The sequence below is a fragment of the Amphiprion ocellaris genome, chromosome 16 (assembly GCF_022539595.1).
Source record: "Amphiprion ocellaris isolate individual 3 ecotype Okinawa chromosome 16, ASM2253959v1, whole genome shotgun sequence".
Lineage (NCBI taxonomy): Eukaryota > Metazoa > Chordata > Actinopteri > Pomacentridae > Amphiprion > Amphiprion ocellaris.
In genome coordinates, this window is record NC_072781.1 from 2,819,785 (window position 1) to 2,891,264 (window position 71,480).

General features: G+C 39.1%; 1 protein-coding gene across 1 annotated transcript; it reads left to right on the plus strand.

The window, feature by feature from the left end:
- Positions 1-6,581: 6,581 nt before the first annotated feature.
- peli1b (pellino E3 ubiquitin protein ligase 1b) lies at positions 6,582-60,059 on the plus strand. The gene is made up of 7 exons (XM_023295919.3): positions 6,582-6,934; positions 34,139-34,432; positions 44,496-44,625; positions 46,539-46,640; positions 48,395-48,592; positions 49,723-49,911; positions 56,071-60,059. Exons 2-7 carry the CDS (start codon positions 34,350-34,352, stop codon positions 56,647-56,649), a joined length of 1,281 nt encoding a protein of 426 aa, XP_023151687.1. The 5' UTR covers positions 6,582-6,934; positions 34,139-34,349; the 3' UTR covers positions 56,650-60,059.
- The last annotated feature ends 11,421 nt before the right edge of the window (positions 60,060-71,480 follow it).

The window sequence follows — 71,480 nt, forward strand, 5'->3', positions numbered from 1 at the left end:
TTTTTAACACTTCTTTTTTTTCACCAAAAAATGTTCAAAGATTTCCCAAAAATGTTGAAAATGTGGACATCAGAAGTTTCACTGTGAAAATATATAGATTTTTTCTCCACATTTTCAAACTTTAAAATGGGTCAATATTGACCTGCAGGACAACACGAGGGTTGAAGATAATCCACTGACCTGTTTTTAAGATCTGAAAACTTTTCTCATTCATCTTTGTGTTGATGTGTTTCTATAATATTTTAAATTCTTTGCTGTATTTTATTATGCATTTTACTCTTTTCTGTTTATGTCTTCTAGTGGCAGTAACTTCAGGTAAATGCTTACATAAGGAACGTATTTATAACAGCCTGCAGCAGGTAAAATGCTCTGAGCTTCACAGAAGAACCGGGTGTTACATCTCCTGCCTGCTGTAATCAGACCACCATGTGTTTCTGTCTTCCTACATTTTTCATCATTTCCTGACGCTTCACACAGAAGTGCAGCTCGTCGGCTCACTTGTCAAACATCCATCAGGAGTGAAGGGAACCGGCTGCAGCGCCTCCAACTGTGGAGCCAAAGGAAGGTGTGTCCAACCCTGGAGAGGTGTTGGTGCCGTCGCCATAGCAACGTAAACAGTAGGGTTCAAACACTGATTAAAATGTGTGCAAACATTATGCAAGGTCTGTGTGTGCATGGATCTGTGTGTGTTTGTGTGCATATGTGCAGGCACGCACGGTTCCTTATGTTTCTTAAAGGCAGAGTGTCCTTCTGGTCTCTGAGACTCACTCCAACTCACTCCGACTCACTCCTGGCATCCAGCAGAGCAGCAGGCGTGTTTTATTAGCAGACCTAAGTGTGTGTTTTACAGCGTCTCAGCAGTTTAAAATAAGTCTCTCTCTGTGTGCATGTGTGACTCGTGTGATTACCACGAGGGGAGCTGAGTTTAATCTGCTGCTGGCCTCACCTGATTTTTCCACTCAGTCCCACTAAAGCCAAGAATCTACAGAAACACACAGAAACACACAGACGATGTCAAAAACTGGAGGCTTTCTGGTAAAGCTGATCTTCCAGGAGTCTCATACACACAGATAGTAACTTAGTTAACCTGTTCCCACCTCTTACTTCAATGTAGGGCGGAAGATAAATGTTAGAATTAATTAGGGTTTTAAGCTTTTAAGTTTCAAACTAGGGATGTCTGATATTGTCTTTTTTGCTGATAACCGATATGCCAATATTGTCCAACTCTCAATTTCTGATTCCGATATCAACCGATACCAATATCTGTGGGCTGTTTAACTAATTTTAGGTAACATCACATATCTCCTGTGTTGGAATTAACACATCATGCCTCATTTTATTGTGATGCCCCATTGGATGCATTCTCAGTTGCAACAAGCTTTCAGATGTAAACAAGAAAACTACTTCAACTTAAGTTATGGAAAAAAATGCCCTTTTTATGCCATATATTTTTTAAATTGTCTCAGACAACAGTTCACACTCTCCCTCCCTCTATCTATGAGTTGGTAAATGCCGGTGAAATCCAGGCATTATTTTATCGGTTTTGATGATAGGCAAAAATCCCCGATAATGATATTGACCGATTATACATTTTTATGCCAATAACAAGTCAATTATATTAGTGGGCCGATATTATCGACCGTCTCTATTTCAAATGTTATTTTGATGAGTTGAGCTGACATAAAAATATTGATGTCTATCTAATTAATTATGGGTATATATATATATATATATATATATATATATATATATATATATATATATATTTCCTGTATGTTTTTATTATTGGAACAGGTGCACAATGCATTTCACTGCACATTAAACTATGTATAATTGTGTTTGTGATAAATAAAGGTCTTGAGTCTTGAGCCTAATATTATCCGTAATTTGAACTCAAATTTGTTGTTTTCATGATTTAAAGAGTGTGTGTTCAAATATGCAACTGCAGTTTAAATTTTTAAAGCAGTTACTATATGAATAAAAACATGATTTGAAAGAAAAAAACTACTGAAGAAAGTCTGATTGGGGCAACTTATTTTAAAAAATGTTTTCCAGCTTTAAAGCTTCTGTTCATAACTGTGGTAATTAAGCACATAACATGAAAAAATATCTTTTAAAAGGGTGGAAATTATAGTTGGAATAACAGATATTTTTTGCATTTTCAACTAAAAATACTTCCTCTTCCCTCTCACCACTCTATTGCTCCTTAATAAAGGCCAAAATTAGCCAGAAAACAATCTTTAATGCAACAAACACACAAAAAGCAACTCCTGTTTTGCTATCAATCATTTAAAAAGTGAGATTTAAAAATACCTTTGCAGATGAAAAGCTAACTCCCCTTAACTAAATCTAGCTTCTCGGTTGAACATAATTTCATTTAATCTTTAATCTTAATTTTTAAGAAAGGGACGATGTACATTAATCAACATTTGAACAAATGTAAATGCACCAGAGTTAGCAGAAAAGCTAGTTTCCATTGGTAGTCCCTCCACCTGTTGTTAATCTTCCTAAAATAAATAAAACAATGACAATCAGAAAAACAGTGTATAATACAAATTAAAACATATTACAAATCTATCAATCAATGGCATCAATGTTTTTGAAGATGTCTGAATACAGAAACATTGATACAAACAGTTTTTTTTTTCTTTTGTTGAACCCAAGCATAATTTTTTAAAGTGTGTATTGCAGTGATGTTGTTAGCTCCTTATTTGGGTTATGTTTGAGTCATACTGGCTTGTTTACTATGTTTTGTTATTGCAGTTGTAAGATTTTATGTCAAGTTTATGGTCTGTTTTCTTGGTCCAGTTATCAGGTGCATCGCTTTTACTAGTTTCACTGCTTTAGTTTCGTGGCTACGTGACGGACGTCCTCCTCTGAAGTCCTCCTGGAAAACGTGCACATGTTGCTGTTGTTGTCGGCTGGAACCGGTCAGACTTGTGCTGTCTGTCAGTGTGTCTGAGCAACCAAACTAGTTTCCCTTTATGCTTATTAATAATCTCATAACCATTATATAACAGGCAGTATGCACAAACATTTCTTAGGAGGGTAAGGTTGAGGTGTTTTTTTTTTTTGTGGCTTTTTTTTTTTTTTGCCTTAATTAGACAAAGATCATTTGAAAATGTGAGAAACAAGCAGATTTATTTTATGTCCCCTGACTAATCAAGTGTTTCTGATAGAAATGGTTTTGTGATCCACCTGTACACTTTATTTTTATTTCCTTTATTATTTCAACAACGATTTAACAGATTTTAGCAAACATATGAATGGCTTTTTGTATGGATTAAAGACATTTCTACTACTTTACAAAAAATGTGATTTTATGACAAAAAGTTCACCCTCGTGTCGTCCTGTGGGTCAAATTGACCCATTTTAAAGTTTGAAAATGTGGAAAAAAACCACATTTTCACAGTGAAAATTTCCACATTTTCAACATTTTTTGGAATTTTTGAACATTTTTTGGTGAAAAAAAGAAATGTAAAAAAATGTTTTTTTAAAAAAAAAAAAACAATCAGAAAAAAGTCTACCAAAATCTAGCGAAATTTGCAGAATTTTGGTCAATTTTTTTCCTGAATGTTCTTAAAGAAACTAGTAGAAGTTTTACTGATATATATGGAGTCACTTTAGATATTTTTAGGATTTTTTGGAAGATTTCTACTCATTTTTTGAAAATATTTTCAAGAATTTTCTTGCCAAATTTGGGTTTTTTTTTTAAAAAATAAAACTTTTAAGGGAAACTTTGAAGGAATTATTAGAATTTTCTTCCTGAAGGTTTTGCAAATTTTCAGAAATTTGAGGAATTTTTTGGCTGAATTTTTAGATTTTTTTCAGACAAGGAAACAATATTTTTTGGTGCCTGTAAATGAAGACAACAGCAGGGATAATGAAAGAACTTGAAAAACTACAAAAAAAAGTTGTATTCATGTGCAGTCTTTTATGAATTCATATTTAGTTTTTAAAATTTAGACCAAATAATTGCAAAAACAGCCACAAACGTCATGCAGAACACCGTCTCTGATTTCCTTTTTGTTCACTGATTGGTTGCTGCTGTAATTTGCAATCAGATTTTTACCATAAACATACTGAAATTCTTGCATCTTTTGGTTTTATTCTGGTCCACCAATCATCCAAGACTATTTCTTCTAAAGGCAGGTAATGATGTGCACAGTTTTTACCGATATTAAGCAGATATTGACCCCGTGACTTATTTCTAGTTTATGGCAAAAGTAGCAAAAAATTGAACAAAGTCCCACAGTCAGTATGTAGGTTGTGAAAATCTGCAGTTAGATTTTAAACATGCTGTAATTCTTGCATCCTTTGTGTTTGTGAAACTTGCTGTAATTTCACCAAGTGCTTCCAGAATCGGACGCTGCATTATTTAGGATCAAAATTAAACATTTTAGACCCACTAAAGCAGAAATCCTAGCAGCTCCGTTGGTTTCCACGGCTACAATTAGAGAAAACACCCACACACCTGCATATTAACACATGCACAAACAGGAGGAATGAGGTCATGCAGCATTCTGGAGGTGAAGATAAAGTCAGAGGGAACGTCTCCACAGACAGTTATACAAGCCCTGTTCCATTCCTCTGAGCTCCAGCCGGGCTGACAGTTCAAGCATTCGTGGTATGTGAGGTGTTTTCAGTGAAAGGGAGAATGGAGGGGCATCTGAGGAGCACAGGGTCATGCATGGATCTCACGTAGTCGCTTCAAAGAGGAAGCAGGGGAGCTGCTGAAGGTCTGGGTGGTGTTCAAGTGGAGTTCATGGAGCTGCATGTCAAACCGAGTCACATGTGATCATTGATTTCACCCCAAAAAGAGCAGCTTTCACCCCAAAGACACGGTGCTTCACATCTGAAGCTTTCAGCTGTTAAAGTTTAGCAAGAGTTTATAAGTTCAGTCTGTAGTTTTCATACTCGATTTGACATTTTGTACTTTTCAGTCCAATACATTCATCCAAAAACAGCAGCTTCTGTACTTATATTCAGAGTATAATAAGATAAAATGACAGATGAATGAGGCAAAATTGTCTAAATATTTGTAGGAATTTTACGCTGAATAAAGTGTTTTTGCCGCATTACTCTGTACAGGATGTGAAGAACATGAGCAACCTCCTCTTCTTTCATTCTCTCCTTCACATATTTATTAATTCCCAACAAATTTAAATATTTAGGTTAAAACTCAGCAATATTATTTATTATATTAATTTACCTGACTAATTTAAATATTACATTTAAGGCCCAATAATATCATGTATTATGCAAAAACTTTATTTGTATCGCACATTTCGTACACAAAGGCAGTTCAAAGTGCTTTATGTAGTGCATTAAGAAGGTTTAAAAAAGAAAAGAAAAACAGCATAAACTGCATTAAAATTCAAATGAAAAGAATATAACAGTAAAAGATTTAAGGATAATGTATGAAATGAATAAAAATACACACAACTTTACTGTAGTAAAACACAGAGAAGTTAACAACAACAACAATAATACTAATAATAATAATTAGAATAATGCTTCTTCTTCTTATTATTGATATCATTAATATCACGATACTGTAAAATAGATTTAAGAATGAAGTAATAAATAAAAGTATGGAGAATTTTATAATAATAATAATAATAATAATAATAATAATAATAATAATAATAATAATCGTTATTATTAGTAATAGTAGTATTGTTATTGGTATTATTAATTTATTATACCCCATGATACTGTGAAAAATAATTTATTATCATTACCTCAGTATCATTATTATTATTTAATTAATGTATTATTAATAGTAATAGTATTGTTATTGGTTTTATAAAATTTATTATATACCATGATACTGTGAAAAATATATATATTTTTTTAATTAGTAATAGTCGTAGTACTGTTATTGGCATTATGAATTTATTATATCCGTGATACTGTGAAGAAAATACTATAGTAGTATATACTAAGGTGCATGTAAACTTTGTGATCAATAACACGAATAATAGTAAATTTAAAAAAATAAAGCAGACAAGCAATGAAACCATCAGATTTAAAGGGACAGATAAAAGCACAATTTGGGTTAAAGAAAATAATAAACATTATCAGAATCAGAATCAGCTTTAATGGAATTTGGTTTCGGCTGCTGGTGTCACACTAGAAATATGGAAGGAGAATAATAGTAAAAAAAATAAAGAAACTACAGAACGAAGAACAGAGGAAATAAATAGTAGTAATAAAAATAAATATAACACAATATACACATATATTTACAAGCTAGAAAGGAATATATATATATATATATATATATATATATATATATATATATATATATATATATATATATATATATATATATATATATATATATATATATACAGTAGTGCAATTAAAAGAAATAAAACAATAGAAAATTATACTCAAACAAGTTGAGCGGTTTTACTTTTACGTTTTAAAAAGCTGTAGTTTCTGATCATATAATACATAATAGAGGCTCCCGGCTGTGAGAGCTACAGTAAAACTCCATTTCCCAGAATCCTTTGCGGCGACGTCACCAGTCCCCTCCCACGGCGCAGGCTCAGTAGCAGCGGACGGCAGAACGGGTCGGCTGTGTTTACGTTGGGATGCTCACAACAAAGGACAGCGCACCGCGGAGAGGCTGTCATTTAAACCCAAACATCGAGGATATCCCGGTTCACGGTGAGCCTTACCGACTCCCAGCTCCACAGAGGCAACAACGACTGACACAAACCCACACTGGCTTCCATTTTATACTGACGTGAAGCGGTTTATTTTCCCGTTAACGGGCTGAGACGCGGAGAAATTAGCAGCACATTTTCCTCCTCTTGCCTGCTAGCCTCCGCAAGTTGTGGAGGTGAAGAGCTGGTTGGAGAAGCTAGCAGCTGAGAGACCCGGAGACCTGGGACAATAGGAGGACTTCATCATTTACAGCACAGTGAGTAAGATGTTCAGAAAACCACCTGACTGTTTAATAATCATTAAACCGGTGGAGCTCCAACGGTTAAAGCTGGAGGGCTAATTCAGCTCTATCTGCTATTAACTGACAGCAACGGCTCAACCTGGCACTGATTAACGCTCTTTACCTCATTTGGTCATGTCCAGTCACACACGCACACGCACACACGCACTCTGTTAGAGCTGCAAAGTGCTGATCACAATCAGTTGAGTAAAAAATAAAGAAAGAAAAGAAAAAAAAATTGAAACCCAAATATAGAAAAAAATTAGTACAACATAAATAAATAAATAAATAAATAAATAAAGCCAAAAAAAAAATAATACACACAAACTTTGAGCGTTTCAAGTCATTTAAAAGTGCTTGTTTAATCTATAAGTCTGTGGATGGGATGAACCCACCGCCCTTGGGGGGGTTTATCAAAAAGAAATGGTATTAGTAGTACAAGGTCAGCCACAAGAGGTGACTGAAGTAAAATTCAGAAAGTCCTCCTTTGTACAGAATGCATGATCTATTAACCCTGTAAGACCCATATATGTATATATATATATATATATATATATATATATATATATGTATATATATATATATATATATATATATATATATATATTAGCAAAAGATTAAATAAAATAAAAAATGTCAACAGTAATAATAATATATGAACCCAAATATAGAAAAAAATGAGCAATATGTTTATATATATATAATAGCAAATAATATTTTTTTAACAATCAAACTGTTGAACATGGAGGAATTCAGGCACTTTAAAATCAGGCTCTTTAACCATACACACTTTAGGGTATGTTTAACCCAGCCAGAACTAATTTATCATCTTTGATTTACAATATTGTTTTTATACGTCTGTATGTTTTTCTTTTATGTGTGGAACAACAGATGGGAATTAGCCTAGTGCTAAATCCGACATATTTACTGCAGCCTGGTGTAAACTATTATGAGATTGTACGTTCATCAATATGCACTGTCCCGTCTAAATAAATAAATAAATAAATATGCACAAGCTAGAAAGGAATATATAAACACAGTAGTGCAAAATGATAATTGCTGCATGATGATGCAGTGCAAAAAGCAGAGAATGCTGTTCATAGTGCAGAAGGTACTGAACATGTCCACTGGTATATTGTACAGGTGTGGAGGAACTGCTCAGCTGGTTATTAGGGGAAAAAGCTGTTCTGGTGATCTTAGTTTTGCACATGCACCTGCTTTCTATGTGTATCTCGCAAGAAATCAGAAGCTCCATAAAGATAAAGCTGATTGACTGTACGTGTGTGTGTGTGTGTGTGTGTGTGTGTGTGTGTGTGTGTGTGTGTGTGTGTGTGTGTGTGTGTGTGTGTGTGTGTGTGTGTGTGTGGAGGCTTCAGACATGCAGGTATTAGTTTACATCCAGCCTGCATGCTGACCTGTCACAGGGAGGGCTGAGCAAGAACGGGAACATTGCCTGATAAGGAATTAAGCAAACCCAAACCTCTAACCCTTTATTTCACACAAAAGCTGAGATAAAAACTAGATCCACTGCAGAGAATGCATTTAAATACCTCCGTGGCAGCACATTGTAGAGAATGTTTAATCTCAAATTAATCACAGAGAACCAGTTCCATCAAAAATAGGCCCCAACCGTAATATTCATAACTCGATCTGAAATTAAAATTGCATCATTACACGTTGGCACACAACCCACGATTTCTTACATAACTGATTTAATGAGCCATTCGCAGTTTCACTGTACCAGCCGTGTGTACTTAGACTTGCATGGCTTAATCTTTGAGACAAGCATATGCTACTGGCAGGATCAACCAGGTAGCCCACAGAGGACATCAGAAGTCTGTCCACTCATCAGCTATAAGGTGTTAATAATAATAAATACTGATCTGAGATACTGATGATTGAGCTGCCTGCTTGTTCTTAGAGATGTTGTTGTGGAGAATCAGGAAGAAGTTATAGAAGGTTAAATAGTTCAGGTTATGATAGCGTTAGTTATTTATGCTAAGCTAGGCTAACCACATCACTCTGGGATCAATTATCTCATCGAACTCACGCAAATGAAGAAAACTCAAGTGTTTGCCAAAATGTCGACGCAGTCCGCTAGATGTATACAGTCCTGGAAATATGATCAGACCACCGTTGTTTTCTGTAATTCCTTGTTCATTTCAATGACTGGTACCACTAAAGGTGCGTTACCTGAAGTATACAGTGAACACGACAATAAATGCAGCTGATTCCATAATACTTTATGTCCTATTTGACATGCTTCAACTTCATTGTATTCCCAGGGTCTATAAGAGGACATTTCATGACATCAGCTGCACTGGGGATCACAAGGATTATTATTATTATTATTATTATTATTATTATTATTATTATTATTATTATTATTATTATTATTATTATTATTAATAAGAATCAGTACTAACTCCTGTGTGGATCATGGGACTAAAACAGACAGAAAAGAAAACATGGAATCCTAAAAGCTGTTTTTGACAGTATAGTGCTATAGCTATTGATGGAAGAACTGAAGTGATTTTGGTTATTATCAAGAAAACCATGGAAAATGTCTGATATCAGCTCTGAAATTAAACTCTTATGAGCTATTTTTGTTGTTATTATATTTGTCCAAACAAATGGACCAGGCATTAAAATGACCATAAATTGATGGAACAAGGGTGGTCTGATCATTTTTTCCATGACTGTAGATGAAACTAAAGCCATGTTCTTAAACTGAAGGCCATGTTGTCCCGCTGGTTGTTCCCGGCACACGGATACCAGCAGCAGGAAGGAGTGGAGTTTTAATGTGGCGTCTTTGTTTTTGCGTCCAGCTTGATTTCCAGTTAATGTCTCCCCCCCTCCCTCTGTATCTCCCATCTCATTTCACCTCTGTGTCTTTCACCATCCTCCCTTCCCTTCCTCCCCCCCCTCTCTCTTTCTCCCCCATGTGTCATTCAGTCTGTCCCAGTTTGTAGCAGTGATGTGATGAGTTGGGTCGCTGATAGAGATCTCGCTGCTTCCCTTCGCTGTTGGAGATGTGACAGAAAAGACAGACATGCATTATATCTGTGTGCACCACAGGAGATCAGGAAACTTTGAATTTTGTGTTTTTAGTTCTATCTTCAGGACTGATTTGTGCTGGAACAAGAAGCCGTCTGAACTTTGAAATTCAAACTGCAGTGCAGCGGATTGATACTGAGACAGTTTCTGAATTCATTTTGCACTTTTTTCTGTGTATTCTGTAAGTTACACAGTGAACTTCTTTTTAGCTGATGATAAAATTCACCTTTTAAATGATCTGTCATTTAAAGATAGTGATGACAAATCATTTAAAAGAGGAATTCTTTTCATGATCAAACCAACCAGTTTGACTAACGTTAAGCCTGAAGCGCTTGATTGCATCTTTTTCACGGTTAATTGTTTGTTTGTCAGCTGCTAAATTAATCACCAAGTATTTTGCTAATTGGTGTGAGTAATTTTCCAAGAAACAACAATCTAAATTCCCTCATTCCACCCATTTTTTAACTCTTCTGTGCCAATAAACTGAATATCTTTAAGCTGTGGACAAAAGAAGTAATTTTGGACTTTGGTAAATGCGTTTTAGAGACCAGACAACTTATCGATTACTTAAGAAAATAATAGGATATTTCAATCGACAATGAAAATACATGTGAATTGCAGTCCTATTGTTGTCTGACATTTATACATTTCAGCAAATTGCTGAATGTATTTGTATGCTTTAGTCAGAAAACAGCTTAACAAGAAGGTAGAACAGCAGCAGAACAGAACAGAAACTCACAGCTACAGATCCATAATGCAGGAAACATCTAGTCGTGTGTTTATAAACTGCTCTGTTGGAATCAATTTTTTGCTAGCATAACTTCTGACTTCATTGAATAGTTTGGGTCCATATCAGCTCCTTAACATCGACCAAACAGAGCTGCCAGGATTTTACTGCCCGGCTCTCAGGCAGAATGAAGAATTTTTGTGTTCTGTTTTTGAGCAGACTGTTTCAAGTTTGGATTCTCACAGCATCATTAACGGAGCAAACCCAGTGTTTGTTGTGTGACGGGGACCGGTGCAAGATGCAGACGTTTGTCCATTTGCATTGGGTGTGTTGGCTACAGCCCTGAATGCATCTGTGTATGTTCTCCAACATGGTTTAGAGTCTCAGTTTCAGGCAGGAAACCCGAGCCGATGGTGTCAGACGGGAGTGCAGAGGGAGCTCTGATGTCTTAATGGAGGCTCAGTGCTGCTGGTCTCCTTAGTAACCCAGTCTGTAGGGACACCGAGAGGCCTCCCAGTCTCAGCCTGGTCTGGACTGGACAAAAAAAAACCCTCATCGTCCCATTTTATTAATGATGTTCTCATTTCAGTTAAAGATCAGAATTGTCCCATGTAAGTCGGCCAGTTTTGTGATCTAAAATGACTCTTTTAAAACGCTCTATTTGAATTGCAGATGTCCTTGCTGTCAATCTAATAAATGTGGCTTTGAGTTGAGTGCTTAAAGATTAAACACAGTTGTTCTTGCATTTATATCCACTTTAGGGATAAAAGGACACTGAAATGATGCTGCAGTAGTAACAGTGCAAGATTTTAGAATAAATTGCACTTTATTATAAAATGCATGAGCTTCTGAGAGCATTTAGAGCTTCTGAAACTACATAGCACTTGTGCTCATTTAAGAAATTAGAGAATTAGATTTAAGAAACAACATTTTCTTGTCTAAATTTGGTTACAAAATAAGTGCTAAAATAGAGTTTAATTAGTTCAAGCCAGTGCGTCTTGTTTGTGGGTGTGTTGAACACTTCATCTAGCCTAAATAATGTTGTTAATTCGTAAAATGGAAGGTGTGTTACGATCGCTGCTGGAGTGGAAATCGTAGAATATATTTTTTTTAAAGCATAGCATCACATAAAAAAAAGTGAACAAAGACCCCAGAAGCAACTCAGAATAAGCTGAGAAAGAGGTTATTAAATGAAGTAGAACACATGCATTTAGATTGTGAATGAATGAATGCAGACTGACTGTAAACGCTGTGGAAAGAAACCTACTTTTATTGCATATTTACTCAGTGGAAAGATGACAGTCATTTGGTAACTAACACCTTTGAGTATATTTGAGACTCCAACCAACAAATCAACAACATACCCAACAGCTGTGTCCTTTTAAACCTTAATGAAAGCGAAGGCTTTTGTGTTGCGTTTGCAGTTATCTTTCTGCGTGCACGTGCCCGCTGCGAGTAGTTTTATCAGGGAGAGCCAGTGAGCTTGGCGTCGTAATCGTCGGCCCAGCTGAGTGGCAGCTTTCCCCCCGCTGTGTGAGAGAAGCTTGGCTCGCTCCACCCGGTCCAGCTTACCCTCCGCTGGGCTGGTAAACAGGCTGAAGTTTGTGCATGGAGATTATGTCTGTCACAGAAAGTGGGTCAGACAGTGGGCACGATTTTATGGCCTTGTTTCTGCAAGGTAGGGAATAAAAGAAGAGGGGAGCGTTAAACCACCAGCGGTTTTTCCACAGCGTTGCTTCAGGACAACCTTCCTCTACTCCCCCTTTAGTCACAATCACTGTCAGTTTCTGGCACATTTGCTAACAAGCAGTTTTGCTATAAGTCCTTAGGTGGTAGTCTGCTCTGTGGCTGGACAGTAAGGATATATGTGTGACTTATTTTCAATTGGTACGCCCCAAAAACCAAATATTACAATCTTATTAGTCAAAAAGTGTGTTCAAACTGGATGCTAAACAAATATCTCCCCTCACCTCTCCTTTTCCAAACAGCTGCTTCATTTTTGAACAAACATGAAATGATTCATATAAAAATCCCATTTATGTGAACAGCTGTAGGAGGCTTTTCCTGCTCTGATATTGTGTTGACATGTTGTTTTGATTCTCTGAAACAGAGATAGTGGGTGTGAAGTAAATATGACCTAGGTTGAAATAAACCAGAATTATCATTTAAAGCTTTAGGATAAGAGTTGGGTTGTTGCTCAAGTTACAGCATCTTCACTGAGCTTAAAGATATCTTTTCTACAATTTTTACCACCTCAAGCAAGCAAATGTCTGTGTACACCCGCCACTTTGAGCTGAGTTTCTATGCCGTCACCCCTCCTAAAATCCAGCTCTTATTCTGTTTGAACACACCTGCATGCAGTCTCATTATAGCAAAGGTTTGAAATGACTTAAACAGAAATTAAAAACTCCACCTGGAAAGCTTTGGATGTGTGTTGGTTGTTGTCTATTTGACGAAAATGCTAGTTGGCTCAGCTCGTTTGTTTGGCAGCACAACTAACTCATGTCCTCTATCATATAATTTTGTGAGCTGATTTGCTTTTTGATCTTAGTACTCTCACTCTGAATCAGTGGTAGAGAGATGGGGATAAGATTTTGGTTTTGGTGGCAGTAAAACAGATTTTAGAACTCACTGCAGGTATGAGTGTGAAGTTCCTGTATAAATTTATTATCGGGGCCAAAAGCCTCCATTTTCCTTCCTATTATTTTCTGCCAACAATAAAATTCTTCCTGTAGGTCACCACACATCTACATTATCGTATAAATTATGTAAATTCAGGCCGTGGAGAAATCAGTTTATCGTAAACCACATGAATTATGGATGAATTTAATGAACTAGCAGCAACTATACAGTGTAAGAGGACAATAACAAGACCTGTGAGCTGGAAATACACCTGCACACAGATTTTACAACTATTCATTGTGCTTTCTCCAAATGTAAAAGCTCTACTTCTTCACCACAGCACCTGTCCGAATGCAGATCCTCTGTGGAGGGAATATTTTAGTTGAGGAGCTCATTTAGTGGTATAATTCTGCTCAGGGGTCAGTCTGGTTGCTCATTTGGTTCCATAAGGATGAAGTTTGTCTTTGTGTCTTTCTTTCATTTCCTCACAAAGACTTTCTCTCCTGCTGAAAGCTCCTCAGTCAGAAAAGTGACGGAGACCAGGAAATTAAACTTAGTGAGGCTGTTCAGGAGTCCAGTCCCTTTCTGGCAGCTTCATTAGCTTTTACAGTACGTCAGTGGATCTCATGAATAGAATCCTTATTTGTAGAAGTTGGTGGAGTTGTAGGAAAAAATGTCTGTTAATGTCCGAGATGTGCTGACACATGGAGAGCTCAAACATGCAGATGAAAAACTTTTAATACAAAATACAAAAAAAACCCCAAAAAACACATTTCTGAAGCTGGGAAGGATTAACAGGAAGAAATGAAACATGCATGTGTTGGTTTAGGTTTCTACATGCATTTAAATAATAGTGCACATTGCATCCTTTGCACTGTCACAGTTGCATATTTGCGATACATATATATTCAGCCAAGACAGCAAGACCAGACCACGACTAAAGTAAAGAAAAATATACCCTAAAGTTACCATTTCCTGTTTTACCAACCTAATGGATTTATTAGGGAAGAGCAGGACTACCACAGTAGCGGGTACCAGGTTTTTCCTGGCACAGCATCAGTGTTTGGGGGATGATAATAATCACTGGTCTGTGTACAGTAAAGGCAATGAGTCTGTATTTTCTTACTGACTGAAATCTATGCATTTTACCAGTTTTCTGACCATTTGATGAACAAAAATATCTAGCTTAATTCTCAGCATTTTGGCACTATTGCTAACACCTCTTTGGAAGGCACCAACAACCTCTTTTTGCAGGAAAAGCCCTGTGCTACACTAATGTGCCAGTTGTAGACACTGCTGTCATTTTCCTACCTTGAACGACATCTGTTTTCTCCATCAGAAAGGCCAGCCACTTTCAGTTTCTCACCTTTCTGTTTTGTATGCGTCTTTGATGGTGAATGCAACACCTCCACCCAGACTTAAACCGCAGCCTGCTAATGTAACGGCCTCATTTTATGTTTATTTAGCCAGAGTTCACCATTCTAGTGAGCAGGAACTGAAAGTGCTGTTGCGGTTATGCAGAACACCTGAGAGAAAGGTTTTTGTAGATTGTGGAGATATCATCACTGTGGTTTCTGTGTTCACACAGATGACTGCAGGTGAATCTACTGATAGGATTTAGCGCCTTACAAACACACATGCACACTGCAGACACGTTTTCAGATGTACACAAGGGTCTGTAATTATCAACCTTCCTCTGATCAGCCTTGATCACCATTTCCTGCCTCACTTTCCAGGCTTCCTGTCTCAAATGAACTTATGTGTACATCACACACACACCCACACACACACACACCAACGATGGAGTGTGTAGCTTGTTGATGCTATGGTTTCCTCAGGGAGGACTGCTGTTTCCATTAATGCAGAGAAAGACTGGGCAGTAATTGCTGGAAATCCATTAAACAATCAGTCCTACGGTCTTCGTACTCAACAACACAAATGCTGAAAGTTGCTGAGATATGAAACACAAGAAGAACTGGCGATTCCTGAATGTAATTAGATCCATAATATGTAAAAGTGTTGTTTAGAGCAAAGATAAACTTTAAGTCCCAGTCATTTCCAGAAATTAAGTCTGTTTTATTTTAAAATGTGCAGGAAAAGGAGCCAGAAATCTGAGGTGGAGGCGATGCCAAAACCCCAAACAAACTCCACTGTAGCCTGAGCGCTAGCAGCCTTCAGTATTAGCTTGTTTCATTTGGCTGGACAACAGCTAATGATTACAAACTATGACCAGGTGCAGCACAATTAGACCTACACAAACCACTCCCTGGTACAACCCCGGGGAAATGCAGCTGTTCAGAAACACTGCAAGGATCCAAACAGGAACGGAAACACAAATCAGCTTCAAACATGCAACTCCAACAATCTATATTCCCCTGATGTTTTCATCTGTAGTTACTGACTTTTAGTTTATCTTATGGGGAAACTCAATTGTTGGGCTCTTATACCTCTTTGTCACTTGTTTACAACTATAGCTGCCTTCTATATGAAATGATATTCCTCAAAAAATGCTCCATTTATCATCATTGGTAGGAAAGCACCAACTCCAGTGTTTACAGTCGACTAAACTGCTGTGTGCGTAATGAGGATTGTTGATAGACCATTCAAAACTATAAACCCAGTTAATCAATACCTAATTGCTGCAGCTCTCATCCGTCCTCAGAATTTCTTCCTCAAAAACAATAAGCAGTGCAGACAGTGAATAAAACTTTCTCACATTTACAGACACTGAATTTTTGCCTTGAAAGAAATGATGAATGTGTAACTACAGCAGAGAATGACCATCCAAAAGTGATAATGAATAACAATGATAATTCATCTGTGGACCGTAAAAGCTTTCGGTTTGTCAGTGTTTTACATATGGTGTAAATGAAATGGTGCATATGGAAAGATGTGCCATCATTTACTTGTCAAACAGACGTAAACTGGCAAATGGCTGAAGTGACAGAAAGCAGAGAAATTTAGAGAGAAAATGTCTGAAGAAGCAAACAGTTGCAGCCTCAGTATGACTTCTTCTGTAAACCCTGCTATAGAGTACAGTGGTGCAATGACACTTGACCTCAATAACGCCCTCGATAAAGAGGTTTCATTGACCCTTTTTCTCAGTTATTTACATCACATGCGCCTAAATACGTATTCAAGTCTTTAACAGCATTTTATAAAGGTTGTGTATTTTCCCTTCAACAAGTGAATGATTTTGAACTCACACACTCATTTCTGAAACTTTTTGTGCTTCTAGGTAGGTCACATTGCACGCTTTGTAAAATCAGGAGATGAAACTTACATGTAGAAGTCCCTGATTTGTGTATCACTGATGTTGTGGTAAAAAACAAGTCAAGTCAGTTTTGTTTATTTAGCACAGTGTCATAAATCACAGATTTGCCTCGCGGGGTATAAAATCTGTTTAGCATACAGAACAAGAAAATTATAGTCAGGGAAAAACACCTGAGGATTGATTCCTCTTCAGAATAGACAGACATGCCATAGATGTTGAGTTAAAAGAAAAATGACATTGGTTGTTTGCAATAAAGATGCAGGAGTGACAAAATTATAGAAGGAAACTGACAGGTGTCACCAGATAGGAAGGACTTGAGCCATATGACCGCTGTGAAGACCTACAAAGAGGGCAGAAAACACAAAATCACAGGTGCAAAACTTCAAACATACCTTTCACACATATAAGAAATGGAACAAACACAAACTCCCTGTAATTTATACAAATTAATGTGAGCGTAAAGAATTGGTTTAAGGTCAGTCTTCAGGAAATAAATGTGAGATAAGTGATTGAAACATGGATCTGTGTTTGTGTTTGATTGAATGTACGTATGATTGTACATCCACGTGTGTAGATATCCAGTTCAGGTACAGCCAATCCTTGCATGCATGACTGCACACATTTCACTGCATGCCGCATGCATCAGCGTCTGACTGCTGCTTATATTATACGTCTGCCATCATGCCGTTTCTGCACATCCAGGAGCTTGTTCTTGTGTTTGTGTGTCGTTGCACGTCCTCCAACAGCGCTGTTTGTTGTCTGTGTGTCTACACCGGTCTGCGTTCTTCCTACTGAATCATTGATGAGGCTGTAATCTGAACAGCAGCCCTCCTGTTTCTCCCCTCCTGCCTCCTGTCATCGGTTAGCCTCCTCCTGGTTACACCAGCAAGCAGGACCTGCCCTGGAAACTGAAAACAGCAACCCCTAGTTACAGAGTGGACAGAGAACCACAGGAACAAACTGTCACAGTGACTTTTTAACACAGTCCAGCTCCAACCGACACCAAAAAACACTCTTCTTTTTAGCAGTTCACCATGCTGTAATGTCCAGAGCATCATTCGATCCCGGTCAGTCATACTGTCTCGGAGTTTTGAGAGAGTTTAAACAAATATAGATGTTGTTTTTTAAGCAAAAATGGCAGGAATTTGTTGTGTTTGGTATTTTAAGTATGAATGTTTGCTGTTTTGCTGAGGCTAGTAAGTAAAAGAGAAGAGAGAAAAACTCAAATTTTTGTGTTTTTTACTGTTTTCTGTCACTTTATAGACCAAAAGATGAAACACTTTACCAAAAAATGTCAGTTTCAACCCTAAAGAAGTCCTTGTACATTTTTGATGCTCTCCTGGTCCATGCTTTTCAACGGCAGAGTTATCAGCTCCATGGATGGAAACCTGCTAAATTAGGGAGACAATAAGGGAAAAACCATCAGAGGAGTTCATTTAGACACACTTGGAATAGTACTTTGGGAAAGAACCGTGGTCATAGCGACATTATGCAATCTCAAAACTGTTGGCTGGAAAGATCTGACATGGTTTTTGTGTTGGTCTGCAGATGAAAGGTCCTAATGTGAAATTCATTTCTTCCACCCACCAGATAAAACTGAGTTTACAGTTTAAACCACTTTTTAAGAATCAGGGCTCATTTAATTCTTTTTCATTTGAGACAGCCCAAGTTAGATTTTGGGAAGTCTGATTCACAAGGATATTCCAAACATTATTCATCAAAAAAATAAAACAGGAAGCGCCACTGTTTTTTATTACTCTTCCTAAGCTGCTTATATTAGACTGAAAGAAGGAAACACTGGGATGACATGACACATCCCTCATGAGTCAGATTCACCTCTTTTCCCAGTGAACTGACTATTCATGTCCAAACTGAGGACACTGTTTTGGTGGGAGTGGTCCCGTCCTGGATTCTGGGGGGCTGCCAGTCCCTTGGAGCCTCCAGAGCAACCAGTAGTTTGTTTTGATGAGTTAATTTAATTCTCAGCAGGAATTTGGCGCCGAAGGGTCCGACTCCAGTCTGCCTCTGTAGAACCGCTGGGTGGAGGTGGGAATGGTGCCGTCGTGCACGAGGAAAGGTTCTGGCTAGTTTCCCTGTGATTGTAGGGTTCATGTTTGGCTAGTTTCCATGTGATTGTAGGGTTCATGTTTGGCTAGTTTCCCTGTGATTGTAGGGTTCATGTCTGGCTAGTTTCCATGTGATTGTAGGGTTCATGTTTGGCTAGTTTCCCTGTGATTGTAGGAGCTCCGTTTATGCTTTAGTTGTTTATTTCTCATGGATGAACAACAGGCTGATGACGTTTTATTGTTGCGCGTTCACATCGACTCACGTACATCGTAGGCTGAGATTCAGCTGCGTTTTCACTGTGCAATCTGCACAGAATAAACTTCAAATTGTGCCCAAAGATTATTAGATTCATGTTGTTCAGCATAGCAAGCTGAGAACTTAAAAGATGTTAAAATCACACAGTGTGTTAGAGGCCTTTAGCGTGAGGCCCGGTGGCTGCTGATGCCGTCTTCACTATGTTCACATCTGCTTTCAACAGCAGCTTGGGTTTACATTCCTCACCTTGTTTCTAATGTTCAAGTCCTTTTCCTGACCTGCTCCACATATTTCATGCCTGGCTGTTCGTAGCTGATGAGTGCGAGTATTGTTGTGGCAACGCTTCCTCTGGTCAAGTGCTTGGCATCAGGCCCACGTGGATTATTCTAATCGGCCTTGTTACAGACGACTCCTTTTTTCCGTCACAGTCACAGCTATTGAAGATCCTCTTAAAAGTAGCTCAGCGTGGCTTAATATTGGCGACTTCAGTGTCTATGTGGACTCTGTGTTGAAAATGCCACATAGGGAAGTGGTCTGCTTTGTGTGCAGGTTTATCAGGTCTCTGGTGTAAGCTAATGGTTCCTGCACACAGTGTGGATGTCTTCTAATATGTTTCCTTAAAAAGGGAGGAAATTTAATTGACCTTACATAAAAAATGACAGATGGGCTGAAGCTAATTAATTTTTTATTTGCCATCTTAGAGAGCATGTGCGCACCATCCTGAGTAAGCAGGACGTTCATCACACATTAAGCCTTCCGTTTATTCACATCTACATTTATGGCTTTTGGTAGACTCAGGAAGGAATTACTGTTCTGCCCGACAACAAAACCAAGACCCGTCGAAGACAGATTTGGTGGTAATCGAATAATCCTTGTGCTTAGGTGGCCATAAGCTGCTGCAGGGAGTAAATATGATGACTAGACTTACAAGATTCAACTGTTTCTACAACTGATCATTTCACAATAATGTTTTTCTTTTTTAGAAAATGTAAAACAACTTGAAAGACATTACAAAAGGAAGCTCTAATGGCCATTTTTTTGCTGTTTGCTGACATTCAGTAGACCAAAGGATTAATGTCAGGATAGTAAGTCTGATTTAATGCAGTATTTCCATTTTCAGTTACTTTGTACTTTTACTGTTACCAGTTTCTTTGTATAGTCAGATTATAATGCAATGATAATGTTAAATATGTTGAATAAATAACTTTAGACACATTTATAGGTTAATATAACACAGGACTCTACCCAACAGGAAACAAATAATTCCAACCTTTTAAAGTAATGTACACATTATTGTAACAATAATCATAATACAGAATATTCAAGGAGTACTTTTACTTCTGACATATTAAATACTGTATATTTTAGTAATTCTTTTCTTAAACGCAAACTTGCAGCAGCGTTTTTGTCCTTCCCTTCTGCTGTCTGTGTTAGCATTTTCTTTGCTATTAGAAATAACAACCGTAGCCTCTAAGCAGCAACACACTGAAAATGAAAATCGCGACTATTTTTTTTTGTGGATTATCCATTTTAATCACAGTGCTGGTCTCCATGAGTGCAAATATTCCACAGTCACTGAAGCTACATCCCTGGCTTAGCTCTGCCCATGACAACTGTGATTAGTTTAAAGAAATACAGCATAGTCATAGCAAAATGATCCTGAGATGCAGCCAGACCATTTTGCTCTACAGAATGGGCTGGCAAACTGAGACTATATGTTTTTTTAACCTTTGTATATACAATGGTTTTAACAGTCAGGTAGCTGCTGCAGATAGGCCAGATCTGTAAACTGCTTGTTTTATGTTCCCATCGATCGCTTCACAGACTTATTAATACTTTGAGGTAAAGAGGGACCATTGTCAAACAGAATATTTGATCTTAGTGCTGTAGTCTTGCTAGACGTTTTGAAAACTCTGCCTGTTTTGCTGTGAAACCAGCGGTGAACATCGTGGAAACCATCATAAGGTTTTCTAGGGTTAATATATAACTGCGGGACTTTTTGTATCATAGTTGACATTTTTGCTGTTTTCATCCTTAAAATCAACATGGCCGCCTATAACCAAACACCACATGGCATTTTAGAGAAAGATTCTTCTAAATATTATATATACAATTGAGTAAAAGTGAAATGTAACGTTATTTCTACAGATATTGTAGTAAACCTGTTGACTACTTTATATTAAATAACTCAGAAAGCCTTGGAGTCTGGAGATTGACCCTTGAGCTGTTGTCTGACAGAGGAGTTCTATGTGCTCTCTGGTGTGTTGAATGTTCCTGTGAGGTGTTCTCAAGCTTCATTACTAGGAGTTAAACCCAGGGGTTACCAGAACCTCCACCTGGGGTTCTCTGACCGGGACGTGGACATCTTATCTGCTGGATGCCCGCTGTTGTTCCTTTCTTCCTCCCCAGCGATGTGTCATGGGGCTCATGTGATTCTGGCAAACAGTATGTTTCCATCCATCATGGTGTAAATACTGGACCACACACATCTGAAACACACCGGAGAGCACCTCCAGGGACCATTGAACATGAGAACTGTGTGTCTGTCTGTGAGTGGGCAGGGAATTGGGACTTCCCGTGTGCATCAACACATTGACTTTGTGTAAATCACATTTGAACAGGCAGAGCTAGAGGCTGTAGTTAGATGTAAACGTTTCTTCGTTTGTGTGTTGAAGCAGTAAAATATCAAAATGATGGTGCCTAAATTTAAATCATGTATGCACTCATACATGGTAAAGACTGTTATTTTATTTCTGTTATTGAAGCGACCTCTCAGCAGTGCATGTGGGGAATGTAGAGCTGTCATATCTGTCTGTTCACCCAGCTCAGCTTCAGGAGATGCAGTTCAAGCGGCATTAATTTTCTGTAATGTTGCATCAGCCAGTGAATTTCTCCTGTCATAAGGTTGGTTTATGGTTTCTTTGGATGGAAATGATTTCTGTGTGCCAGTGCTGATTCTGGGTTTATTTTGAGACAGAAAAGTGGAGACCTGTTGTGTGAATGGAAATGAGTCTGATCTTTTCCCTTTGGAGTCAGGATGGACAGCCGCCAGTTACAGAGAGACACATCCATAAATATGTTCACATCTCAGCGAACAAAGAACAGAACTGAATCTTAACATGGAGGAGGTGTTGGAGCCCTATTTCTAAATTCCCATTCACACCACCCGAAGAGAGTGTGAGCAGGATGGAAAATTAACAACCCATTTGCCAAACGCTGACAGATTTGAGATTTCGTCTCGTTTGGCAGCAGTGATCTGGCTGCTGTTTTGCACAACAGAAAAAATGCAGTTGCTGATTATCTTGAGAGAGAGGATTACTGTTAATCACTCCATTGTAATTGTTTGATTTGATTGTTATACTTCACTTGTTTCCGCCAGTTTTTCAAGGTCTCTCTCAGCAGCATTGTAGAATTGCGAGTTGAAGTACATCTTAACCCAACCATAAACTTGTCTTACCTTCAGAGTGGCTGTTTACATCCTAAAAAAATGATTTCTATATAAAGAGACACTGGAGCCAGTCTGGATGCCCCTAACTGAGGCCAATCGAGTTACTTTTTTATTAACTGCATCAGCTAAACAAAGCCTGGTCAACTTCCAGTTCAGTCTTTAATCTAATATACTGCTTTCTGGACACTCCAAATGATAAGAACTCTGAACAGTGAAGCCTAGGTGTTGTCATTCTTCTTGTTTATTTATTATTTCTTTTAATTAATTTGTCTAGTTTTTGGCTGATGAAATCAACACAAGTGTAGACTGAGGACTCGTCCACATGTACCTTCCCCCCAAAAAATTTAGTCTACAGGAGGTCCTTGACTTGCGTCAGAGTTCTGTTCCTACGGTGTGATGTAAGTTGATTTTCGCCAAAAGTCGGAACTCCGATGAAAATGTTCACAAAGTCATTACGTGCATCACGATATCAATCAGTTCAAATATTTGTACAACTACAGTAACAACAGTCATTAGCTCACACAGTAGCTCACTGAGTGTTTTATTACGTCCAGTTTCACTTCCATGGAGATGGATTTCCTTTTCTTCGAAGCATCAGAAGAGTCTGACTTACGCTTGGGAGCCATAATGAAGCTAGTGAATGTAGCATAATCTAATGTGGTGGCAAATGTAAGCAAAGCAATCTTATAGCGGAGCGTGATGACGTATTTATCCGCTCTGCTCGCCAACTAGTTCCACGTAACCAGTTCTGACGTAACGATGAAACGCTGTAGGTCGAGGACGTCGTAAACCGAGGACCTCCTGTACTTAAAAAAGGAAAACACCCAACTGTCAAGAGCATGCCCAACCAACAGGGCGCGGTATAATTATAACCCTAAAGTCACGTGACCTACCAGAAACCTAAAAAACTTCTGACAGGCTGTCAACAGTGGTGCATTATGAAGGAGGAAGTCATGTGTGGACTGCTCCTGGCACCTCTTTTCATTAGTGTAATGCAAGAATAACTGAAAATTTATATGTAGTCAAGGTTAGCACCTGCACGATTTTGGTCACGTCATGTATATAAAGGACATTGATGCTCTCTTTTCCCCGTCTGCACATTAACACTGAAAACTATGGTTTTGAAAGGAATTTCCAAAAAAGCTTGTGCGGATTTATGTGTGAACAAAAAGCAAAAACAAATAATAAAAGATTTAATTAATACCATATACGTGTGGACAAAACCTTTGTGGAACTCCTCGGTTCTAGGAAAATGCTTCGGAAGAACAAACCCTGGAAGAGAAGGAACATTTCCCTCTCGTGTCCCATGTGACTGGATAGACTTCTCCTTCCTTCCTTTTCATGCTCTGTAACGTCGACGCCAACTGTTCATGTTCATCGATCAAGAAGGAGGCAAAATGCAAGAAGAAAAAAACAAAAGAGAATCTGGCGTCAGGTTTGGCAGCTCCCCCTCCTCCTCACAGATCAGTTTCCAAGCCATCGAGCATCTAATGTTGACAATATGCAAACCAATCCCTCTCCACTGACCAAACCCTGCAACTCTACACACTGCAGCCCAGACACATCCACACAACGCTAACATCCACACAACGCTAACATCCACACAATGCTAACATCCACACAGACGCTAGCATCCACACAACGCTAACATCCACACAGACGCTAGCATCCACACAACGCTAACATCCACACACAGATGCATTTAACATCCATCACAAACACTCACTGTGGATTAAAACCCTACTGATGCACACACACTCACAGCCTCCCACACTGAAGCGGAAATCTCCAGAATACTTGACCATAATTTGTAGGGTTAACACATGATTTAACTTGTTATTGAGTGTTGTTCGGATGAAACTGCTTTTTAAGACCAGCACCACTCACTAGGATAAGGTTTACGGTCAGACCCGGCAGTCCTCCCTTCTCCTACGGTCATAAAACCTCCAGCATGATGTGCTGCATAACGCTCGGAAAAACAATGAAAGACATTCCAAGAAACGGTAGGAAGCCTTTCATCCCATGTGCTTTCCTTCATTCAAGCCCATAAACAGATGACTGATATCCACATCCATACGGCCTCCTTCTTTTTTTCTTTTTTTAGAACTCTGCCATCTGCACCAAACCTTCCATGTTGTTTCACATTTGGTTGTAATCTCTCGTGGGTTTCAGGGTCTTTGGCTCGATGCTGTGAAGGTTCATACCGTGACTGATGAGTTATGTAAAAGGCTCTCTCCAGCCACTCCCTTGGTTGGCATGGTTCAGTCTGATGAAAGCTAACAGTTTATTTAGACTCCTCACTTAGACAAACATCATGTCAGCTCTTCTTGTAGGTGAAGAAGCATCAGTTACGCTCCACACGCTGAAATCTGGCGTGTTCAGATCTGATTTTTGAGCTCTTTCTGGCTGACTGGTGGAAGACTTTCTGCCACGGAACAGCTGGTGTTTGTTCCAGGAAGTTGAGGTTTCATCCTCTCTAAGAAAACTTCAGCTGTTATCAAGCTGAATGCTTTTTTTTCTCCATGTGATTGGAGGAATTGTAGGCTAAGTGTAGATATCCAGCTCCACCCTGGAGAGTTAACGGTGGAGCCTCTAACTGAGGTTGCTTTGTAGTACTTCGGCAACCTTTTTGTGATGTTAAAATAACCTGTAGCTTGTAGAAGGGTGTACCCTCACCCCTCGCTGATTAAAGGTCTTAGAACTTGGAGTTTATGGCTGTGAAATTCTGACAAAAAGTTAATTTTACACCGTAACCCAGACTCCTGCTGTGTTTCTCATTAAAACGCTTCAATATTTGTGTATTATGTCATATGTTCAGATCAAAGAGGAAACACTGTGGCTGTGAAAATGGAATAAATGTGTGTACTTTTCTTTGCTTGTTAATTTAATTTAGCGAGTTGGGAGCGTTTCTGTCGAGGCTTGGTTGGCAGCACATGTTGTAGCTGTTGTTAAAATCCAATCCAAACATTTGCACCTCGGTGAAGTGAATATTGTGACAGAAGTGTGCTTCTACGCTCTGGACTGCCACAGAAATTACACTTTAGGTTCGCCGTTATGCCTCCCAGGTGAGCTTTTCACTGCAGGCTGCTGGACTGTAGAAGCAATCACCTCTTTTCCTTGTAGGCTCGTTCCTCGAGGCCTTCAGCTCGAGCACGTGGATTTGTCTTTTCTCTTCCACTGAACTGCAAGACTTACCCTGCTTTCCAAACAGGACGTGGGTTAAGTGGGTTGAAGTTCCTCCTCGAGTGGGGATTTGACAAAGAAAGCTTTTGTTGGAAGAGGCGAGGTCGGTGGGATTCTTAGCAGTGTGAGGTAGATCAGCTGCTCGCTTCGAACATGTTTACTCGGCGCCTCGCTTTCCTTGAACTGGATTTGTGTGCACCATTTTTAAACAAACCAGAGTTTATATGTGAATGCAGTGATGTGATTGACTTTCAAAGACATTAGTACTAGATTTCTGTCCAGGCTGACTCTTAGTTTACTGGTTGGATTTACTGGTTATATTAGTTGGTATTGGGACATCCTTTGGCTCTGCCTCCTCACCATGCAGAGCTGTAACCTTCTGAATATATGCTTGGGTTAGCACCGAGGAATAGAAACCTGACCCGCGAGTCAGAGGAAGTGGAGGTGGGTGGCAGCATGTATGACTTTACCATAAACCGCTAGTTTCACCATTAAAGCACTTCTGGATATTCTATTGAAAATATCCATATATATATATGTATGTATGTATGTATGTATGTATGTATGTATGTATGTATGTATGTATATATATATGCATCTCCCTGTAGCACACTATACTGTACTGTACTGTACTATACCATACTATACTATACTGTACTGTACTGTACTGTACTATACTATACTATACTGTACTGTACTATACTGTACTTTACTATAGAATACTGTACTGTACTATACTATAGAATACTGTGCTTTACTATACTGTACTATACTGTACTGCACTGTACTATAGAATACTGTACTGTACTGTACTTTACTATAGAATACTGTACTGTACTATACTGTACTATAGTATACTGTACTGTACTATACTATAGAATACTGTACTATACTATACTGTATTGTAGTATACTGTGCTGTACTGTACTATACTATACTATTCTGTACTGTACTATACTGTATACTGTACTATACTGTACTGTACTATAGTATACTATACTGTATAATGTACTATACTGTGCTATGCTATACTGTACTATAGTATAGTATATTATACTATATACTATACTATACTATACTGTTGACTGATATTTTAATTTTTTTTATGGCACATTGTGGTCATGAATATGAAAGTGCATGTCCTGTCATAGTTATAAATCTTGGTGCACCATGGAGCGTCTCTCCTGCTGCTGAACTGGACAAACATAGCGCTGACATTCAGTATCAGAGCAACAGGCTATGTTTCTCTGTTCAGCCTTTTCTGTTTCCATTTCAGTTAGTACAATGATTGGACTGATAAAATACAAGCTGACATGAGGTTAAGAGGCAGCCATAGCTAATGGTTTAATCGATCATTTCAGCACTAAAGGTAACAACATTTATAATTTTTTACTGTAGTCTTGCCCAAACACATTAACAAAGCAGATGTTTGCTTTGAAGGAGACGTGAACCTTGGCCTCTGTGTGAATGATGTTTCTCACCACTCCCTACATCTTGTTCTTATTTACCAATTCCACATTATCTTACCAGTAAAACACCACTGTACCAGTGGAAAACCAGTAGTACATTCTGCAATCCTCTTCTGTCCTTTAATTCTTTGACAGGAGACGTTACTTGGTGTTCTTTGTTTGCAGACTTGGAACTGTTGCTTAGAACAGGGCGTCTGTAGGCACGAGACATAAGAAAATGACATTCACTCTGCTGTGGTGTGATATAATGCTGAGTTCTGTGTGCACGTAATGGCAAGTTAAAGCCTCCCCTGTCTCATTAACCATTTGTAATAAAGGGAACAAAGTGTCGAGGGATGTGAAGATGAAAAGAGTGAAGAGGAGGGAAAGGTAGAGAGAGACTTTCTGTTTTTGGAAAATTGTAAGCTTTTGAAGAGCTGAGATTCTGCTGCTCAGCATGAAACAGCTGGGGAGCTCAAAGCCTGCAGCTCAGAGGGAACATGAAAGGTGCGAGAGGCCCGAAAGCCTCAGTGTTTGCGGATGTGGTGAGAAACAGTAATACGGGGACGATCTGGTATCTGATGACCTTCTTCATGAAGGGTTTGACAAAGATCACAGCAGCCCCAGGTTTGCAGATGAGCCTCATTTTTACTTCTTTAGATTTCTCAATTTTACACACACGCCCACATTAACAGAACAACTGTCATCCACTTTCAGCCTACATTGTATTGATAGCTAGTTTCAGCCCAGCAGTATTTCAGTAGCTCTCTGAGTGTCACATCGAAACACAACAAAAGTGAATGCATCGCCCGCAGGTTTCTAGACGCATGCTGACGTGGGTTTTACCTTCAGTAGACGAAACAAATAGAATAAATTCAAATGATATCTATCTATCTATCTATCTATCTATCTATCTATCTATCTATCTATCTATCTATCTATCTATCTATCTATCTATCTATCTATCTATCTATCTCTATCTATCTATCTATCTATCTATCTATCTATATATATATATATATAAAAAAATAAAAATACTATACTATATAATACTGTATATGGGCTTCAGTAGCAGCAAGTCCAACATAGATATTTACTAATAAAAAATGAGAGTAGAGGGAAAACAGTTTAAGAATTCCACTGTGTTGTTTTTTCACATAGCAGCAGGTATGCTTCATATTAAATAGCTTTAGAAAGCCAGAAACATATCATCCTCTGTGAGCGTGCCAGGCGTCTGCGATTATTTATTGATCTGATGACCCACTTCACAAGGAGGATATCATTACCACTTTCCAGTAATGAGGATGCTGCACCGCGCAGGAGGGCCGGCTTTTCCTTTCTACCTATCAAACCTGTGCTTGCATCTTCTCATATTTTGTCGTCATTTGTCCAGTTGTGCATCTGTTAAACGCAAAATATGTTAACCCAGTTCATAAACCTTGTTGCCTTGTGATGAATTTGTTGCGCACCATTTAAACAAGCATTAAGGATAATAGACTTTATCTTTTTTTAGTTTTTTCTTTTATTTTCTCCTATGTGTAATTTCAGACTTTGTAATGGAAACTCCTTACTTGACCATTTCTGTTTTCATGAATTGAAGATTTTAATTACAGATTGTTCAGCTGGTACTGAAACAGAATTGTAAACCACTTTCAAACATTCCTACTATGTAGATTTCAGGTATGGAGAGGGTTGTTCCATGAGTCAGTAGGTTCACCTTTATGGCCTTATTCCTGTGTGAAGACCTGCATTTTCTTTACAGTAGACTTAGCAGATTAGCTAACACCACAGCTCCCTCCCTGAGTTCCTCTTTGTCCATGACCCTGTTAGAGGATCTTCTGACCCATTTTTTGGTGCTGACCTGCCAGCCGAGAAGCACACGCCGCCTCTGGTTAGATTGTTTGTTTCCACAGATTTGTGATCCTGAAAGTGTGTCAACCTTTAACTTACCATAACAGTAGCCCTTTCAAGCATTACACACACATTTAGAGTCAACATGAAAGCATTGTGATGGATTCAGATCCCGCAGAGAGCTCTGTTCGCAGCGTGACACGGTGGATTGATGCAGGCTCAGTGATGTGCTGCTCTTTGGCGTACGCTAAATAGGACAGTTCTACGTGTTGCTGAGCTGGCCATGCATTAAAAAGAAGAAGTGCAGCTGTTGCCCTGCTTCCGTGCTAACATGCAGAAGTGTGCGTACGTTTGCTGTCGGTGGGAATGGCAGGTGTCGTCCGTGCCTCCTTGCAGTAAAGTTTCATGGAGGCCTCGGTAAGTGTGAGGTTGCTGTTCTCGCTGTCAGCAGCTCTCTGTACAACCCGTGACCTCGCAGAGCTCCTATTGTTGTAGGACTGTGTGTGTCGGTAGCTAAGCAGCGGCTGGCGTTCAGCCACACCGAGCTGCAGGGCCTGAGAGCTTAGTCAGACACACACGCCCATACATTTAACACATGTGTACAGGACACATCACTTTTAAACAGTTTCCTCACTTTCTGGTTCCCAGCCAGTTTAAATATAAATAACCCAGATTACTAAATGCATTTTTCCCCACTAAGAACCCAATGTAATCAGATGACATCGGCTGTTTTATAACCTCCTCCAAGTGATTCAAGTATTTACGTAGTCAGTTAAATAAAGAAAATAAGCTGGATTATTAGGCAGTTAATAAAAACAGTTTTGATGGTTGATTAACTATAGTTAAGTCATTGAATTATATAAGTGTAAAAACACCTGGTATTATCAGGTTATTTCTTCTCCAGTGTAAATTTTTTTCCAACTTTTCTCAGTTTTACATCATTACAAAATAAATATCTTTGGATTTAGGGTGGTAATGATTATCGGTGAGCCCAACCTGATCTGATATTCTTCTTTTTTCCGATTTCTGATTCCCTGTAAAATAATTTAAAAGTGCGCTACTTTCCCAGTAACAGCCAATCAACACTGAAGGTTAAACGTTGAAGAGTCAAACATATGGAAAACATGAGCAAACAAGGAAATTTTGGTCCACCATTTTTACTGCAAATGTACTGTATATCAGGTCTAAATATTAGTTATTTAGTCCCTCCAGGATTTTGAGGGCGTTTTTCAAGATTGTTGCATCTTAAAATGCCTGAATTTGCAGCAGCTTTTCTAAAAAACTGCAATGTAAGTTGCGATGTTTCAAGCGTATTTGTTGCGATGAAATTGCGGTAGACAGTGACAGTTGCTAAAAAGTTGTATTTTTTCAGCTTTTAGAACATGTTTCAACATTTAAATTGCCAATATTTCTTCCTAAACTAATTCTTTAATGCTCCAACCCATTTCCACCAGCTGGTACACCACGGTGGGAAACTAGCAGCAGCCAGATACTGGTTTAACATGAAGTGGTTGGTAGATTTGAGGCACTAAATGATCATTTACTATTGAATGAATCATATTTGGACATATCTGTCAGTGGTTTAAAGAGTTAATTTCACATCCTGGTACACACGTGTTCACACGCACACGCTCACGGCTCGTCACGTTATTAATGAATCTAACTTCCCTTCATTCTTTCAGAGATCCAACAGATCTGGAGGAACAGCTTCCATCACGGTGATTTATCTGGTCTGTGAAAATAATAATCAATAGATAATGATAATATTTGCTAGTTGTAGCCCATTCTACCTCACATCATTAATATAAAATGTGTTTTAGTGAGTCTTTAATGTTTTTAACCAGAGTTAGAAGGCTGTTCTTGGTGAGTTGATACCAGCTAAAGTGATGCTGTTGTGATTAAAGACTGTATAAACTGTGGACTCTGGAGAAGCAGCTGCTGGTTTTTGTTGATACCAGCAGAGTTGAGATAATTCAACATTCAGGACACGTGTTCTTTAATAGGACTCACAGCACACAGAATTATTCTTCTTTGGTCTCGAGTGTCTGGATCCATACGTAGAAATCAATTCCTGGCAAGTCAGCCAACGCTTCCATCCACTCTACTGAACCTGCATGAGGGTTTTACATGCACACAGTTTAGAGCGTGGTGTTTTAGTATGCACTGATAATGCTCGTGCGTGCGTGAGCAGTGTCAGGGTCGGCTGCTGGGATTAACCCCTTCTGACCGGGAAGCAGGTGGTCTCAGGCTTACATCTATTTTCACAGCAGTATCTTCTGTCGGAAGAAGCTAAAATGATTCACAGCTCTCCCAGCACCTGCTGAACTCTGTTAAAATGTCAATAAATGAAGTGCTTGTGTTGAACCCTGGTGTGATTCCCATCTGTTTCACCTCCACAGTGAATCTGATCAGAGTTCACAGCTATGCACTGACTTTAGCTCCACTGCTATCACTGTGTTAACGATAAGTCAGACTCTGTGTTACCTCTGCAGGTGTGATGCTGTGAAAGAGTTTGTATTGAAAGTATGAGCAGGTAGGTTGGTAGTTAGCAGATAAGACACTCAACCACTTTAAAACAGGCAGTTCAACTACAGAAACTGGACCGATTGATTCTCCAAATCATGGTTTGGTTACAGGATTCAGTTTATTTAGGAATAGTTTATGTATTGTGACAGGTGGATAAATGTTTTACTCCCTTCTCTGTTTCATATACTGAGATATGGACAGTTTAACATAGAATGTTTTCTCTCTTTCATAAGCCACGTCTCCATAATGTATCAGAATGATGTCATACTACCAGCAAGTTCTGAAAAAACTTCCCAATTTTTTCAGAAAAGTTTTTTACTGTTGTTTGAAGTGATTTTTGACTTTATTTCAGAAGAGTTCATGTACATAGTGGGCGATGGAATGTTCTGATCAGCTGTTTCTGCTTCTTATGTTGTCTACGTCTATGGAATCGTGGCCGATATCAACTTACGTGAAAGAATATTTACAACTTTCCTGACTGAAAGCAATTCAGAAAGACTTCTCTTCATGTCTCTCATTGATGGACAAAGTTTTGTCTGCTTCTTCTTCTTCTTCCTCTTCTTGTTCTTTGTCTTTGTCTTCCTCATCTTCTTCTTTAAGGTTTTTTCAACAGTAAAACAGCGAGTTTTGCTGTACTCTGTTCATTACAGCCAGGAGTTACGTTTCCCAAAGTGCCTCCATCTGATATCACTTTAATTGTTCCAAAGCAGTCAATAGAAACAAGCCTAAGTCATATTTTCTTTCTTTTCATTTTTAGCAACATGCAACAAGTTTGCTTCAAAGCACCACAACTATGGTGTTTTCAGATTCCTGTCAACATGAGCCACAATCCACCATCGGACTAGTCTGTTTTCAGCTCATAAGTGAGCTGGTGGCCATTGAAAACTATCCAAAGCTGAACTTGGAAAAGCCTTTCTTCACCAACTAGTTAACCAACAAACTAGACTTAACCACAGTCAGTACTGTACAGTCTAATATTTGCTTCTCTACAGTATGAAGTTCTGTTCTTTTGTCAGCTTTTGCTTCATCAGATAATCTGTAGCTGCACCAGGCCGAGTGCACGGGAAACTCCGCCACCACCTGCAGCGTATCACCAGCGGTTAACCTATAAGCGAATTGGTGGTTGTGTAAACGCCCTGTGACTTCCTGTTTTCTGTGTGGGAACAGTTTGTGTTTATGCTCCTGCAGTATGGTTAAAAGAAGAACCCTCCTAAGAGGACTCCTCTGACCATGTAGGTGTGATCAACAGACTACCAGTATGGATGTGTCGGTGCATCAGACTAGATTGTGTTTATTTTTGCAGAGCATTGCAGCGTGGGGACTCTTTCATGCAGGTTAAATCACAGGAAATCGTCTTAGCAGTAATTTTTTATATATATATATATATATATATATATATATATATATATATATATATATATATATATATATGTTGTTTTTTTTTTGTTTTTTTTTAATGTTTTCGGAAGTACTGGTAGTCTATTTCTGGTGGAAATTTAGATGAGAACATTGATATCACCCTCATGTCTGTCCAGATAAAACACAAGTAAGCCCATTAGTGAGTTGAGGAGTCAGATTTAACATGTTTGTAAGAGTTTAGATCACAGCTAATATACTGAAAAATCATTTTAAATTCTAGAACAGAAAACCTAAATAGGCTATATTTTCCACACAGAAGGTTACCTTTGTATGGAGTTTTAGTTGTGTAGTCTTTATGGTAAATCTGTTCGGATGTTGGTCATAAAATGAGGTTAATCTATTCAGGGTCTGTTTCTAAGTGGTTCTATACATCCAGAAGACCCCTGGTATTGATGGTTTTAATGTTACACTCAGTCAAACCGCCTGATCCCCTCTCATCATCAAAACACTTTACTTCCTATACTTTATTCATGTGTGGTTTTGCCTTCTCTGAGCAGATATCCTCTCTGGGAATTCTAGGAGAAATGTTCTGTCTTATGAGGAGGACGTCCTGGAAGTAAAGAGATGATGTTATTGTTTTGAAGGCTAGCTGAGCATATTTTTATCTTGTGTATTCTAGTGAGTGGGAGAGAGCGGGGCAGAACTACTAGAAAGGTCGTGAGTTAAACTTAAACCCACGATGAACTGCGTCGGCTTCTGAAACAGGAAGTCCATCCTCTCCTTTTTCTCATGCCATCTTTTCTCACACACTCATACCCGTTCTGTGGTTTCCTGTGTTTTTAGATTTTAGAAAGCTGTTTCAGAGGATGACGCAAAAATCCAATTCCAAGTAAAACATATGATGACACGATAAAAAACATTTGCTGAGTCTTCACACCAGAGCTGAAACAACATTTTACACCTTTATATTTATTAGTTTCAGAGAGGAAGAAGAAGTTTCAATTCACAAAAAATCATGCTGAAAGTGTGCCGACGGGAAACTTCAGGCAAACTGGTGATGGCGAAGCAGAAATTCCTCTAAAAATCAGATGATTTGGAATGACCCAATAAGGTCCAATGTACCGAACACATTCGTGTTTTAAAACTTGTGAAACACAAAACTTAAGCACAGAAGTTAATCTTTTACAACCGTCAGGTAAGGCCGGGTGGATGGATAGATGGATGGATGGATAGATAGATAGACAGACAGACAGACAGACAGACAGACCTTTATTGTGAAGCTTTTCATCTAAACTCTGCTTCTTTCTGTTCTGATGTGAGTAAACACACTAATCTGTGTTTTTCTGTCTTTGTCCATTTGCAGGGCAGGACCGGTAGTGCTGCGAGCGACGGGCCCATGAAGCATGAGAGGGTGGAGCTGAGGCTCAGCTGACCCTTCCCCTTCCTTCTCCTCCTTTCCCCCGGTGGTCCACTCGATCAGCACCTCCCCCTCCCTTCCTCTCCTCTCCCTTTCCTGCCTCCCATCACCCTGCTGGATCTCCTGCCCTCCTCCGAGCCTCAATCAGCCGAGCCCGATGTACTCCCCGGAGCAGGAAAACATCTCCACCACCGCCTCCACCAAAGTGCCAGTGAAGTACGGAGAGCTCATTGTGCTGGGGTAAGGACCACACGCAGATACTCATACCTGCATCAGAACGCACCTTTCTGAGTTGGTTTTATTCAGTGACATTAAATAATAAAATGAGAATATTCTTTAACATTACTGGGATAAAGTCTGACCCTAAAATTCTGCTTTTAATACGAATCAGAACCAGTGTTTGGCTGAGAAGCTCAAAAACAACGAATTCATCATTTTACTGCACACTTTCATTCTGTTTTAGAGCTGCAACCATAAGTCAGTTAATCTGTTTGTTGTGTCAAAGAAAATAAATGTAACTGCAAAACAGTCCATGCAGATAACAATATTTGGCTTCATGGTGGGTAAATCTACCATCAGAACACCTTATTACCCTCTTTTAAAGTGATTTAAGGAGGTGGAAGGCAGATCAGTTAGTTTTCACTGTTTTCTATCCTTGAACAGTTAACCCTCAGGGTGGGAATCTTTGGGCACCTCACAATTCAATAATGATTTTATTATAAAACAATTTTTGATGCATCTTTAATTTAGAGGCCATGACTTGTGTATTCGCATGACTGGATTGTTCTCTGGTCAGTAGCGCTACTAGTAGCCACAACAACAGCCTGCCGTCTCTGCAACTCACGTTTGTTGTGTAGCCAAAGTATTTTATTTTAGCGTGACACAGCTTAAACATAACGTGGCTCTTGTCCAGTTTGCTTCCGCCATCGACATTGTAGAAACCGAAGTGTTTCTGCACGTCTGCTTTTAAATTAGAAGGAGCTGATGGTTCTCACGGTGAGGTGGGTGGCAATCAGCCATGTTGGTTTTCCTCTGTGTGCACTTCCCAAAGTGTCCTGGAGGTGACACGTACCGCACTTCTTAGTTCCGCATTATTTAGAACCTTCTGTATTACTTTAATTAACAGATTTAAAGAGTTGAAATTTGGACGTTTGAGTGGATTCAGATTTGTCCACGTCTGGATCCCGATGCATCTAAGAATTGTAAATTTCCCCCACCCCTAGTTAACCCTGTTCCAGCTTTTTACATTGTACCAACTATTTGTTAGACATCTTATTTCACTTTTTTCAAAGTACTGTTTAGTGTGTGTTTTATGGTATTTGAGTGGAGACTAGAAGCTTCTCTATGATGGTCACCTAGCTAGCATCTAACATCACTTAAATATACTCTGTTGATAAGCAGTTGTTTAGCATACGGTGTTTTGGGTACAATTTAGTTTTTATTTTCCTTTAGGAGATACACTGAACTGAGCATAAATGATGCGTCTTCATACCAAACATTGAATGTAAGCAGAATTGTTTGTTTACAAATTAACTCTAGTAAATACTGAAGCATTAATTACCCAACAAAGACTCACAGTCTGAACACTATCACACAATTTAGTGTGTATTTGATATGACTATGTATTGTTCTTTTGTTTTCAGTGTTTGCTAAAGATGACAGATAATAAATCAACAGATAATCGTAGCTTAAGAACAATGGAAATGGTGGTAACAGAGAGAGAAATCGCTGTTGGTGTGGCAAGAGACCAAATGTCGCAACGGAATTTACAGAAAAGATTTAATAGCACTTTGATTGTTTAATTAAGCTGCAGATAACATGTTCAAGCTTCGTAAACTAAAGCTCTGCATGATTCAGCCGAAGAACTGACAAGAGATCAATCTGGAAAGTATTTCCAGATAGAAACATAAACAGTGGTGGTATTTTTGTCCGTTTGCTGTCGCAGTGAGAATACCCAGAGTTAGAAGTATTTTAGGATGAGATGAACCACATTGCTCGATGCTTGACGAGGTGAGATCAGTTCCTCATCTTCAGCACCTCCAAAACTCTTTCCAGAGAGGTTTGTTTTGAATCAGGTCCACATAGTCAGCTGTAGGAAAAACCCTCCATCCACCCTACATCTTCACCCTATAACCACACACACATTCACACACACACACACACTTTCTCCAATAACATCTGACAGTGAAGGACTTCCTCTATGTGTCCGTCTCCTGTTTATTCCCCAGAGGGCTATTCCACTCCACTCCCTGTCCCAGCCCACTCCACAGAGGAATGCAGATGTCGGAAAGACTCCTTACATGCACACACACATTTCTCACGTCTCACACAGACACACACAGCTGACTCACAGTTTGTTGCTCTGGGTTTGTGCTGGAGCCGTATTGTCAGGGAGATGACCGTGGAAATTTTCCCTAGTGGAAAAACTCACTGAGCAGTAAACGCAGCTCCATGCCTTTACAAGGGAGAACCCAAGTTTTCCGTTTTGCTTGTCTTTTTCCGCTCCTAGTTTTTGATTCCAGGTCAGGATAGTTTTTTGTTAATTATGTCAATAAGGGCGCTTTCTGCTCCGTGACAGGAGTAAGGCTACCCTTTAAATCTCTCTCTCTCTCTTTTTTTTTTACCGTGTATTTTTATTGGGTTTTCAGCATTACATACATTCCCCTCAAGCTACATACATCCCAATTCTGTTTTTTTTTTCAACACAAAACATCCCAAACAATAACCCCCCATACTTACATATATAGTCAAGCCCGAAATTATTCATACCCCTAGCAAAATTTAACTTAAAGTTACTTTTAAATGTAAATAAAAGCTGAGAAATTATTTTTTCCACGATGCCTCTTGTACATCATCTTATTATCTTTTGGGAAACACCTGTGTCATTTCCAATCAAAAAAATAATACTTTCTGATTGAATAAAAGTAACTATAAGTCAAAATTTGCTAGGGGTATGAATAATTTCGGGCTTGGCTGTAGATGAAGAAAATTATAGGTAACAAAAACACCAGTACTGACAATAGAAGCAAAGCAAAATATATCAGACAAATAAGTAAACAAAAATAAAGTAAAACCAGTGAAGATACAATAAATAAATGATATTAATAATATGTAAACCTAGGTATCAAACAGGATTACAGTGTGTTCCAGGTTGGTCTGTCTAACCTGTTAACATCCTGCTCTATGAAACTGTCGGATATATAATGTTAGTCTGCCAAAGATGACAGAAAAGGGCCCCAAGTCTTATTAAAATTGTCTGAACAACCTCTAGTAGTGAAATTAATTTCCTCTAAATGAATGAAGGACATTAAATCTTTCAACCAAGAATTAAAAGATGGAGGTTTTTGATCCTTCCAGTGAAGTAAGATTTGTTTAAATCTTTAAAGGTTTCACTGAAACGGGTTTCAGAGTGGCCGCCATCCCTGACATTAGCACCGCATTCTGTCCTTTGACCCGTCAGGGAAGGAAATCCATCACTGACACTCTGCTGCAACACAACCTGTTCATTCCATTACCTCTGCAGTCTGTAATATAAAGCCTTAGAAGGCCATGGAAAGACATTCAAACACAACTTTACCGAAGCCACTGAGACTGGGAGCAGATTATTAAAATTAAAAGTATATTAAAGGGTGACACATGTTCCAGTTTACATCCCTAATTAGCATCTGAATGCGTCTGAAATCCCAGTTGTGTGTAAAGATGCAGGTAAAGGTAAACAGCTGCTCACATCGCTTCAGCTGCTCAGCACACAAATAAACAGGTTGCGCTGTGTCTATCTTCAGATTTCCTTATTTTTTCTGAATATTTGAATTCATGCTTCATTTGCATCCACGTTTGCCAGCTTGCAGTCTCCTTCCTGGTCTGTGCATTAAAGCTGCAATGATTGATTGATTAGTTACCAACCATGTTGAATATTTTAGGAAAAAATGGAAAATTCTCTGATTCTAGCTCCTTAAAATGCTATATTATCTGGTTTCTTTTCTGTACTACCATTTAGGGAGGTATTTTCAGTATTTTTCACCGTTTTCTGACATTTTATAGACCAAGCAACTTTTATTTTAAAAACAATTAACACGGTTAATTTTAGCTCTACTTAACGCTGCTGCTCAGATCAGCAGAAAAACATGAAACCAGTGGAAGAAATGCGTGTTATATCGGCCACATGTTGCATGAGTCTGCATCCTCGTGCACACAAACCCCACGCAGTGCAGAAACCAAACCCACGCATAAAAACATCCAGACGCAGCAAAACTCTCTCAATCAATTGTAGAGGAAAAGCTTTAACCAGACTCAACAACAGCCTAAACTGACTCTCTGCTTCATTAGACTGAAGCATCCCTCCTGTTCTCAGGTTTAGTTGATATTTAGTAGAATCAACTCTTCAGATTTACAGAAACTAGCATGATGGATGAACAGTTATAGTCACTGGATCATGATACTTCTAACGTACTAATCACATGGGATTATTATTACCTGGGATCTCTGGTAGTTTGTGAATTACCCCCACGTCTGGGTTTCTTCAGTGCTTTCGTACAGCATAAGCAAAGTCTGTATTTTACTCTAATTTACTGACATTACAGCCTGGATATGATGTCAAATCTGTGCACGTTGCAACACCCGCTGTTGTCACTTTGTTAACTTGGTAGGTCGTCATGGCAATGGTAAATATGTCAAAGCAGCATCGTGACTTGAACAGTGGGCAGCGATGTCGGGATAACGGGCCGTCAGGGCGTTTGTATTAAGCCTGTTGAAAGATAGATCTAGAAAAATGTTTCTTACTGCATGCTGCTACACGTGTCATCTATCTCAGTATCCTCCCAGATTTCCCTCTTCTTGTTGATCTTTGCACTTAAAACGCTGTCAGTAATTTCCTCCGCAGCCTCCATAATTCAACCGGGAAAGAGGTAGAAAAAGGCATATAATGAAATAAACAGCAGCTAAAATACCCCCCACCAGAGATGCAGATTCACATGGGACTAATATTATCGCAGGACGACAGTGTTTGGTAGTTTGTGGTGGAATTTTTACTTTACAAATTACAGACATGGAGCATTCGCATGAGATTAAGATCACAGACATCCTCTGCAATTATTACAAATCATCATTGTTCCCGAGGTTATACTAATCTCGTGGGAATAGGACCTTATAGTGTGTTTTGGTGGTGGTTGGATAGTAAAGGACAGGTTCAGTAAATGGCTAAAGCCAGCAGAGAGGGTTCTAATGGTTCTACTAACTAAATAGTAAAGTCTGGATCTGTTTGTTCTTGTGTTTATTACCAAGAACAGAATCACTAATGCTCATGAATAAACCCATCAACATGTAGCCTGTTGTGTCTGACCTCCAATAACCCCGTCCAACATTACCATGGTTGAAGCCCAGCGATGCTAATGGCCTAATCTGGAGGAATGCTGCAGCGTCTCAGGGGACGGACTGTTTACAGCCCACTGGACATCCATGTGGTGACCTCACTGTACAGCCGTCCTCCCAAATCCACCTCTATCTGTCTGCATGCGACACACATTCTGCATTAGCATAGTAACTGTGTGTCCACAGGCATGTTTATGCAAATGCTTCTTTTCATACCTGTGGGTTGAATCCTCACATATGCCATGAACTTTCAGTGCAGTGCTGCGTACTTTACATGTGTGCAGCCGTGTTGTATTGGCAGAATCTAAATTTTAAGAAGATGGAAATATCACTGTACAAAGACTAACACGTGTTTTGTTATTTAATGTCCACTTTTGAAGCACTACAGCAGGGCTCACTAGCTGGATCTGGACCCAGACACCGTCTTATATGGACCCGGACCTGTAATCAGTAAATTATAACGGGATTTTAATTTGACGGGTTGTTTCTATTTTACTGGTGCAGCTTTTCCAGTGTTTACGGCGTTGGTTATCAGCTCAGGAAACACAGACCAATTAGGTACGAGTTCAGCCGTCCCACCTGAAGCTCCTCAGCCAATGAAGTCTCTGCATTGCAGCCGCTGAACATCACAGCTCTGTGTTCAGAAAACAGTTGAGAGGGACGGACCAGACGAGAGGAGGACAGACACAAAAGAAAACTGAATAAAGCGACACCGAGAGGAAGAAACTTTCCCAACTATGAACAGAATCCAAACTAAATATGGTTCCAGACTCACCAGTGAACCTCCAGATGTGTCTGAGAACAACCCTGACACCTTTCAGACCACGATTCAGAATCTGTTCTCCCATTAAGCAGCAGGGATATAAGGGAGTGATAGAAGACAGAAAGAAATGTAAAAGTGTTCAATAGTTTACATTTTTTCAGATTTAGGTTTTGCTAAAGATGTATATCAGTTGGTTCAGGTTGTTCAGCCATTATTTTTTCAAGTTCTGCATTTTATTTGAAGATGTACATTTAAATCAGAAGTTATTTAATAATAAATGTTGTCTAAATGTTTTTACTGAATTTATTTGTTTTGATGGTAAGTTATTGATCACATGCAGATTCTAATAAAACTACCAGGTTACATCAACATATGTCACAGTAATTCAAGTTGGACATTCTGATGTTCTGGACCTTTCCTTTAATACAGTTTCTCTGACTGGACCTCTTATGGGGATTTAGTTGAATACCCCTGCTCTATAGGTTTAAAATAATAAACCTGAACGTGTCGCAGCCTCAGCCTTCAGTCTAATAACCTCGTAATGTTAACACGTAGAAACAGAGACGCGGAGTGACTCAGCCTGTGGCGTGTTTTTATAGGTTTACTGAGTAAGTGGTAGCTTGTTGCTGCACACTGGGCTTTAGTTTACAAGTGTTTGGAGGGAACACACACGCACGCACGCACGCACACACACACACACACACACACACACACACACACACACACACACACACACACACACACTCATGAACACACACACTGACTGGTGGCTAACCTTTGGCCTTTCAACTGTTATTGAAAGTTTGCCTACATGTTTTTACACGCTCACACTCCTGCTGCCCATGGGAACCTGCTGCTTTGGAGCCTCCTCCAGCAGACCGCCCTGCCTGCTCTCTGGATACGGACTAAACTTCACCATGGTTACGCTCTTGCCATGGTTACTCTTCCCAAACGTTGCCGCAGCTCTGTTCCCTCACCATGGTTACCCATAAACCCTCCCAGCGCTGTTTGATCCCAGCAGAGGAACCCTTCGCTGCAGGCTGGACGTCCTCTCAACCCGCCTGCTCCGTCTCCACTGGACCCGGTACAGTGGGCGGGTTTGTTTCTGGAGGCTGATTGGTCAGAGACGCGTTCCAACTGTGACTGGTTCTGCTGTACTGGAGCAGACGTTACACCCGTCTGCAGTCTGTCTGAACTGACCTTTGGTTTCTCTGTGTGAGCTTTTTCTTTTGTTATTGTGACTCTGTTGTGCGTTTTTTGGACAGTTCTGGGCAGTGATGCACGCTCCGAAGGTTCTGGAGGAGTCAAGAAATGTCACACTTTTATTTTTTTATTTTCACTTATTATTTTTTTTGTTGTTGTTGCTGACTTAGCCAAATCCATAACCATAACTATTTTGATGCAACACAAGAAATCAAATTTGATATTCTTTATTATATATTGTTTTTTTTTTTAGTGATTCTGATAAAATAAATTAGTTAAAAATGTGCACCATCAGTCAGTCACCACTGTGCTCTCAAGTAGAGCCCGACCAATTTATCGGCTGATAAGGTTAAAGGGCATCAGAGGGCTGCAGAAATGTTTTACAGTAGCTTCACTCATTCATTACGTTGCTTATATACAACACATATATATATATATATATATATATATATATATATATATATATATATATATATATATATATATATATATATATATATATATATATATATATATATATATATATATAAAAAATAAACCTACCTCTAATCTGCAGCAACAAGAAGTACCAGACCATATGTATTTAATAACTCATTTATAGACTGACTCTTTTTTAAGGTTATATCATTTCCCAGAGGTTTAATCTTTTGTTGCATGTTTTTGTACTTGAAAATCCCTTTCTGTTGTAAAGTTAAACAAATACTAAAGGACAAAATATTGTTGGAAGCGTTAAGGGACCAGAAAAGAAGTTATTTTATTTAAATATCAGCATCGGCCTCAAAAAATCCATATCGGTCGGGTCCTATTCTCAAGCAGTGTTCCACCCAAAACTATCTGATTGGTTGTACATCATGAGCCCGTTAACACTGAAGGATAAAAGTTTTAATAAATCATATGTAAAATATAAACTAAAAAATAGATTTTTAAACACGTTTTGTGTTGGAAGTTTGTGTTTATTCTAAATTATGGCAACAGGATTTTCCATTTTACTGCAAATATTGGTTATCGATCTCTGGTCAACCTCAACACACTGAGATAATTACAGTAGCTGATAAAGACAAACGTGGGTTTAGTTCCTGATCATGTCTTTTCAGTATCACACTGCATTCATTGAGTTCCAGCAGAGTTGGAGTCTACCCTGGAAGTGAGAGGAGTCCATAACTCCTGCGGTTTCTGGATGTCATAACAGTGTTAAAGTAACGAGCAGCGTTTCTGCATGCGGTAATGTTTATAAAGCTGTGGTGCTGCTAGCAGGAATATCACTTCACACTGCTGACGTTTCATCTGAAACGTGTGAAGTAAAGAGTAAAACTTGTGTATGCTCAGAGAAACACGGATCCAACGATCTTCACACGTTTCTACCTGGAAGCCCAAAGGAGCTCAGTTAATATATATTTTCTTGTCAATTTCAACAAGTTTTGTCAGCTTTTGGATCATTTTTGTGTCTTTGGGATCATTTTCAAGTCATTCAGGACTAGTTTCATGTCATTCTGGACTAATTTTCCGTAATTGTGGATCATATTCAAGTCATTCTGTACAATTTTTGAGTCATTTTGGACAAGTTTTGAATCATCTCAACTTAATAAAAAGAACACAATCCAAACTATTTCTGAAGCAGCTCATTTTATTATTGTTTAGCTCATTAGAAGGTGGTTGGTATTAAATTCAGACGGTTATTTAGTTGACATTTTAGTGATATTGTCATTTTTTTATTGATATGATTGTTTCCATAATAAATAATTATGGCATTTGTAAAGACATGATCATAATGAACACAACAAACATTAGTTTTTAACTTTTAATAAAAATGTATGCAAGATATATCCCATGGAAGTCAAAGTCCCTCAATTATAGATTGACCCTGGCAAGTTTGAGTCATTTTGGACAATTTTCTTGTAAATTTTGACAAGTTTTATGTCAGCTTGGATCTTTTCTCGTCATTTTGGATCATTTTTGTGTCTTTGGGATAATTTTTGAGTCATTTAGGACATATTTCATGTCATTCTGGACTAATTTTCTCTAATTATGGATCATTTTGAAGTCATTCTGGACGAGTCAATATATAATAGCAGGACTTTTTGTAACATAGTTGACATTTTAGTGATATCCAGTCATTTTTTATTAATAAGTGATTGTTTCCATAATAAATAATTACGGAATTTGTAAAGACATGATCATAATGAACATAAAAAACATGATTTTTTTACTTTTAATCAAAATAAATGCCAGATATATCCCATGGACTTCAAAAGATCCTCAGTTATAGATTGATCCAGCTACAGTGCTGAAATGTGCTCTTTGTTTCTCTATCTGTTTCCTTTGTTAGTCGCTTCTTATTGTTGTTTTATGGTTGTCAGTGAACACATTCTGCTGCACTGAATGAAATCTTGGTTTTTATGAATGGTTTGTATGTGATAGATGAATGCTGCAATGCTGTAGTTGACCAACTACAGGCGGATCAGTTTAGAAACGCACTGCTGATGAACTGAACAGTAGATGGAGACGATGAATGATTTCTGGATGTTTTCTTACTTTTGGGCATTAAGCAGGACATTCAGAGATCCAGCAGCTCAGCGGCAGAGCTGTAGATCCACAGAGACTCCATTCTGTCCGAGGGAACGCCTCTGTTTATCCTCCTCTCCTCAGACATGCATCAGGCTAAATGAGTCTCTGTGTGTTTATTTTCTCAGCCTTTTCAGGGGGTTATGTTTGGAGGGCTTTGTTGTTTATGTGGACATGATGTGCTTTTGTTGTTAAAAAGGCATGTTGGAAAAGTATAGGCTGCTGTTTGTGTATATATGTGTACTGGTAGTCTTCAGGGCATTGGAGGGAGTTCACCAGAAAGCCTCAAGCATTTTCCACAGTGACTGTTTTTCCAGTGAATTATGCAGCTGCCCAGACAATAATGCCCTATTGTTTTGTGCATGTATGTGTGTGTTTATGTGTTTGTGTGCTTCTGTTTACGTGCAGGTACAATGGCTCTCTGCCCAACGGGGACCGAGGCCGACGTAAAAGCCGTTTTGCACTTTGTAAGAGACCGAAAGCGAACGGAGTGAAGCCCAGCACAGTTCACATCGCCTGCTCTCCACAAGCAGCCAAGGTGAAACGCACAAATCCACACAGAAACACACAAATCCACAAAGAAACACACAGAAACGCACACAGAAACACACAAATCCACACAGAAACGTACAGAAACACACAAATCCACACAAAAACACACAGAAACACACAGAAACGTACAGAAACGTACAGAAACGCACAGAAACGCACACAAAAACACACAAATCCACACAGAAACACACAAACGCACACAGAAACACACAGAAACGCACACAGAAACACACAAATCCACACAGAAACACACAAAAACGCACACAGAAACGCACAACACGTCCTCTCTCAAATACTTCAGGAATCATAAAACCGCTGCTATCAAAATCCTGCACATCAGCAAGTTTCCTCAACTCAGAGTACAAGTGACGATTTATGCCTCAGGGCAGTTTTTGAATTTACTGTTCACGAAACCTTTCATAACATCAACATTTAATAATAGGAAGCAGCATTCTTTTCTCCTGACATGACCGTCTTGGTGAGCGTGTGATTGTCTTTGTCTGGCAGCATTAAATGAAACACACCCAGTTCAGTGGATTCGGCCTCTGCTGCCCCACCAAAGGCTTTTCTGAAACTCTGTTTGCTTTTTGTTCTGTGATATTAAAGTACCACACAATGAATCACTCGCACACAGACACACACACACGCACACACACATACACACACCCCATCAACAAGACAGGAAAAGGAAAAAGCTCAGCAAAGCTTCCCTGAGTTAACAGAAAAAGGAAAATAAGCAGGTACAAGGCTTTGTAGAGGGTTTTAACCCTCGTGTCGTCCTGCGGGTCAAAACTGACCTGGTTTAAAATTTGAAAATGTGGAAAAAAATATATTTTCACACTGAAACTTCTGATGTCCACATTTTCAACATTTTTGGGAAATCTTTGAACATTTTTTGGTGGAAAAAAAGGAATGTTGAAAATGTTTCTTAAGAACATTCACATAAAAATCAACCAAAATCCAGCGACTTTCGCTGTGTGTGAATGTTCTTAAGGAAAATATTATAAGTTTTACTGATATATGAAATATGAAATCACTTTAGATATTTTTAGAATTTTTTATAAGATTTTTACTACAAGAATTTTCTTGCCAAATTTGGGGAATTTAAAAAAAAAAAAAAAAAAAACTTTTAAGGGAAACTTTTAAGGGAAACTTTTAAGGAATTATTGGAATTTTCTTCCTGAGGGTTTTGCAAATTTTCAGAAATTTGGGGAATTTTTTTGCTGAATTTTTGGATTTTTTTTTCAGACAACGAAACAGTATTTTTTGGTGCCTGTAAATGAGGACAACAGGAGGGTTAAAGATATTTGAACAATGGTTTTTACACAGCGTTTAACTGGAACATGCCAAAGGTTTATTAGAGAACCTAATGGGAACGCTCCAGTGGAAGGTAACACATGTTCAGATGTTTTCATGATCAGCTACCAGACTGCCAAGAGATCCGCTGAAATCTGTTAAATGATCAGGGAGGTTCAAGGTGTGTTTCTGTGTGAGAGAGGAAGGAGTTTTGGTGTTTCTGGTTGAACATCTGTCCTTACTGTGTCCTCTGAGGACACACCGCTGTACACCCAGGCCAGACTTTCAGCTGCAGTAATTTAAAGAGTCTGCAAGAGCGATTGTCCTTTTCTGTCCTGTGGGTGGTCCTGACTGACCGGTCAGTGACTACAGACCTGAAGTTCTCACCCACCCCACCCTTTCCTCTGTGTTTCTGTTGTTCTCTGTGAGGGTCACTGAGCAGATGTCAGAGGGCTTTTTGCTATAAAACATGTTTGTACTCAGTCTTCTTGTCAGTTTTGAGAGTTTTATTTGAGAGCCTTAAAAATTCTGTACTTTTGTTTGTTTCTCCCTTTCTTTACCATCTTTGTAACCATCTGTCCATTTGTCCTTCTGTCCCTCCAGGCCATAAGCAACAAAGACCAGCACAGCATCTCTTACACTCTGTCCCGAGCCCAGACGGTGGTGGTGGAGTACACCCATGACAGCAATACAGACATGTTCCAGGTAACCAGCCCGGCTTTTATCACCGCGCCTGCAGTTTTACAACCAATTTACAGTCCTGATTTTTTCCACTGCACTGCTCCACTCACTGGTGCAGATTAAACAGGGGTTTTGTAGCAGAGCTGGACTATCATCAGGATGTTAGTGCAGCGTTTTCAGACCATGACGCAGCCAACGCTGGGTGGAGATGAAGGGTGGAGGGGAGGGAAAGACGTCAGGCACAGTGTGTGAGAGGAATTAGACAGGTGTGTGACGTTGTTGTGGTTTGGCACACTGATCCACATAGACTCATAGTTCACAGAGACAATTAAGGTTTAAAACCCGTAAACCCGACTGCGTCCTCCTTTTTGTCAAAACACGTGAATGACACACATATTCTGACTCATGAGGATGTCCTTTTTACAGCGTCCTCCGTGACCAAACAGCCATAATCCTGCTTAGAAATCAGAGGAAAACAATGAGAATCATCACGTTTTTAGAGACTCCCTCCAGTGTAAACCACATTTTTCACCTTGTTCACATTTCCATACGGTGTTTTTATGTGCTGGAAGACACATCACGAGTAAAAGAGCTACCAACACCGTGGCTGAGCATCTCCAACATCAGTCTTAAAATCACAGATTCAGACTTCTGGGATTTCACACAAAACAAACCTTCAAAACAAACCTATGTCAGCTGGCAGGATAGAGTTTTCCATCATTCTTGTTCAGAATCAGTTTCTGGTTCAAACATGTATGGGTGAATTACATCATGTAGTGTAGAGTCGACTTACAGCTTCTGAACAGAGTTGTAGGTGAGCTGGTGTGCTTGAACTGCAGCATGTGGGGACGGGTAGATGGAGAAAGGATGGGGCTTCGTAGATTAGCACATTCTGGAGGAAGCAGTGGAGCAGAGGGACATCAAAGACATTTAAAAGCAGGAAAGGATTACCTTCGTGCAGAACAGCTTTTTAATATGCAGCTTTGATAAAAAAGGATGAGTTTTAGGGGTTTAATCAATGACAACAATGAGGGGATGATGGGATTTTAAGTTTTCCTCAGTATCTGAATAATCCACACCTGTCTGTACCTCTACGGGTAATAATAAACTGCTATAGTTCAGAATTCTTAAATAGTGCCAATTTGCCAAAATGCAAACAAATAAGCAAAAAACATGGTTTAATGTGGCTTCATGGGGACATTATACTCCCCAAACACAGCTTCCGAACTGTGGGAACAGTGACACCAGTGCTTGTTCTTGAATGTCATGTCAACATGTCAACAACACATCATTCATCTTAGTTGGGTTTGGACAGAAGATAATGCTCCTGGACAGCTCAGATTATTCAGCCAGCGTCTTTCAAAAACATTTTTTCCAAAGTCGTCCTGTTCTTAGCCTGGCTAGCTCTAACACTGTGGGAGGCTGCAGTGATTATGATGGAGACGCTGTGAGGGACAGGAATCATCGTAGTACACGGCATCCTCAAGGTTATTATGGGTTTTATACAATGCAAACTGAAAACTCTACTCGTGTGTCGTCAGATGTCTCTTTTCTCGCTCTACCAGTTCAACACAACCAGCCAGACATTATTTCATTTCATTCTTAATGTGCTTCTCATTTCTAATGGATTCCATATTGTGCTGCCTTTATTCAGCTTGTCTCTGTTTATCTGTTGTTATGTCCTTTTTCCTGCCAGCTTCCCCCAGAGGGAATAGATCATTATATCATTTCATAAATGGACCGCATTGTTGACTAAACTTTCCGTCTCTCTCCACCAGATCGGTCGATCCACAGAGAGTCCAATAGACTTCGTGGTGACGGACACGGTGGCCGGCAGCCAGAGCAACGCAGACACCCAGTCGGTCCAGAGCACCATCTCCCGCTTCGCCTGCCGCATCATGTGCCAGCGCACGCCGCCTTACACCGCACGCATCTACGCCGCCGGCTTCGACTCGTCCAAGAACATCTTCCTAGGGGTGAGTTTCATCTTCAGAAACAAGGAGGCAAGTGAGAGAGCAGAAAGATGACAGGAGAGAGAACCACAAAGACAGAGGAAAATAGGGGATGAAAGACCACTCATACAGCTTGGGTTTTGGTAATATGTGCAGAATCTTTCATTTATTCCATGAATTTTCCATTTAATGTCATTCTTCTTGATGACAGCGAAGGACAACTGATGTCCTGTCAAAGTGCCCTTAGTGGCAACACTCTGCTCGTATAAAAAAGGAGAGAAACTGTCTCTTTATGATTTACTTGGTTGATTTACTGGCAGCAGCACGTGCACAAATCCCAATAAAACATCAACAGAAAGCTCTACATTATATCCGCATTACAGATGTTGGATACAGGATCAGGATCAGAATCAGCTTTAACCCCGTGACGCTTACTGTCGCAAATTCGCAACATACTACTTTCATTGAGACTGCAGCTGAGATAGCGTATCCATTCCCCCAATGCTGGTTTGTGCATATTCAATACGTACCTAGGAACCTTTTAAAGCACTTGTTTCTGGTAGGACCGGTTGGAGTGGGACCTAATTATTATATACCTGTTATTATTATGTATCTCTTCTCTATTTGTAATAGATAAATTAACAATCTCCACTTATTTTAGCATCAGCTGGAAAGCTAAAACAGAAAAAAAATGTTTTTTATTTATTTCTAAATAAATTCAGGCGTCAAGGGGGTTAATGCTCAAGTACGTACGCAACGTACAAGGACTGTTGATGTCACCCTAGGAATAAGGAAAGAGAATAATAATAAACAAAAAGTGTTAAAAGCAGAGAATGCTGTTCATAGAGCGAGAGGTACTGTACATATCCACTGGAATACTGTACAGGTGTGGAGGAACGGCTCGGCTGTTTATCAGGGTTCTGGCAGTGGGGAAGAAGCTGTTCTGTGGTGGTCTCAGTGAACATGGTTCTGTAGCGTCTGCTGGAGGGGAGGGAGGAGAACAGTTTATATCCAGGGTGAGTGATGATGTTCCCTCTTCCTGGTTCTAGTGGAGAACACTTCCTGGATAGAGGACAAGGGCCTCCAATGAAAAGTAATCATGCATGACATACGTATGAATTTATATCACACCTTCCCATTTCCGTTTGCTTCAGGAGAAAGCTGCTAAGTGGAAGACGTCCGACGGTCAGATGGACGGTCTGACCACCAACGGCGTGCTGGTGATGCATCCTCGCAACGGCTTCACCCAGGACTCCAAACCGGGCGTCTGGAGGGAAATCTCCGTCTGCGGCAACGTCTTCACCCTGAGGGAAACCCGATCGGCACAGCAGCGGGGAAAGATGGTGAGAAAACATGCACCACATCTATTACAGCGTCCTCTCCAGCAGCCTCCACCAACCCCTCAGAGACGTCTTTATTCATCTCACTGCTAAACACTCCACTGTGTCCATCAGCTGCTCCGGCTGTGTGGCTGAGCAGGGATCGTTCAATGAGTTTTTAACCCTCCTGTGGTCTTCACTTATGGGCACCCAAAAAAACATTGTTTCTTTGTCTGAAAAAAATCCAAAAGTTCAGCAAAAAAATTCCACAAATTTCTGAAAATTTGCAAAACCTCCAGGAAGAAAATTCCAATAATTCCTTAAAAGTTTCCCTTATAAGTTTTTTTTTTTTTAAAAATCCCCCAAATTTGGCAAGAAAATTCTTGTAAATTATTTTCAAAAAATGAGTAAAAATCTTCCAAAAAAATCCTAAAAATATCTAAAATGATTCCATATATATCAGTAAAACTTCTAATATTTTCTTTAAGAACATTCAGAAAAAATCAACCAAAATCCAGCGAAATTCACTGGATTTTGGTTGATTTTTTGTGAATGTTCTTAAGAAACATTTTTAACATTTCTTTTTTCCACCAAAAAATGTTCAAAGATTTCCCAAAAATGTTGAAAATGTGGACATCAGAAGTTTCACTGTGAAAATATTTTTCCCCCACATTTTCAAACTTTAAAACAGGTCAATTTTCACCTGCAGGACGACACGAGGGTTAAAGCTGTTCCGATCCAACCTCTAGGGTCAGCTGGATGTAACAAAAACCACCAGATATTATTGGTTCAGGTAAAGGAATTTATTGCTCAGTAGCAAATTTAACAGTGATCAAAGAAAACAGGACTGGCTCCTAAATCAAAGAACAAAATACAGCCAAACGAAGGCTGACAGAGTGTCTAATCTAGCCAAACACAAACACAGTAGCAACACACACCACAAACAGAAACAATACAAGCAGTGCGCAGAACTAACTAAATAAAACTGGTGCCTCTAAACACACACACAATACATGAAGACTCAAGTTACAAATAGCTTCTTCCCGAAGGTAGCGGACTGCTAACAGGAGCCACAGTCTCCACTAAGACTGGAGCAGCCGCCAACAGAAGCTCTAAATGTCCGTAGTCACCCCTCAGTGGCTACGGAACCGACGGACCACACAGGAATACAAACAAATCACAAAGAAGCACCAAGGAGAACTGGTCACAGATACCAGCTGCCTCGACTGAGACCCTGGTTGCAGATAAATACTCTTCAGGTGTGGTGATGGCTGCGCCCGGTGGTCTGAAGGTGGAACGGAACTGGATGGTGACCCAGTTAGACGGGTCAGGAGGTGGGGAGAACAAGGCTGGAGTGCAGGTCTTCTACTCCGGACTCATCAGTTGAGATGGCTGGCAGCTGGGTTCTGGAGAGGCTCAGAAAGCAGCCACAGCTGGACCCACACAGGACATCTATCCACACAGAGATCCAAAAGGAATCCAGCCCAGAAACAAGACGGCACACAATTACCTGTGGCCGTAACAAAGCTTTTCACGGAAACTGTTCCCTCCTGTGGACTAAAACATGCTCTGGGAGTGATGAAATCTGCTGTCCAGCCTCATAAAGCAGAGGAGAGCTGCAGGTTTTGGTCATCAGTCTACTGAACCTCCATGTTTTCTCATTGTTTATAGGTTAATACATGGTACATTGTGATGATAGAAATACAGATTATAGCTGCTTTAAAATGAAGAAAGCACTGTGGTGGTTAGTGTAACAGTTGGATCTCACTTTCTGTCTCCTCCTCTACATCTCTGCTGCCAATCAAAGGTAGAAACACAACTCCTTCCCTTCCATCCTGTATTTCTCTCACACCGTCTCGTACTTTTTCACACTCGCGTCCCGACTCTGTCACTCTGGCAGCAGGAGACTTAGCACCGCCAGGAGGTTACTGGGATGCCGTCGCCATGGCAACAGGTCCGTCTATCAGAGCTGTGTGTAACAAGACCTAGTAAGGGATCCTCTAGCTGATGTCACAGCCTCTCAGCCAATCACAGCGCTCCCCCCGTCTCGTCAGCAAGGCCACCTGAGGCTTTCATCTGATTGGATTTCAGATGCTGGTGGTGCGTTTAATCAGGTCCTTATTCTTCCTCCTCTTCCTTCCTCCTCTCCATCTTTCTGTCCTCGACTTCTACATCATCAGCAGCTGAAATGTTAACCCGTCTCTTTATCTGGCGGCCCACCTGTCCTCAGGTCTGTCTTATCTCCACCTGCCCTTTACCATCCAGAGTCAACCACTCATACATTATCCACCGCTATACAGACCACTCATTATTTCACACTCATTGACAAGCTGTGGCCTTTATGTTCAGTATCAGAACATTATGGGGTTTAAGAGAGTGGATTCAACGCACTGCGGTCATTTTTGTTGTGTCACAGAGATAGTACTACAAATCTGTAGATACACTTTGAATTACATTTGTTTGTTTTAGGTTCTAATAATTTCTGTAAGAACATTCACCAAAAAATCAACCAAAATCCAGCGAATTTCACTGGATTTTGGTTGATTTTTGATCTGAATGTTATTAAGAAACATTTTTTTTCCCACCAAAAAATGTTGAAAGATTTCCCAAAAATGTTGAAAATGTGGACATCAGAAGTTTTACTGTGAAAATATATTTTTTTCCCACATTTTCAAACTTTAAAACGGGTCAATTTTGACCCGCAGGACGACACGATGGTTAAAGAGGCGACCAGAGGGCCTTTTTCCATCTCATCGCCAAGATTAGACCGATTCTGTTGGAGGCTGAGGTCTTCATTCATGCTGTTGTTTGGTCATGTTTAGATTACTGTAATGTCCTTTTATCACCAGAGAAGAGCCTTGGTGGTCTACAGATGGTCCAGAACCAGCAGCTCTAGTAGATATGAGTCTCTCTGCACTGGCTACCTGTTCGGGTTAGAGCAGACTTGAAGGTGCTGCTGCTAACGGATAAAGTGTAAATGGAATTGTCCCATCGTACCTGTCCAATCTGGTGAACCCGTATGTCCACACTCGTGTTTTGCATTTCCAAGGGACCCAAAAGTCTGTAGAAAGATGGTTGGGGAACGGGTTTTTTCTTTCTGAAACAGTCTAGCTGTTGAAATCAGGCAGGAATCTACTGATGGATTTAAAACAAAGCTGAAGACCCACTGGTTTACTGTTTTACTGATGTCCTTTTATTGTTTCAGCTCTCTATGTACAGCACTTTGACTGAAATACATTTATTATTATTATTATTATTATTATTATTATTATTATTATTATTATTATTATTATTATTATTATTATTATTATTATTATTATTATTATTATTATTATTATTATTATTACCACCAGGGAAACGTGCACAGCTCAGGCGCTCATTAAGCTGCTTGTAAATGTCATATCAGACTGTTTAGATCCTGTTATTGTCCCGATTCTTCACCGCTAACAACACAGCAGGAATGACAGCTGCTGTCCATCAACAGGCTGCATCAGAAATACTGCAGATATCTCCACTATATTTACTGATAACACCATGGTTTAAACCACTCATATTGGTTTTGACAGTAAAAGGGACAATTAATATGATTTCAGCTGGACTTTAAGGATTATTAAGTCATTTTAATCGCGACTTTCAGCTTTGCAGTCTGGTTTCAGTGCCTCTGAAAGTCTCTCTGAATGGAAGAGCTGCTCCAGTGGAGGTTAACATCTGAAGGACATTCTGATTGAATGGAGGGAAAAAGTAGACTCAGCAGGTCTGATAAAAGCTCTCCGGCTAACTGGTGAGTGTTAAAAGGCACCTGAGCTTTTCTTCTTGTAACCGACGACCTTTAGCTTGTTTCTGATCCTGATTTAGGCTAAAAATAGCAGAAAAATGACAGATCTGTTTGTGAGGTTGTGTGTGAGCCGTCACCAGGGGATACTTGTTGTAGTTGTTGTGAGGGACAGATGAGTTGTGTTTAGGCTTTTGGGTAAACTCAGTCAGCTGGTTGCCCTTCTGCAGTGTGAATATCTTACAGTACACACACACACACACACACACACACACACACACACACACACACACACACACACACACACACACACACACACCCACACACACACACACACACACACATATGCTGCCTGCTGTGGGGTTTTTGTGAAGGATAGTAAAAGAGGGTCGGAGCTCCTGCTGAGTTTAATTCCAGCTTTGATGCTGATAAATGATCTGCTTCAGTGTGATTAAATAGAAGTGAGTCGAGGTGAGTTTGTGTCGATGTTTTCGTGGATTAAACCGACCCAGAGCTCAGGCATCATGGAGCTGGAGTGTCATCATATATGGAGAACACAAACGGATCATACTGTCGATATGTGACTGATTTATTTTGGACGAGGCGGTCGGTTAACCCTCCTGCTGTCCTCATTTATGGGCACCAAAAAATATTCTTTCCTTGTCGGAAAAAAATACAAAAATTCAGCAAAAAAATTCCCCAAATTTCTGAAAATTTGCAAGACCTTCAGGAAGAAGATTCCTTAAAAGTTTCCCTTCAAAGTTTTATTTAAAAATAAATAAAAAATCTCCCAAATTTGACAAGAAAATTCTTGTAAATATTTTCAAAAAATGAGTAAAAATCTTCAGAAAAAATCCTAAAAATATCTAAAGTGATGCCATATATATCAGTAAAACTTGCTGGATTTTGGTTGATTTTTTTGTGAATGTTCTTAAGAAACATTTTTAACATTTTTTTTTCCACCAAAAAATGTTCAGAGATTTCCCAAAAATGTTGAAAATGTGGACATCAGAAGTTTCACTGTGAAAATATATATTTTTTCTCCACATTTTCAAACTTTAAAATGGGTTAATTTTGACCCGCAGGACGACACGAGGGTTAATGATTGGAGGAGCAGCTTGGTTTGAAATCATCCAAACATCTGAGAACTAAAGACAACCACTGTTTCCCTCCAAACACCAAACCCTCAGCGTTCCAGTGAGCAGCTTGTTGTGGTTTTACTGGGCAGGTGTGTGTGTGTGTGTGTGTGTGTGCGTGCGTGCGTGCGTGCGTGCGTGCGTGCGTGCGTGCGTGCGTGCGTGCGTGCGTGCGTGCGTGCGTGCGTGCGTGCGTGCGTGTGTGTTACTGCATCACAGTGACAAAGGGCACACGTGCACTGAGCGAGCGCTCCCAGGATACATGAAGGTTAGAAGCTGTCAGCTGGAGGCGGAGTGAAGCTGCTGCTGCTGCTGCTGCATTGATGTGTGACCTCAGCATCAGCGTTATGATGTCACCAGACCCCTGGAGCCGCCCCTCCCCTCAGCTCTGGATCACTTTATAAAAATAGTCTGTCACGTTTCAGGACTTTCCCTTCCTTTCCCCTCTCAGGCTCTTTCTGTCCATCCTCTTGTTTTTCTTCCTCCAGTTTATCTAAACCTGGAATTTCCCACCGTGATGATCTGACCTTTCTGTTCCCCAGTTTCCTCATGTCATCTGCCTCCAGCTGTCAGTGCTTTGCCTCCTCTCAGGCAGATAATAGAAATGTTACACCGCCACCTACTGTCGTCAGACTGTCACTACAAACATCAAGGCTTCATATTTACAGCAGGCCACATGTTGTCCCAGCCACTGGTCACATTCAGGGTTTTTTCTGCTTAGACGAAGTTTTAGAGCCCCTAAAGAAGCTTTAATCAGCACCAAAATGATAAAATTGGGGAATGAAATTACAATTTATTAGTATTTCTAAAAATCCAGGCTACAGCTGTGTGTCATAATAAAATCATCCATCCATCATCTGTACACCACTTCATCCTCTTTAGGGTCGTGGGGGGCTGAAGTCTATCCCAGCTGACTCTGGGTGAACTGGACTGGTCACCAGTCTATCACAGGGCTACATATAGAGAGAAACACACTCACATTCACACCTACAGGAAATTTAGAATCATCATAATTAACCCCAGCATGTTTTTGGACTTTGGGAGGAAGCTGGAGAAAACCCACGTATGCACATGGAGAACATGCAAACTCCATGCAGAAATTTCCTGGGAAGGCCGGGACGTGAACCACGGATCTTCTAGCTGCAAGGCAACAGTGCTAACCACCACTCTACTGTGCAGCCCTAATAGTGTAATATTATTATTTATAGTAATAAAAGGCAGTCAGTTCATCCTGTTGGGTATTTTGTTAACTCAGTGTCTGTGTCTTTGTTCCAGGTGGAGTCTGAGTCTCAGGAGCTGGTTGACGGTTCTCTCATCGACCTTTGCGGAGCGACGCTGTTGTGGCGCACTGCTGACGGCCTGGCACGCACTCCCACCCTCAAACACCTGGAGGCGCTGCGGCAGGAGATCAACGCGGCCCGTCCTCAGTGTCCGGTGGGCTTCAACACGCTGGCCTTCCCCTCCATGCGCCGCAAGGACACACCGGACGAGAAGCAGCCCTGGGTCTACCTGCAGTGCGGCCACGTGCACGGCTACCACAACTGGGGCAACCACCGCGAGGAGAGGGAGGGCCGGGAGGGCCGCAGCCGGGAGTGCCCCATGTGTCGGGCTAAAGGGCCCTACGTGCCCCTGTGGCTGGGCTGCGAGGCCGGCTTCTACGTGGACGCGGCGCCGCCCACTCACGCCTTCAACCCCTGCGGCCACGTCTGCTCGGACAAGACGGCGGCCTTCTGGAGTCAGATCCCTCTCCCTCACGGCACCCACACCTTCCACGCCGCCTGCCCCTTCTGTGCCCAGCAGCTGAGTGGGGAGCAGGGCTTCGTCAGACTCATCTTCCAGGGGCCCCTCGACTAGCGGGGCCTCCAGCAATCCTGGTGGAGATGCAGGGAGAACACTCGGATCCTGCGTTTTATAACCACGGACCTACCCAGATCTGTTTGTTTCCCTGCAGTTCAGATATAAACTGTTTTCTGGACTTCTTGTCTCTTTCTCATTTTTAAGTGACCTTTGTATTGCTTTTTCATGAATGACAAACAAAGATTTCTATATTTTCATGTGAAACCAGAGACACAAAAACCAAACAAAGAACACTGCTGGGTAAACTTTTAACAACAGTATTTATCTGAACTACTAACATGCGGTTTTTATTCCTGTTTATTGTATTCATCTGTGTACATCTCTGAAAGCTAATTTAAACAAAGAAGTCTATTTATGGCCCAGGATCATCGCTTCATCCTTTATCTGTCAGATATGCCTAACTTCAGTTCTATTTAGCATTTTAATTTGAAAAACTCCATATATTGTTACTCAGATATAAAGTTTTCGGTGTGTTCTGAGGGTTCCGTTCCGTGTCCTTCCCCCATGTTCACCGTATTTATACTCCCCTTCCTCTGGCTCACGTTGTGTGTTAAACCCTGAGTAGTTGTTCTCTCTCACCTCGGCCTTTCGAGCGTTCAGAGCAATAGATTTGGAACAGAAACCTCCTGAAGCGTTACGGGAGTCTTTATGAGCGCTCCCTCCCTTTAAAGTCCCACTGAAACGTCGCTCTGTGGGTGAGAGACTCTTTCCTGATCACAGCCATGAAAACGCAGCCATGTAGCTACACACACACACACACACACACACACACACACACACACACACACACACACACACACACACACACACACACACACACACACACACACTCTCTCTCTCTCTCTCTCTCTCTAACCAGCCCTGGTCAAATGCTTTCTATTACATTAAAGAGGAGGAGCCATGACACAGAAATAACAGAAGATTCTGTTAGGGTTAAATCTGCAGCAGCACCTCTGTGTGGACGATGTTTTATCGGCTGCTGTGATGTTTGGGGCTCAACTTGTTTTCAGTTATCTCAAGAACGGTGGTCAATATTTAGCCAGACACATTCCAGTATTCTGAGCAGTATTAATTTATCAATTTTAGCCTTGGACTGAGGGCTTTTTTGGAATTTTCCTCCTGCCAGTATTGAGAAATGCTCCTCTTGTCACCGTGAGTCCTGCAGGCTGATAACGACGTGTTTTATTCAGACATGACGATGCACAGATGATCCAAACTGAGTCAGCTTCAGTGCGTTTCTTTTTCCGGCCTGAATTTTCTCAGTTCACGAAGCTCCATCTGATACAACAAGCAAAAAAACCAAAACAACCCAACTGTAGCTGTTTGACTCAGGTCTGATAAAGTCACACAAACACACATGTGGCTTCAAGCTGCTGATCCTCTGTATGGATGTGTGTTTTACCCGGGCTTCATGTTAATCTGGAGCGTTTTAGGGGCGACGAGCTCCACAGTGTGAGAACAAAATACCAGGACTGCCTCTTCTTACTTTTATTTTCATAAACTACAAACTACAATGAGAACTGTTAGCGTTTTTATACTGTATTAGCTCTGTAATACCTTCCAAGAGGGCTAATCAGTTCATTGTTTTTATATCAAAATGACATTTTAATCACAAGAATTATTCACGTTTCTTTGTTTGAGGGCATGTTATGCTGTTATTAAATGAAGAGTAGACTCCTGAAAGGCCACCTGTGGACCCAAACTATGATTTTAAACATAACGTAAACAGCTATGTAATCTGAAATGATGACAGATTTACTCAGCAGTAGTTTATTTATATGAAAAGGCCTGAAAAAGAAGCATCTGCATTACATGAACTGATGTACAAACCAGATAAATATGTGATCATGTCTAGTGTGCATTTGATTTAAAACTATTCTCATTCAGCTCTCAGCTTCAGAATCTGAGTCTACATTCAACAGAACAGACAAACGGATGCAAAAACAGCACATTAGAAGACAAAAACTAACAGCGACAGTGATGTATGTGCTAGTTTTTATGTTACGTTTGTTTCGATTCAAGAAGAACAGATAAAGTTAGACGACTGGCAGCAATCTAAACAGAAATAATGTATGTTCAGACTAAGTCTAGCTAGAACAGAAATGTTTATCTAAATAAAAACAGCTTTAAAAGAGTTTGTATAAAGCTGTTAAATATTTAAAAAGCAGCTAATGTTAGCTTGCTAATATAAAATCTGTTTCGACTGAAAACGTGTTTGACCTAAATGACAAAATGGACCAATCACAACCAGATAGGTTAGTGTGATTCTTTATTTCCCTCTTGTATTAAACCACACCACTTTTTCTGACTCTGAAACACGCTCATTTACATTTACAGATATTATGGACTGGCAGCTCAGCTCGGGCCCTGAACCTGTAATGCTGCTTTTACAGCTGATTGCTTTTGATTGGACACTACACATTTCCTAGCAACCGATTTACACATAAATTAATTCTCTACCTGAATTAGAAAATCACAAATTAAGTTTTTTGAAGAACTGCAGGAAATATGATTAAAAAAGCAGAAACAGCTGCTGCAGATATTTTATCAGCTTCTGTTTCTAACTTCCACATGAAATGCATAAATAAAGTAGCCATGACACCCTCTTACTACCTCTAAACCAGCACACACAAAGCTCAGAGGAGGCGGTCCTGATGTTTTGCTCTTTACATGGAAGCACACGTCCTCCTGCTGCAAACACACAACACACACACAACACACACACCGAGCACGCTGGCACACTCCAGCTGCAGAAACCTCCAACAGAAGCAGCTTTACTGACCAGCCACTTCCACACACACAGCTCCAGGTGTGTGTGAGCTCTGAACACAGTCCTATCTGCAGGTATAAGTAGCGTGTGTGTGAGTGTGTGAGTGTGTGTGTGTGTGTGTGGGAGAGAGAGATTGTAATTTATGCATTCATGATGATTGTATGTGTGCAGTTTGTGTGCGTTCATCTGTAGCTCTCCAGATCCTCAGACTGCAACACACTAAGTCACCTCAGGGAGAAACACAATGACCTGTGTCACGTCTGCACACACACACACACACACACACACACACACACACTGCTAGGTCTTCTGAGGATACCTCACAAGTTCAAAAGTCTATTCTGGGTTCAGATATTTGTGTCCTTCATCCGGTTTAGTTTTGGTTTCATGGACTCTGTGGGTAAAGTGTGTGATTAAGGGCTCTCCACGTCTCTCTACTGTTATTTCAGCCCTCTTATTGTAACACAAACACACGTCTCTGTCTGTCCGTCTGTCTGTCCGTCTGTCCTGCCGTCCTCCACTCGCTCTTCTTCTCCTCCTGTCCGGGGACGTCTTTGTGCTTGTAAAAGGCGAAAGCAACGAATGTTTCCAGCAAACACTTTTTTGTAACAACTTAAACAATAAAGTGTAAAAGCGACATGTTTCACTGAGTGTCTGGATTTATTTGCTTCACCAGAATCATGTTTGTGTTCATATTTTACAGCTAACAGCTACAGTTCAATAACATTAATAGCAAAAGATTTCCATTGTTTGGTCGACACATAAACAGAATAACTGATTCAGTGTCATTTAATCTCCTGTAATCAGTGTTTATAGTTTCATAAGTGAAGGATGTTAAGACTCACAAACAAACATTTCAAGTGTCTGAGCATTTTACGTAAATATGACAACATTTTATACAAGTATATGTATAAAAAACACATACTATTCAAAATACAACATAGAGATTATGTAGAATAGCTTTGGCTGTTCCGGTCAGCTCATGGCACACTGAACAAAAATATATCGCTAAGTAGCTGGAAATAAAAGCAATACCCTCTGCTGTCTTTTCTGGGAAAAATATTACCAGAATATTGTCACTTATTTCTGAGACTGTTTCTTCAGTTTGTGTACAGCTTCACTGAGCTGCTACTAAAGGTCTGATTTGTACCGTACATCTTGTGTTTGGGCCAAAGTAAACACACAGGTTACGGTGTAAAGTAAGTAAGTTATATATGTAATATATATATGTAAGTTATAGAATTTTAGCACAATTTGAGAACTGTTGAAGTTAATTTACTATGTCTTATTTATTATGACGTCTTACATTAAAAAGGTTAGCTTATAGCATAGCACCAAGGCCGGAAACAGCCTCGCTCAAGGTACAAAAGTAAAACAAAACCACCTACCGGCACAGCTAAAGCTAGGAAATGAATAAGTTAGATATAGTTTATTTAATTTGTACAGATACCAAAGTGTAACACTGACAATGTACAGTTTAATGTAAAATAATGTACAGAACACATAACATCCACGAATGCAACCAAACCACTGTGAGCATTTTGGTAAAAAGGGCCCAAAAAACATCATAGTTTAGTATGTCGTCCAAAATATGACAAAAAGGTCATAGTTTAGTATGTCGTCCAAAATATGATAAAAAGGTCATAGTTTAGTATGTCGTCAAAAATATGACAAAAACATCATAGTTTAGTATGTCGTCCAAAATATGACAAAAAGGTCATAGTTTAGTATGTCGTCAAAAATATGACAAAAACATCATAGTTTAGTATGTCGTCCAAAATATGACAAAAAGGTCATAGTTTAGTATGTCGTCCAAAATATGACAAAAAGGTCATAGTTTAGTATGTCGTCCAAAATATGACAAAAAGGTCATAGTTTAGTATGTCGTCCAAAATATGACAAAAATGTCATAGTTTAGTATGTCGTCCAAAATATGACAAAAAGGTCATAGGTTAGTATGTCGTCCAAAATATGACAAAAAGGTCATAGTTTAGTATGTCGTCCAAAATATGACAAAAAGGTCATAGTTTAGTATGTCGTCCAAAATATGACAAAAAGGTCATAGTTTAGTATGTCGTCAAAAATATGACAAAAACGTCATAGTTTAGTATGTCGTCCAAAATATGACAAAAAGGTCATAGTTTAGTATGTCGTCCAAAATATGACTAAAATGTCATAGTTTAGTATGTCGTCCAAAATATGACAAAAAGGTCATAGTTTAGTATGTCGTCCAAAATATGACAAAAACGTCATAGTTTAGTATGTCGTCCAAAATATGACAAAAAGGTCATAGTTTAGTATGTCGTCCAAAATATGACAAAAAGGTCATAGTTTAGTATGTCGTCCAAAATATGACAAAAAGGTCATAGTTTAGTATGTCGTCCAAAATATGACAAAAACGTCATAGTTTAGTATGTCGTCCAAAATATGACAAAAAGGTCATAGTTTAGTATGTCGTCCAAAATATGACAAAAAGGTCATAGGTTAGTATGTCGTCCAAAATATGACAAAAAGGTCATAGTTTAGTATGTCGTCCAAAATATGACAAAAAGGTCATAGTTTAGTATGTCGTCCAAAATATGACAAAAAGGTCATAGTTTAGTATGTCGTCAAAAATATGACAAAAAGGTCATAGTTTAGTATGTCGTCCAAAATGTGACAAAAACGTCATAGTTTAGTATGTCGTCCAAAATATGACAAAAAGGTCATAGTTTAGTATGTTGTCAAAAATATGACAAAAAGGTCATAGTTTAGTATGTCGTCCAAAATGTGACAAAAACGTCATAGTTTAGTATGTCGTCCAAAATATGACAAAAAGGTCATAGTTTAGTATGTCGTCCAAAATATGACAAAAAGGTCATAGTTTAGTATGTCGTCAAAAATATGACAAAAACGTCATAGTTTAGTATGTCGTCCAAAATGTGACAAAAACGTCATAGTTTAGTATGTCGTCCAAAATGTCACTAAAACGTCATAGTTTAGTATGTCGTCAAAAATATGACAAAAACGTCATAGTTTAGTATGTCGTCAAAAATATGACAAAAACGTCATAGTTTAGTATGTCGTCAAAAATATGACAAAAACGTCATAGTTTAGTATGTCGTCCAAAATATGACAAAAACGTCATAGTTTAGTATGTCGTCCAAAATGTCACTAAAACGTCATAGTTTAGTATGTCGTCCAAAGTGTGACAAAAACGTCATTGTTTAGTATGTCGTCAAAAATATGACAAAAACGTCAGTTTAGTATGTCATCCAAAATACGAAAAAAATGTCATAGTTTAGTATGTCGTCAAAAATATGACAAAAACGTCATAGTGTAGTATGTCGTCCAAAATATGACAAAAAGGTCATAGTTTAGTATGTCGTCCAAAATATGACAAAAAGGTCATAGTTTAGTATGTCGTCAAAAATATGACAAAAAGGTCATAGTTTAGTATGTCGTCCAAAATGTGACAAAAACGTCATAGTTTAGTATGTCGTCCAAAATATGACAAAAAGGTCATAGTTTAGTATGTTGTCAAAAATATGACAAAAACATCATAGTTTAGTATGTCGTCCAAAATGTCACTAAAACGTCAGTTTAGTATGTCGTCCAAAATATGACAAAAAGGTCATAGTTTAGTATGTCGTCCAAAATGTGACAAAAACGTCATAGTTTAGTATGTCGTCAAAAATATGACAAAAACGTCATAGTTTAGTATGTCGTCCAAAATATGACAAAAACGTCATAGTTTAGTATGTCGTCCAAAATGTCACTAAAACGTCATAGTTTAGTATGTCGTCCAAAGTGTGACAAAAACGTCATAGTTTAGTATGTCGTCAAAAATATGACAAAAACGTCAGTTTAGTATGTCATCCAAAATACGAAAAAAATGTCATAGTTTAGTATGTCGTCAAAAATATGACAAAAACGTCATAGTGTAGTATGTCGTCCCAATATGTGACAAAAACCTCATACTTTAGTATGTCGTCCAAAATGTGGAAAAAAACGTCAAAGTTTAGTATGTCGTCCAAAATGTGACAAAAACGTCATAGATTAGTATGTCATCCACAGTGTGTTAAAAAAATGATAGTTAAGCATGTCATCCAACAGATAGAGACCAGGTGCTGAGATAGTTCAACTGGTTGAGAGAGAGACTCATAATCAGGACTGTGTCACAGACGCAGGTTCAAATCCACCTCGTGGCTCTAGTTCAGTATGTCAACAAAAACGTGAAGAAACGTCATAGTTTTGTATGTCGTCCGAAAAGTCACCAAAAACATCGTAATTTAGTATTTCCTTTAAAATATGACAAAAATGTCATAGTTTAGTATGTCGTCCAAAATGTCACTAAAATGTCACAGTTTAGTATGTCGTCCAAAATGTGGAAAAAAACGTTTACTGTGTTCTCCAACAAGTGGAAAACAGGTGCACAGGTAGCTCAACTGGTTGAGAGGGTGATTCATAAACAGTACTGCGTCAGACATGCAGGTTCGATTCTACCTCATGGCCCTTTACTCTAGGTTTTCCCTGTTTTCTTCTCTATTTACTTATTGAACAAAACCAACAAAAGGACCCACAAAAAAAATAAATTTGAATAAATAGCCGTCTAACCCCCTGGAAACCAGCGTTTGTCCTGTTTTTGTGTTGCTCCTCGGCGACCCTAGACAGCCGGGTCCTAATGTTTTTTGAGCAACACACCATACTATGATGTTTTTACAATGATGGTTCTACTATGGAACCAGTTTGACATGTTCAGGTGTTCTTTGTGTGAAAACTCAGAGATTTCAGGGATCAGAAGGTGGTTTTCAACTTTCTTTGTTAACTTTCTGCTTCAACTTTAAACTAAATTTCCTTGACTAAGCCAGCCCTCTGGACTTCCAGGAAGCTGTGTTCCTATTGGCTGTCCAGGTGGCTGCTTGGTGTTATCAGGAACACCTGAGCAGCTCAGTGTCTTCCTGCTTTATGTGGCTGCAGACAAACATTTCCTCTGCTTCTCTCCACCACTGACCTGGGTTTGGCTTCGTTGCTTTAGTTTGTTCTTTAGGCGTTGGCTTGCAGCTTCCAGCAGTAAAATCATCTTTAATGTGTTTCTTGGTGTGTTTTAGGGCTTTGTACTGGATAGTTGTCTTGGTAAATGTGGTTCTTTAGCCACAGTTAGCACATGGTACTAATGTGTGCAGTGATTAGTGGATTTGGTGCAGCTGAGTTGTGTCTTTATCTTGGCTGTAGTGAGTCTTTAGAGGTTTTTGGTCAGACACATTCTGTATTCTTGTTTGTGAACCCACGTTGGTTGTCCAGAAGGTAAGAGTTCCTGTCCTGATTCTCTGTTCTCAGAGGTTCTCTGGTAGGCTGCAGGAGACTTTAGCGTTTGGGTTGTGCTAGTTTGGTTTTTGTATGGTTTCATTTGGACGACTATCTTGAGGCCCCTCCATGTGGTTTAGTGAGGTTTTCTGCAACAGTTCTACAAAGCAACCTGCAGCAGAAGAGACTTTGAGAGTTTTTAGGAAGTTCTGGAGGCCAGACTTTAGAGCAGCAGAAACATTTGTCAGTAGTTTGAGCAGGAGAAGGTGAGCTTCAGAGTAGAAATGAGATGGAAACCTTCTTGACACGTGTGGTGAGGTCCTGTACCAAGAGTTTGAGCAGGTTGTGAAGAGTCTGTAGTTCTTTGGTCTGAAAGCACAAGAAGAGTCGACTCATTAAAGGAGAAAACAGGAGATATTGTTGGTTCTTCTGTCGCTCTGCAGTTTCCTTAGACTGAATATCAAGTTTATATTTTAAATGATTTCCCATGTGAGCCCAAGAAGACTTCAATAAACTCCCTCCATCCCCTGAACACAACAGATTATACTACCATGTTAAATCTTTTTTTAAAAATATGTTTTTGAGTTTCAATCATAGTTTTAGCATAGTTTTTTCACTTTGCTTGTTTAGTTTTGTCATGTGTAAAAGGTGCTAAACAAATAAAGTTGAATTGATAAAGTGAATAATTGACTAACTCATGATTGTGACAACAGAAGTATTTTCATTGTGATTTAAGGGTTTGTTTCATTTAAAGGTTGGGGTTAAAATCTTGACAGAAAAAAAAGATTAAAGAAATAAACTACAGTAAAAAAGCAATTAAATCAAAGGAAAAAAACATTACACGTAATAAAAATTTTAAAAAGAAATTTAAACATTAAATACAATTAAATTATATTAGACAAAATATTTAATTAGATAATTAAACAGAAGATACAAAGCATGTAATTATGAAATTAAACAAAAATATTAAACATTAAAGATGAAATATTTTAGATAATTAAACATTTAAAAAATACAATTAAACAAGAATATTACACATTTAGAAAAATATAAAACATTTAGCTTATTAAACCTTTAAAAGTCAAAACATTTAATTAAAATCTTAAATGTTTAATTAGAAAATTAAATCTTAAAGACAATAAAACTTTAAATAGGAATTAAACAGAAAATACAATGAAGCATTAAAAAAGAAAATTAAAGATTAAAAGGTGGTAAAACATTTAAAAAGAAAAACCATAACAAAGATTTAATCAAAAAATTAAACATTGGGAAAGAAAAGGAAATTTTTCAAACAAGCCGATAAAACATTTGAAAAAACAACAATTAAACATTAAAAAGACAAAACATTTGGAAATCAAATCAGACATTAGAAAAGAATGAAAGGTGAGAAAAGAGCAAAACTAAACATTTAAGAAGAATCAAACTAAAGACAAAACATTTGAAAAGACACCAGTTAGACTTTAGAAGATCAAATTCAACAGAAGAGACAATAAAACGATCAAAAAGAGCAAAAACAGATAAAAATCTTAGTGTTTTCTAGTCTGAAATGAAAACATCAAGTTGTTTCTTCAAACATTTCCTCTTTCTATGTTCTTGGTTTGATTGTTACAAAGAACTCATTTCAGAAAACTGCTTTCCAGATAAAGTCTACTAGTAGTTGAAGGCATTGATCAAACTAATGTTACCTTCTGATCTCCACAAACTTTACTGTTTAGTGAAGAGAATCAAAGTTTGTTGAGGATTTCTAAAAAACCCACAGGTGAAGGTCTGAGAAGAACTCAGATGGATGATCTAAATGTGAAATCAAGACTCATGGTCACAAGTTTTAAGGCTTCTGTTAACCATAAAGTTCAAACTAACAGAGAAGTACTGAGAAACTTTTAAAACTTCAGTCCTCAAACTGTCTGAAGGTTCAAACTAACAGAGAACTCCTCAGGAACTTAGAAGATATCAGTCCTTGGACTGTCTGAAAGTTAAATCTAACAGAGAACTACTGTGGGACTTCGAAAATTTCAGCCCTCAGACTGTCTGAAGGTTCAAACTAACAGAGAACTACTCAGGAACTTAGAAAATTTCAGTCCTCAGACTGTCTGAAAGTTCAATCTAACAGAGAACTACTGTGGGACTTCGAAAATTTCAGCCCTCGGACTGTGTGAAAGCTCAGGTCCTGAGGACTCGGGAGGTCTGGAGGCTTTGGAAAGTCTTGGAACTAAGGGTTCCACCCTCCAGAACAAAGGCTGAAGTCCAACCTCCTGAGAAAAACGGTCGAGTCGAGGCTTGAGTTAAAAAAAAACTCAAAAACTACAAAAAATAGATGATAAATGCGCAAAAAAAAGTAAAATTAGTATCTGAGCGAGTAGCTCAGGAGGATAAGAGGATAGACTACGAAGTGGAAGGTCGCAGGTTCAAGACCCGCCAGTGGCAGTTTTCTTTCTTTGTCTTTGTCAGGATTTTGATAAAATTTAAGAAGTGTCTGGTCTTGAACCAGCGACCTGCAGCTCCATAGGCAAATCCTTAACTCACTGAGCTACAGATCAGATACAAAGAGATAAATTCGTCGTCCCTTTGGCATCGATGTTCCTGAAGTGATCACATGGGTGGAGCCAAGGCGGAGTCTGGGTGGAGTCAGGGCGGAGAGTAGGAGGGGAGGTGGGTGGCGGCCTCCCCCCTCTACTCCCCCACCTCTCCCCACCGCCCACCACACCTTCCCCCACCCGACGAGTTCTTCGAGTCTCCACGAGTTCTTCGAGTCTCCACGGGTTTTCCCGAGTTTCTGGAGTTTCCACCAGGTCAGAGGCAGAACAAGTTGTCATGAAGAGGTGTTGAAGTCAGCCAGGATGGAGTGACTTTTTACAGCGACTAGAAGGAAGACGACTAGAAGAGCAGGTCTTTAACCACCATCCATAAAATCCATGGAGTCGGTTCCAGAGAAATGAAAGGTCAACTTTTATCAACCTCCATCCACATGTTCAACTTGATATCTTTACTTGGACATTTTTAGCACCACAAACCTTTAGTATCACACTTTATTATCATTTATTAGGACTTTAATGGAATCCACCCGCAGATTTAGTTTTTGTTGACAAACTTTATTCTTGTCGTCGTGGGACTGCAGTATTTAAAACTCTTCCTTCTATTTGACTTCATGTTTATTAGTTTTAGTGGAGAAGGTTATTTCAATTGTCAATTAGTCTCTTAAAAAACAAATAATAAATTGGATTAGTCAAGAGGTTTAAATTTCTCACTTTGTCATATTTTATATGACAAAAAAATATAAAAATAAACCATCTTGAGACAATTTGACCTGTAATTGGCGTTACATAAATAAAATTGAATTAAAATTGTATCTTGTAATGTTGGAAAACACATTTTCTTTGTCCATTAATCTGTTGATTGTTTTCTCCAGTAATTCATTTCTTCTTTTGGTTTATAAAATGTCAAACCCAAATATATTCAGTTTACTGTCATAAAAACCAAAAAGATTTACATTCATGATGCAGGAATCAGGCAGTTTTTCACTTTTTATCTTAGTTTAGTCAGAAAGATAATTGATAATGTGTGAATTGTTGCAGCTTGTGAGCCGTAAAAGGTTTTAATCTTTGGGGCCGAGTGTCAGAAAACATTTAGAAACCAACATCAACAAAACACTCAACAAAGATTTGAACATCATTAAAGGGAGATCCAACTTTTGCATGACAATGTCTAATTAAAGGACATTTATTTCCAACATAAATGTGTGATATTCATCCTCTGGAGCTTTCTCTTCACATCGTCTTCCACCTGGACTGCTTTGGTCGGGAGCATGTGCAACAAACATTTGAAAAACTGCACTTTAACATCAATGAATGACACTGAAGTTTAATCTCTACATAAATGAGACTGAGTCTGGATGTGCTGCTCTGTCATTAACTCCTAAGTTTAGGGAAAGTTCAAACAAAAGAGGACAGTTCAGATCAGACTTGATAATGAGCTTATTTTGAACAAACATCTCAGACTTTCTGAGCTTCAGCACCTCTAGCAAGATATTTTAACAACAAGCAACTCAAGAGATCCAGAAGTTGGAGAGAGTTAGCTTTAGCTGAGCCAAAGAACATGTGGGACGCTAACCTAGCAAACATTTCAGACTTTTCTCTGTGAATTCTGAGAAATAATTTACTATTTAATGACAGAGCTACACATCTGAACTCAGTCTCATTAAAACAGACTCTAATTCAGTGTCATCCATCCATATTAAAGTGCAGTTACCCAAAATGTTTGTTGCATGAGCTCCAACAAAACCTGTCCAGGTAGAAGGCCTGTTTGACAAACAGGAAGTGGACGATTCCAAGCAGATTTATAGAAGGGGGAACCAGACTGTACTAAGTGTGGTGGAGTATAGAGGGGTGTTTTGTGGGTTTTTAAGGCTGATAATGATTATTAGTGAGACATTTGGAGTAGATATTCATTTGCAGTAAATTAAAGTATTTAAAATCTTGGAGTTAAACTTAGAAGAACACAAACTCTAAGAGAAAACTTTGTTGATACGTTTTGGTTTTGTTTACAGATGTTAAGTTAAAGGAGTTTTATTCGTGACGTATAACCAATCAAATCACTCCAGAAGACAGAGCGACCACAGGCAGATAAAGGTTCAGAGCCAAAGTAGCACCATTTTTAAATTGATTTATTACCGTAAATCAGTAAAAAATAAAATACTGATAATCAGTAAATCAGTCAGCCTACAATTACTACAATTCTACAATGTATGTGTCTTTTTTTCACTTGTTATTTGTACAATATACGATGTATATTTTCTACTATACTACTACGTTTGTTTCCTCCTGCTCTGTTGTTTTCTGGATTGTACTCAGCTTCATGCCTTCGTCCACCCGGCCTCCGTTGACTTGTCCCGCCTGCCGTCTCTGGAGCTGAAGCTGGATTGGAACAGACCAAAGTACAGTCCATCACGATGCCAGCTGCCTCTCAAAAGGCTCCTTCATCTGGCAGGTGGCAGCACTTCTTCTGAGGGGAAGCTGAGCTGGCCCAGCAGAACTTTGGAGATGTGTTCCAGTGGTTGGTGGATGTGTGGGGAGATAGAGAGGGACCTTTGAATTGTTCAGAAAGGAAAACAGGGAACCTATTGGTAGTTTTAGTTCAGGGTGCTACTGCGGTGTGTTTTTGGGTTTTAAGAGGTGAACAGGAAGAGTTTTTTTTCGTATTGATTATCTTTTACTTTGTTCCTGGTTGGAATGCCCATCAATGTCAACATGAAGTTCACTTTAGTTTTGTTTATTTCTTTTTATTTTACAAACACCCATTTGTTTTTAACCCCCTCACATGTTGTGTTGTTGTAAACTTACTCTTTCAAATAAATACTCGTCTAACCCTCTGGAAACCAGCGTTTGGACTGTTTTTGTGTTGCTCCTCACCTACTTCAGACAGCCGGGACATAACAACATTTTGTGGACTAAAGGCTAAACTATGACATTTTTAGAGCGACATGCTATAATATAGGCTTTTTAAATTGACATATTACTATGACTTTTTTTGTTTTTTTTGTTGTTTTTTAGCAACATATAAGAATTCAAACAGTTTTAAAAGTTACTATACTTTTACTTGTGCAATGAAATATTATTCTATGGCATTTTTTAGACGACATATTATACTCTGATGTTTTCTTGAATAACATACTATTTTGACAATATACTGCACTATGACATTTTTTGAACCACATATCATACATGACAATTTTAGGGAACATCCTATCATTTTGTACCACATAATAATCAGTTTTTTTTTCTTTGCCGACATGCTATACTATGAACTACAGGCCATACTATGTTATTCTTGAAAAGTATACTATACTTTGACATTTTCTGAACTACATCCTATGCTATGGCGTTATACACAGAGTGCTTTGGTTACATGTTGATTTATAATCTAGATTTTTTTCTGTTTTGTTTTTTGACGGGATTACCACAGACCTGACCGTGAACACCGTTGACACCCACCTCAGGGAGACGCTGCCTAAGATCTCAAGGCTGCTTGGTCGTGGTCTTTCTGGTCCTGCTCCAGAACGCCTTCATCAATTACGTCTTCTTTTGAAGATGCCCTCAGATGCTGCAATCTCTGACCTTAACAGAAACTTCACTCTCCACATCACTGACGACATCGTCACACTCCAAAGCAGAGCACCTCTCTGCTGAACTTTTAAAAGTGGACAATAAATGTGAAGAATGTGAGCAGCAGCAGCCTGTGAGCAGCGGAACAGATGTGATCAGAAAGAAGTCATTTTTTTCTTTCTTTTCTTTCTGGTTGACTTGATGCTGTCAGATGCAGATGTTGCAGCTGATTCTGATCTTTCAGAATAAAAAGCTGCTTTTCCTTCACAGACTTTTCTGGAAATTATTCTCTCAGGTTTTCTCTGCTATTTATATTTTTATTATCTGTGATTATTTCATGATTTCATTATTGTAAAATAAAGTTTGAGGCATAAAGACTCATTTAGTTACTGTATTCCTGAAATCTTTGACGTATCAGAACTAAACTTCCATTTTCCTTCTTGTACTTCTGATACTAGAACTAAACGTGTCTTCAACATGGATCATCTGGTTTTAATGAATCAGCAGCAACATCACAACAACAAATGAGACAATTTCAACAAATTAATGAAACTGATGTCTGTTTTAGTGTCAAATTAAAGCTGATTACTGACAACTAGAACATTAACGTTACTGTTTTAATCACATTTAAGTTTCCTGAACGTTACATTAACGTCAACCAGCCACAGTTTTAT

Bases quoted from the DNA above. Each gene is read 5' to 3' on its own strand.
- peli1b (XM_023295919.3), top strand. From the start codon at position 34,350: ATGTACTCCCCGGAGCAGGAAAACATCTCCACCACCGCCTCCACCAAA. The intron at 34,433-44,495 runs GTAAGGACCACA...GTTTACGTGCAG, and splicing joins GGAGAGCTCATTGTGCTGGG to GTACAATGGCTCTCTGCCCA. The intron at 49,912-56,070 runs GTGAGAAAACAT...TCTTTGTTCCAG, and splicing joins CACAGCAGCGGGGAAAGATG to GTGGAGTCTGAGTCTCAGGA.